This window comes from Loxodonta africana, chromosome 3, assembly GCF_030014295.1.
Source record: "Loxodonta africana isolate mLoxAfr1 chromosome 3, mLoxAfr1.hap2, whole genome shotgun sequence".
In the NCBI taxonomy this organism is placed as follows: domain Eukaryota; kingdom Metazoa; phylum Chordata; class Mammalia; order Proboscidea; family Elephantidae; genus Loxodonta; species Loxodonta africana.
This window is the reverse complement of record NC_087344.1, coordinates 19037411-19109499: the sequence shown is the minus strand read 5'-3', so window position 1 is coordinate 19109499 and position 72089 is coordinate 19037411. Positions and strand designations below refer to the sequence as shown.

Sequence of the window (72089 nt, the reverse complement as noted above, 5' to 3'; positions counted from 1 at the left end):
CTGAATCAGATGAGTCTCTTAGTCTGATGAAACCCTCAATGCATTAAAAACGGAACTAACAACTGCTGCGGCAGCGGCCAGGCCCCTCCTCTGCAGCAGCCGCGCCTCACGCAGTGCCTCAGCAGACTGCCGTTTAGGTGGCTGAGCCGCTGGGCAGCAGGCCCGCTTTGCGGCCGTCTCACGCTGCTGGCGGTAGCTGTAGCTGGCTGGCCTTGTGCCAGCATTCTTGCAGCTTGGGCGCTGACCGGCTGCACAAGCTAAGGGTGGCCAGGGTGCACCGAGATAACCTGCACACGGTGAGGGAGTGGTGGGTCCAGGTGGGGTTGCTGGCCGTGCTCCTGCTGGCGGCCTACCTGCACATCCCGCCCCCTCAGCTTTCCCTTGCTCTTCACTCATAAAAGTCCTCAGGCAAATTTTTCACCTACCAGGGACTGCGCATCTTTTACCAAGACTCCGTGGGTGTGATTGGAAGTCCAGAAATAGTTGTGCTCCTATATGGCTTTCCAACATCCAGCTACCATTGGTACAAGATTTGGGAAGGTCTGCCCCTGAGGTTTCATGAGTAATTGCTCTTGATTTCTTAGGCTTTGGCTTCAGTGACAAACGGAGACCACACCACTACTCCATATTTGAACAGGCCAGCATGTGGAGGCATGCTTGAGAGGCTTCTTGTTCTCCAGAACTGTAGGATCAACCACCTGTCTCATGACTGTGGAGACATGTGGCTCAGGAGCTGCTCCATAGGTACAAGCAGAATCCGTGGGGACAGCTTACCATAAAAAGTCTCTGCCTGTCAAATGGAGGTATCTTTCCCAAGACTCATCATCCTCTCCCTCTCCAGAAGCTTCTTAAAGATGGAGGCATGCTGTCAACCATCCTCACGCGTTTGATGAACTTGTTTGTATTCTCTTGAGGTCTCACCCCGGTCTTTGGGCCCTACACTTGGCCTCTGAGAGTGAGCTGTGGGACATGTGGGCAGGGATAGCAACAATGACAGAGACTTAGTCATTGATAGTCTTCTACGGTACGTTAATCAGAGGAAGAAGTTTAGAAGATGCTGGGTGGGAGCCCTTGCCTCTGTATCTGTTCCCATTCATTTTATCTATGGGCCATTGGATCCCATAAATCCCGACCTGGAGTTTTTGGAGCTGTATAGGAAAATGCTGCCGAGGTCCACAGTGTCAATTCTGGATGACCACATTTGCCACTACCCACAGCTAGAGGATCCCATGGGCTTCTTGAATGCATATACTCCTTCTGAGCTGGAAAGTGTAGCTTCCCTGTATTACCTTCCCTACGCCCTATCTGTTGCGTATTCCACTTAGGAAGAAATTCCCAAAAGAGGTCCTGGTCACTAAACACTATTCTCTCACAAAAATCCACTTTACTCAAGTCGGGGAACACAGTATAGTAAAAAATCAGCAGAAACTCCGACTAAGAGTTGACCTAACAGTTCACTTCCCCTTCCTTTGACACCTGATCAAGTGTATGAATTTGCCTTTGTCTTTTGTGTTATTAAGAAATTCTGATGAGCACCACTACTCCCTGATGCAGTAGGAGAGGCACGCATTCCTTTTCATGAAAGACTTTTCAACACATCTATGGGCTTTTCTGAAATATTTAGAAATGCTGATTTCTGGTCCAACCAGAACTGGAATAAAAGAGTAAAGGATGAGGAGGGGGCCTTACCTCTCCTTGAACAGCTTTAAGGGTATGTGCTTTTAAGTTCTCTAAGCCATACCACTTCAATAAGAGTGATTCTCCCTTGTCATAACTTTGAATTAGTTTCATCAGCTGCTTCTAATTACAGACATTTTGTTAAAAAAAAAAAAGATTTTCGTTTAAATAATGTAGTATTCTAAGTATGCTTTAAGACTGTGATTTATCTAGATGGGTACATATATTTTATAAGGACACTAAACCAGCAAATACTCTGGTAGAATACAACCAAAAACCAAACCTGTTGCTGTTGAGTCAATTCTGACTCATAGCGACCCTATAGGACAGAGTAGAACTGCCCCACAGAGTTAGTGAACTTTATTAAATATGTTTAATTTCTGAATAAATTAAATGAAATCTGAACTAAATTCAAACTATTTTCAGAATTTCCTAAAATCACATTAATGGCTAACAGCATCTGTGCCAGAGATTTACTGTTATTACCTGGAAAGACTAATTCTAACAGCAAATAACAGCCTGACTATTCATACCTCAGTGCTTAGAAGGCTGTCCCCCCGTGAGCTACAGTGAAGGGGAGGGATCATGGTGTGTCCGAGTTACCATGCTGAGTGTACATTGACTCCTTTTATGATGATTGTTTAATGTCTCATTGGTTGTCCCAGAGAGGCTTTCTCATGTAGCTCAGCAATTCCTGTGCTTTACAGACAGGAAAGTTCCAGAACTTTTTAAGAGCAAATTCGGAAATACCTATGAGCAAATGGTGCTGAATACTTTTTTTTAAGCCACAATTTTATTGTCTTAGTCAAAACAACATTAAGTGATTATTTTAAATTTTTTTTTAATTAGAAGCTCCAGGTATAACAATGAAAGCAGAATAAGTGTTTATTTCCTATTAATAAAACTGAATTTTGACAAAAAAGAGGAAATAACTACATTAAGACAAGTGAACAATTGATCTCTTCCCAATGTCAATGTGCAGCATCCAACATTCCTTAAAAAAAAGAAAAGAAATCACTCCAGGACACCACTTTCTATGCTAATCCAAAGACATTCCAATGCAGGCATTTCTCTTCTTCCCTAATTTAATAGCACAGCTTTTAGAACCACCTGGGGGTGCTTGGGAAAATCCCAATGCTAGAGCCTGACACCAGATAGATTAAATTAAAACCTTGGGTGGCTTTTGTATATTTATGATCCCAGTACAAATACTTTTTAAAAATTCCCCCAGTGATCCCATGTGGGCAGACAAGGTTGAGAATCCCTCTAAAAGATTCTGCAGTGAAAAGACTCAAGTTGATGTGATCTGAAGCTAATAATGAGCTGCAGAGGGATTCAGACTTCCCACTGAGACTCAAATCCAGGTTAATCTTTCTTTGTGAGACTCCGGGCAAAATGGGCCTGCTCTCTTCTTGCAGCTGCCCTCCAAGGTTGTTCTGACCAGTTCCCTTCCCTTGTCAAAGAAAAGAACTGGACAAAGAAAAGGAGGGGACAATGACAGTGTACTTGTCACTTAACATCAAGTGGCACTGATTGTTAGAGAAAAGTTTGACACTCATATCATTTTAAAAATAGCAAGAGGTCCTTCCATTATACCCCTGGCCTCTACCTGTCTAGTCACAGTCCTTGTCACATCGTAATCAGACCTGAAAGAAGCACGCACAGGAGAAAACCCAACAAAGGAATTTAAACTCCTTATCTACAAGTGTAATTACCAGACGGTAGATTTGAGTGTGGGTTTCTATAACAACTAATAGGAATACATAGTGAAAACTGAAAAGAATATACTGAGAAGAAGTGAAAGTAACTTAGATACTTCTTCTAGGAAATATTTGCTCCTAGAAACTAAGACTGTGAACCAACAAAATATTGTTATCAAGACTAATAGCTGACTTACTAAGATTCACTTCAAGACACTTGCTTTATTGTGCCAATCAACCCATAACTATTATGTCATAAACTCTGCTGCATTCCAAATACTCCCTGCCTTTTGGGTCCCACATTAAAATACCCAGCCCTGGCACTAACCAAACCAGTTACCAGGGAGTTGAATCTGACTTATGGCAACCCCATGTGTTTCAGAGTAGAACTGTGCTCCACAGAGTTTTCGTGGCTGTGAGCTTTCAGAAGGAGATCTTCAGGCCCTTCTTCCGAGGCACGTCTGAGTAGGTTCAAACTGCCAACCTTTTGGTTAGGAGCCCAGTTGTCTTAGTTATCTAGTGCTGCTGTAACAGAAATACCACTAGCGGTTGGCTTTAGCAAGCACAAGTTTATTCTCTTACAGTTTAGGAAGCTAGAAGTCCCAATTTAGGGCACCAGCTCCCAAGTAATGTTTTCTCTCCCTGTTGGTTCTGAAGGAATGTCCTTGTCATCAATCTTCTCCTGGCCTAGGAGCTTCTCAGTGCAGGGGCCCTGGGTCCAAAGGATCCACTCATCTTCCACCGCCACTTTCTTGATGGTATGAGGATCCTCTCCTTTCTGCTCACTTCTCTTTTATATCTCAAAAGAGATTGAGTCAAGATACAGGCTGATCCTGTAGACTGAGTACTGCCTCATTAACATAACTACCTCTAATCTTGCCTCATTATCATCATAACCAAAAAAAACCTTGTTCATGTGAAGTCGATTCCGACTCACAGTGACCCTACAGGACAGAGTAGAACTGCTCCAGTGGGCTTCCATGGAGCTGCTGGTGATTCAAACTGCCAACTTTTTGGTTAGCAGCTGAGCACTTAACCACTGCACCATCAGGGCTCCCATTAACATCATAGAGGTTAGGATTTACAACACATAGGATAACCACATCAGATCACAAAATGGAAGACAACCACACAATACTGAGAATCCTGGCTCAGCCAAATTGATACATATTTTGGGGGACACAATTCAATCCATAACATTCCACCCTTTGGCCTCCAAAATTTCATGTCTTTGCCACACACATGTAAAACATTTTCAGCCCATCATGTTGTTGTTGTTGTTAAGTGCCATCGACTCAGTTCTGACTCATAGCGACCCTATGTCCCACAGAACAAAACGCTGCCAGGTCCTGCGCCATCCTTACAATTCTTGTTATGCTTGAGCTCATTGTTGCAGCCACTGTGTCAAACCATCTTGTTGAGGGTCTTCCTCTTTTTCACTGACCCTTTACTTTACCAAGTATGATGTTCTTCTCCAGGGACCGATCCCTCCTGATAACATGTCCAAAGTATGTAAGATGCAGTCTTGCCATCCTTGCTTCTAAGGAACATTCTGGTTGCACTTTTTCCAGGACAGATTTGTTCATTCTTTTGGCAGTCCACGGTATATTCAATATTCTTCACCAACACCACAATTCGAAGGTGTCGATTCTTCTTTGGCCTTCCTTATTTATTGTCCACCTTTCACATGCATATAATGCAATTGAAAATACCATGGCTTGGGTCAGGCCCATCATACCATCTCAAAAATCTTAAATTTAAATCAACTCCAATTCCATCCCGTGGCAAAATTCTCTTCATCTGTGAAATCTAGAATATAAGTTATCTGCTTCCAAAGTACAATGCTGGAACAGGTACAAGGTAGACATTTCTGTTACAAATTAGAGAAATTGGAGGGAAAGAAGGGATGGGCACCAAGCAACTCAGCAGAACACATTACCTCTCAAGACTTGGAAACAATTCTCTGTTCTCTGAGACTATTTAGGCAATGGCACTGCCCTCCAAACTTTTGGTGTTGCTCACACTCTCTAGATTCTGGATAGAGACCCCCAGCTCTGGGCTTTAGCTTTGCCTTCCAGGTCCACTGGGACAGCAACTCTGCTCCCTTGGATTTGAGCAGCCCCATTCTCCTAGTCTGTCTGAAATAAAAGACTGAAGACACTGAAATAAAAACATGTGCCATCAAAAGAAGATATGCCTGAAGATTGGCCTAAGAATACACAAATAAATCAATGGACTAGAATGGAAAGTCCAGAAACAGATCTCGGTATGCAAGTGAATTCAAAATGCAATCAAAGTAGTTTGTCAAGGTGCTAGTGTCCATCTCGGGGTCCCTGGTGGTACATACCATTAATGCACTCAGCTGCTAGATGAAAGTTTGGAGGTTCAAGGAACCAAGAGACACCTCAGAAGAAAGGCCTAGTGACCTCCTTTCAAAAAATCAGCCATTAAAAGCACAGTTCCCCCGGGGGGGGGGCCCAGCCGTTCGAGGGGGCGGTGCCCACCCAGTTCACGCGAGTGGAGCGGCGCGCCAGAGGGAGAAGTCCCTGGGACAAAGTGAAAGGTCTTGGAGCGGGGAGAGCAGCATCCCAGCTGGGGAGCCGACCCGCCGGGATTTTGGCGGGCACGGACGGGGCGTGAGCGCCGGGATCAGCTACATTCCCCTGAATTGACCCCCGCCAACCGGTTCGCGTGGGCCCAGCCAGTTCGCGCTGGCGGTGTGGCGGAGCAGCCGGTGGAAGAAGTCCCTGGGAGACAGTGGCTGGTCTTGGAGCGGGGAGAGCAGCGCCCCAGCCAGGATGCGCAGTCACGACTCAGGCGCGGGGACCTGCTCGGCTCTCCTGAGCTGACCCGGGGTGGGGGGAGCCCACCCGGTTCGCGGGAGCAGCACGCGACGCGGCTGGCGGGACAGGGAGTCCCCAGGAGGCAGCGATTGATTTTGGAGACGGGAGTGCACAGTCCCAGTAGGGGAGCCTTAACCTTGGGGGTGGGGCTGACAGCGGAGGATCTGACCGTGATGCCAGCGGGCCAGACCCCCCGGGGGGCAATCTCCACACAGCCAGTACATATAGGCGATGCGCCCCATGGAAATCTCAGATATAAGAGTCATTCCAAGCAAGACAAACAACTCTGGCTATATTCTGAGGTGCTACACTCCTAGCTCTCTGATCCCTTCCCCACCCTCCCCAGGCGGCTCCATTAACATCGGAATAGCCTGAGCCAGAGGGAGAACTCTGATAGGGATCTGACTGCATCTTTTTTTAGCGGATTTTCTGGAAAAACTAGTTTCCCAGTGATGGCTCGGAGACAGCAGTCCATATCAAACCACATAAAGAAGCAGACCATGACAGATTCTCCAACCCCCCAAATAAAAGAATCAAAATCTTTCCCAAATGAAGATACAATCCTGGAATCATCAGATACAGAATATAAAAAACTAATTTACAGAATGCTTAAAGATATCACAAATGAAATTAGGATAACTGCAGAAAAAGCCAAGGAACACACTGATAAAACTGTTGAAGAACTCAAAAAGATTATTCAAGAACATAGTGGAAAAATTAATAAGTTGCAAGAATCCATAGAGAGACAACATGTAGAAATCCAAAAGATTAACAATAAAATTACAGAATTAGACAACGCAATAGGAAGTTAGAGGAGCAGACTCGAGCAATTAGAATGTAGACTGGGACATCTGGAGGACCAGGGAATCAACACCAACATAGCTGAAAAAAAATCAGATAAAAGAATTGAAAAAAATGAAGACACCCTAAGAATCATGTGGGACTCTATCAAGAAGGATAACTTGCGAGTGATTGGAGTCCCAGAACAGGGAGGGGGGACAGAAAACACAGAGAAAATAGTTGAAGAACTCCTGACAGAAAACTTCCCTGACATCATGAAAGACGAAAGGATATCTATCCAAGATGCTCATCGAACCCCATTTAAGATTGATCCAAAAAGAAAAACACCAAGACATATTATCATCAAACTCGCCAAAACCAAAGATAAACAGAAAATTTTAAAAGCAGCCAGGGAGAAAAGAAAGGTTTCCTTCAAGGGAGAATCAATAAGAATAAGTTCAGACTACTCAGCAGAAACCATGCAGGCAAGAAGGGAATGGGACGACGTATACAGAGCACTGAAGGAGAAAAACTGCCAACCAAGAATCATATATCCAGCAAAACTCTCTCTGAAATATGAAGGCGAAATTAAGATATTTACAGATAAACACAAGTTTAGAGAATTTGCAAAAACCAAACCAAGGCTACAAGAAATGCTAAAGGAGATTGTTTGGTCAGATGACCAATAATATCAGGTACAATACAAGGTCACAAAACAGAACGTCCTGATATCAACTCAAATAGGGAAAGCACAAAAACAAACAAATTAAGATTAATTCTAAAAAATAAATAAATAAACAAAATAACACACATAACAGGGAATCATGGAAATCAATAGATAAAAGATCACAATAATCAAAAAGAGGGACTAAATATAGGAGGCATTGAACTGCCAGATGGAGAGTGATACAAGGCGATATAGAACGATACAAGTTAGGTTTTTACTTAGAAAAATAGGGGTAAATAATAAGGTAACCACAAAAAGGAATATCAACTCCATAACTCAAGAGAAAAGCTAAGAAAAACATAACAACTCACCTAACATAAAGTTAAACATTAAGAAAATGAGGATCTCACAATCTACTAAGAAAAACGTCTCAGCACAAAAAAGTATGTGGAAAAATGAAATGGCCAACAACACACATGAAAAGGCATCAAAATGACAGCACTAAATACTTATTTATCTATAATTACGCTGAATGTAAATGGACTAAATGCACCAATAAAGAGACAGAGAGTCACGGACTGGATAAAGAAACATGATCCATCTATATGCTGCCTACAAGAGACACACCTTAGACTTAGAGACACAAACAAACTAAAACTCAAAGGATGGAAAAAAATATATCAAGCAAACAAGAAGCAAAAAAGAAGAGGAGTAGCAATATTAATTTCTGACAAAATAGACTTTAGACTTAAATCCACCACAAAGGATAAAGAAGGACACTATATAATGATAAAAGGGACAATTGATCAGGAAGACATAACCATATTAAATATTTATGCACCCAATGACAGGGCTGCAAGATACATAAATCAAACTTTAACAGAATTGAAAAGTGAGATAGACACCTCCACATTTATAGTAGGAGACTTCAACACACCACTTTTGGAGAAGGACAGGACATCCAGTAAGAAGCTCAATAGAGACACGGAAGACCTAATTACAACAATCAACCAACTTGACCTCATTGACTTATACAGAACTCTCCACCCAACTGCTGCAAAATATTCTTTTTTTCTAGTGCACATGGAACATTCTCTAGAATAGACCACATATTAGGTCATAAAACAAACCTTTGCAGAGTCCAAAACATCAAAATATTACAAAGCATCTTCTCAGACCACAAGGCAATGAAACTAGAAATCAATAACAGAAAAACCAGGGAAAAGAAATCAAATACTTGGAAAATGAACAATACCCTCCTGAAGAAAGACTGAGTTATAGAAGACATCAAGGAGGGAACAAGGAAATTCTTAGAAAGCAACGAGAATGAAAATACTTCCTATCAAAACCTCTGGGACACAGCAAAAGCAGTGCTCAGAGGCCAATTTATATCGATAAATGCACACATACAAAAAGAAGAAAGAGCCAAAATCAGAGAACTGTCCCGACAACTTGAACAAATAGAAAGTGAGCAACAAAAGAACCCATCAGGCACCAGAAGAAAACAAATAATAAAAATTAGAGCTGAACTAAATGAATTAGAGAACAGAAAAACAATTGAAAGAATTAACAAAGCCAAAAGCTGGTTCTTTGAAAAAATTAACAAAATTGATAAACCATTGGCTAGACTGACTAAAGAAATACAGGAAAGGAAACAATTAACCCGAATAAGAAACGAGAAGGACCACATCACAACAGAGCCAAATGAAATTAAAAGAATCATTTCAGATTACTACGAAAAATTGTACTCTAACAAATTTGAAAACCTAGAAGAAATGGATAAATTCTTGGAAAAACACTACCTACCTAAACTAACACATTCAGAAGTAGAACAACTAAATAGACCCATAACAAAAAAAGATATTGAAACGGTAATCAAAAAACTTCCAACAAAAAAAGTCCTGGCCCGGACGGCTTCACTGCAGAGTTCTACCAAACCTTCAGACAAGACTTAACACCACTACTACTGAAAGTATTTCAAAGCATAGAAAAAGACGGAATACTACCCAACTCATTCTATGAAGCTACCATCTCCCTGATACCAAAACCAGGTAAAGACATTACAAAAAAAGAAAATTATAGACCTATATCCCTCATGAACATAGATGCAAAAATCCTCAACAAAATTCTAGCCAATAGAATCCAACAACACATCAAGAAAATAATTCACCCTGATCAAGTGGGATTTATACCAGGTATGCAAGGCTGGTTTAATATCAGAAAAACCATTAATGTAATCCATCACATAAATAAAACAAAAGATAAAAACCACATGATCTTATCAATAGATGCAGAAAAGGCATTTGACAAAGTTCAACACCCATTTATGATAAAAACTCTTACCAAAATAGGAATTGAAGGAAAATTCCTCAACATAATAAAGGGCATCTATGCAAAGCCAACAGCCAATATCACTCTAAATGGAGAGAACCTGAAAGCATTTCCCTTGAGAACGGGAACCAGACAAGGATGTCCTTTATCACCGCTCTTATTCAACATCGTACTTGAAGTCCTAGCCAGGGCAATTAGGCTAGACAAAGAAATAAAGGGTATCCGGATTGGCAAGGAGGAAGTAAAGCTATTACTATTTGCAGATGACATGATCGTATACACGGAAAACCCTAAGGAATCCTCCAGAAAACTACTGAAACTAATAGAAGAGTTTGGCAGAGTCTCAGGTTATAAAATAAACCTACAAAAATCCCTTGGATTCCTCTACATCAACAAAAAGAACACCGAAGAGGAAATAACCAAATCAATACCATTCACAGTAGCCCCCAAGAAAATAAAATACTTAGGAATAAATCTTACCAAGGATGTAAAAGACCTATACAAAGAAAACTACAAAGCTCTACTACAAGAAATTCAAAAGGACATACTTAAGTAGAAAAACATACCCTGCTCATGGATAGGAAGACTTAACATGGTAAAAATGTCTATTCTACCAAAAGCCATCTATACATATAACGCACTTCCGATCCAAATTCCAATGTCATATTTTAAGGGGATAGAGAAACAAATCACCAATTTCATATGGAAGGGAAAGAAGCCCCGGATAAGCAAAGCATTACTGAAAAAGAAGAAGAAAGTGGGAGGCTTCACTCTTCCTGATTTCAGAACCTATTATACAGCTACAGTAGTCAAAACAGCCTGGTACTGGTACAACAACAGGCACATAGACCAATGGAACAGAATTGAGAACCCAGATATAAATCCATCCATGTATGAGCAGCTGATATTTGACAAAGGACCAGTGTCAGTCAATTGGGGAAATGATAGTCTTTTTAACAAATGGTGCTGGCATAACTGGATATCCATTTGCAAAAGAATGAAACAGGACCCATACCTCACACCATGCACAAAAACTAACTCCAAGTGGATCAAAGACCTAAACATAAAGGCTAAAACGATAAAGATCATGGAAGAAAAAATAGGGACAACCCTAGGAGCCCTAATACAGGGCATAAACAGAATACAAAACATTACCAAAAATGATGAAGAGAAACCAGACAACTGGGAGCTCCTAAAAATCAAACACCTATGCTCATCTAAAGACTTCACCAAAAGAGTAAAAAGACCACCTAAAGACTGGGAAAGAATATTCAGCTATGACATCTCAGACCAGCGCCTGATCTCTAAAATCTACATGATTCTGTCAAAACTCAACCACAAAAAGACAAACAACCCAATGAAGAAGTGGGCAAAGATATGAACACACATTTCACTAAAGAAGATATTCAGGCAGCCAAAAGATACATGAGAAAATTCTCCCAATCATTAGCCATTAGAGAAATGCAAATTAAAACTACGATGAGATTCCATCTCACACCAGCAAGGCTGGCATTAATCCAAACAACACAAAATAATAAATGTTGGAGAGGCTGCGGAGAGATTGGAACTCTCATACACTGCTGGTGGGAATGTAAAATGGTACAACCACTTTGGAAATCCATCTGGCGTTATCTTAAACAGTTAGAAATAGAACTACCATACAACCCAGAAATCCCACTCCTCGGAATATACCCTAGAGATACAAGAGCCTTCACACAAACAGATATATGCACACCCATGTTTATTGCAGCTCAGTTTACAATAGCAAAAAGCTGGAAGCAACCAAGGTGTCCATCAACGGATGAATGGGTAAATAAATTGTGGTATATTCACACAATGGAATACTACGCATCGATAAAGAACAGTGACGAATCTCTGAACATTTCATAACATGGAGGAATCTGGAAGGCATTATGCTGAGCGAAATGAGTCAGAGGCAAAAGGACAAATATTGTATAAGACCACTATTATAAGATCTTGAGAAATAGTAAAAAACGGAGAAGAACACATACTTTTGTGGTTATGAAGGGGGGAGGGAGGGAGGGAGGGAGAGGGTTTTTTATTGATTAATCAGTAGATAAGAACTGCTTTGGGTGAAGGGAAAGACAACACTCAATACAAGGAAGGTCAGCCCAATTGGACTGGACTAAAAGCAAAGAGGTTTCTGGGATAAAATGAATGCTTCAAAGATCAGTGGAGCAGGGGCTGGGGTCTGAGGAACATGGTTTGAGGGGACTTCTAAGTCAATTGGCAAAATAATTCTATTATGAAAACATTCTGCATCCCACTTTGAAATGTGGCGTCTGGGGTCCTAAATGCTAACAAGCGGCCATCTAAGATACATCAATTGGTCTCAACCCACCTGGAGCAAAGGAAAATGAAGAACACCAAGGTCACACAACAACTAAGAACCCAAGAGACAGAAAAGGCCACATGAACCAGAGACCTATATCATCCTGAGACCAGAAGAACTAGTTGGTGTCCGGCCACAATCGATGACTGCCCTGTCAGGGAGCACAACAGAGAACTCCTGAGGGAGCAGGAGATCAGTGGGATACAGACCCCAAATTCTCATAAAAAGACCAAACTTAATGGTCTGACTGCGACTAGAGGAATCCCGGCGGCAATGCTCCCCAGACCTTCTGTTGGCACAGGACAGGAACCATCCCCGAAGACAACTCATCAGACATGAAAGGGACTGGTCAGCGGGGGGGTAGAGAGATGCTGATGAAGAGTGAGCTAATTAAATCAGGTGGACACTGGAGAGTGTGTTGGCAACTCTTGACTGGAGGGGGGATGGGAAGATAGAGAGAGAGGGAAGACAGCAAAATTGGCACAAAACGAGAGACTGAAAGGGCTGACTCAACAGGGGGAGAGCAAGTGGGAGAAGGGAGTAAGATGTATGTAAACTTACATGCGACAGACTGATTGGAATTGTAAATGTTCACTTGAAGCTTAATAAAAGTTAATTAAAAAAAAAAGCACAGTTCTACTCTGATGCACATGAGATGGACTGAATATTTACATGGGCTTACAAAATTTATTCTAAAATCTGTATCATACTATTTTTATTATTAAATAATTAATCTATTGGAAATTTATCTTTGAACTTGCTATTGGTATGGGTCCAAATTAATTTTCTTCCAGAGAGATACCAGTTCTAGTAGTCACTGAGACAACACCAACTCACAGTGACCTCATGTGTGTCAGAGTAGAACTGTGCTACATTCAGTTATCAATGGCTGATTTTTTAAAAACTATTCAAAAGGTTTTCACTGGCCAATGTTTTTCAGAAGTAAACTGCCAGGTCTTTCTTCCTTTTCTGTCTTAGTCTGGAAGCTCCACTGAAACTTGGCCACCAATTTAGAAAACTCAATGACCATCCCAAGAATGGACTGGATGGATTGAACACTAATGACAAAAGACCAGATGAGTTTTAGAATGACATTATACATGAGGAAAGCAAGAGATCATTAAAAAGAGGAAAGAAAGAAAAAATCCAAATGGATGTCAGAAGAGACTCTGAAACTTGCTCTTGAATGTCAAGTAGCTAAAGCAAATGGAAGAAATGATGAAATGAAGGAGATGAACAGAAGATTTCAAAGGGCAGTTAGAGAAGACAATATAAAGTATTACAGTGAAATGTGCAGAGAAAAAATTCAAGCTTTGAGCTGCAATACTGAAGGATTCTTCGAGGAAAATATTAAATGACACAGGAAGCATCAAAAGAAGACAGAAGGAATACACAGAGTCACTGTGCCAGAAGGAATTGTTCAGTGTTCAACCATTTCTGGAGGTAGCATATGATCAAGAGCCAATGGTACTGAAGGAAGAAGTTCAAGCTGCACTGAAGACGTTAGCAAAAAACAAAGCTCCAGGAACTGACAGAATATCAACTGAGATATGTCAACAAACGGATGCAGCGCTGGAAGTGCTCACTCATTTATGCCAAGAAATTTGGAAGACAGCTACCTGGCCAACTGACTGGCAGAATGCTATATTTGTACCCATTCCAGACAAAGGTGACCTAACAGAATGTGGAAATTATAGATCAATATCATTAATATTTGCTGAAGATAGTGCAAAAGCACTTCCAACAGTACATTGACAGGAAATTGCCAAAAATTCAAGCCAAATTCAGAAGAGGACGTGGAACCAGGGATATTATTGCTGATATCAGATGGATCCTGGCTGAAAGCAGAGAGCATCAGAAAGATGTTTAGCTATGTTTTGTTGACTATGCAAAGACACTCGACTGTGTGGATCATAACAAATTATGAATAATATTGCCGAAATGGGAATTCCAGAATACCTAATTGTGCTCCTGCAGAACGTGTACATGAATCAAAAGACAGTCATTAAAACAGAAAAAGAAGGAGCTGTTTAAAATCAGGAATGGTGTGCATCAGTGTTGTATTCTTTCACCATACTTATTCAATCTGTATGCTGAACAAATAATCAGAGAAGCTGGACTATATGAAGAAGTACAGGGCATCAGGATGGGAGGAAGACTCATGAACAACCTGCGTTATACAGATGACGCAACCGTACTTGCTGAAAGTGAAGAGGACTTGAAACACTGGTGAAGATCAGAGACCACAGCCTTCAGTATGTATTACACTTCAACATAAAGAAATCAAAAATCCTCACAACTGGACCAATAAGCAAAATCATTATAAATGGAGAAAAGATTGAGATTGTCGAGGATTTCATTTTACTTGGATTCACAATCAACGCCCACTGAAGCAGCAGTCGAGAAATCAAAAGAACAATTGCATTGGGTAAATCCGCTGCAAAAGACCTCTTTAAAGTGTTGAAAAGCAAAGATGTCACCTTGAAGACTAAGGTGCACCTGATCCAACCCATGGTGTTTTCAATTGCCTCATTATGCACGTGAAAACTGGACAATGAATAAGGAAGACCAAAGAAGAATTGATGCCTTCGAATTGTGGCGCTGGTGGAGAATATTGAATGTACCATGGAGTGCCAAAAGAACGAACAAATCTGTCTTGGAAGAAGTACAACTAGAATGCTCCTTTGAAGCAAGGATGGCAAGACTGCATCTTACATACTTTGGACATGTTATCAGGAGGGATCAGTCCCTGGAGAAGGACATCATGCTTGGTAACGTAGAGGGTCAGTGAAAAAGAGGAAAACCTTCAACAAGATGGATTGACACAGTGGCTCAACAATGGGCTCAAGCACAAGCAACAATGGTGAGATGGCCCAGGACCAGGCAGTGTTGTGTTCTGTTGTGCGTAGGGCCACTATGAGTCGGAAATGACTCAACAGCACCTAACAACAACAATATTCAATCTGCATGCTGAACAAATAATCCAAGAAGCTGGACTTTATGAAGAAGAACAGGGCATCAGGATTGGAAGAAGACTTAACAACAATTTGCATATGCAGATGACACAACCTTGCTTGCTGAAAGTGAAGAGAACTTGAAGCACTTACTGATGAAGATGAAAGACCACAGCCTTCAGTATGGATTACACCTCAGCATAATGAAAACAAAAATCCTCATAACTGAACGAATGAGCAACACCATGATAAATGGAGAATAGTTTGAAGTTGTCAAGGATTTCATCTTGCTTGGATCCACAATCAACACACATGGAAGCAGCAGTCATTGGACAAATCTGCTGCAAAAGACCTCTTTAAAGTGTTAAAAAGCAAAGATGTTTCTTTAAGGACTGAGGTGCCCTGACCCAAACCAAGGTGTTTTCTATTGCCTCACATGCATTCGAAAGCTGGATGATGAATAAGGAAGACCAAAGAAGAATTGCTGCCTTTCAGTTATGGTGTTGGTGAAGAATACTGAATATACCATGAACTGGCAGAAGAATGAACAAGTCTGTCTTGAAAGAAGTGCAGCCAGAATGCTCCTTGGAAGGGAGGATGGTGAGACTTTGTCAGATGTACTTTGGACATGTTATCAGGAGGGGCCAGACCCTGGAGAAGACATCATGCTTGGTAAGGTAAAGGGTCAGTGAAAAAGAGGAAGACCCTCAATGAAATGGATTGACATAATGGTTGCAACAATGGGCTCAAATATAGCCATGCTTGTGAGGACGGCATAGGACTGGTCAGTGTTTCATTCTGCTGTACATAGGATGACTATGAGTCAAAATTGACTACATGGCATCTAAGAACAACAACACGATATTATGCAATAATATTGGGCTTTTTAAAATTATTATTACCTTTTCAATCTCTTTTCTCATTATGGGTCTGTTCAGATTTTCATCATTTTGTGTTAGTTTGAGTAGGTAGTGTGTTTCTAGAAATTTGTACATTTCCTTTAGGTTTTTGAATTTGTTGGAGTATAGTTTTTCAGAATACGCTGTTATGATCTTTTTTATTTCAGTTGAGTCTGTTGTAATGCCTCCCATTTCATTTTTTATTTTGGTTATTTGCATACTTTTCTGTTTTTCTTTTGTCAGTTTGATCAGATGTCTATTTTGTTGATCATTTCAAAGAACCAACTTTTGGTTTTGTTGATTCTTTCTATTGTTTTCCTATTCTCTGTTTCATTTTTTCTGCTCTGATCCTTATTACTTCCTTTCTCTTGGTGGTGGTGGGCTTTTTTTTTTTTTTTTGCTGTTCTCTTTCTATTTGTTCTAGTTATGTAGCTAATGTTCTGATTTTGTCTCTTTCTTCTTTTCTGATGTGTGCATCTATTGCTATAAATTGATCTCTGAGTACTGCCTTTGCTGTGTCCCAAACGTTTTGGTATGGTGTGCTTTCATTCTCGTTTGATTCTAGGAATTTTTTTATTCCATCTCTGATTTCTTCTATTACCCAGTGGTTTTTAAGCAGGGTGTTATTCAATTTTCACATATTTGATTCTTTCCCTTGCTCTTCCAGTTATTAATTTTTACTTTGATGGTGGTGTGTTCAGAGAAGATACTTTGTATTATCTCAATCTTTTGAATTTTCTTGAGGGTTGCTTTGTGACCTAAGATGTGGCCTGTTTTGGAGCACATTTCATGTTCATCGGAAAAGAACATGTACTTTGCACCTGTTGGGTGGAATGTTCTATATATCTCCATGAGTTCAAGTTGGCTGACTGTGGCCTTTAGATCTTCTGTATCTTTGTGGAGTTTCTTTCTAGATGTTCTGTCCTTTACTGAGAGTCGTGTGTTGAAGTCTCCTACTATTATTGTGGAACTGTCCATTTCCCTTTTCAGTGCTGTTAGAGTTTGTTTTATGGATTTTGGAACACTGTCATTGAGTTTGTAGATATTTATTATGGTTATGTCTTTAGATGGATCATCCCTTTAATCATTATATGTTCCCTTCTCTATGTAATTTTTCCTTTTTCTTGAGTTACTCTCAGGATTCTTTCTTTGTCTTTGGTTTTAGAGAGTGTGATTATGATAGGCCCTGGTGATTTTCTTCTGGGGCCTGTCCTACATGGGGTTCATTGAGCTTCTTGAATGGTCAGCTTTTCATCATTCATGATATTAGGGAAGTTTTCTGCCAGCAATTCTTCAATGATCCTTCCTGTGTTTTCCACTTTCTCCCCTTGTTCTAGAACTCCTATCACTTGAAAATTTTTGCTTTTGATTGTATCCCACATAATTGTCAGGGTTTCTTCATTTTTCTTCTCTCTTTTTTTCTAATTTTTCCTCAAATAGAGTTGTATCCAAGTGTTTTTCTTCGATTTCACTGATCATGTCTTCCATCATTTCAAACCTGCTCCTCAGCCCTTCTATGACACTGTCCGTTTCTGAAGTCTTGTTTATCTTTTGAATTTCTAATTGTTGTTTTGTATGATTTCTAGTTGGGAATTTATTTTGATATTTTGTTCTTGTATTATTTTCCTGAATTCTTTAATTGTTTTTCCTGTATTTTCCATGAATTGGTCTGCCTTTTCAATGAATCTGTGTATTTTTTCCTCATTTTTGTCAGATTTTTGCTTCAATTCTTGGATAGCTCTGAATAATGGAGATTTGAATTCCCTATCCCATAGTTCTAGTGTCTTTTCTTCTACTGGAAAGTCATCTGGTGTTTTATTTTGAAGGCCTATTGGAACCATGCTGTCCTATTTTTTGTAATATATTTTGATATTGTATACTGTCTTCTGGACATTAAGTAGTTATTTTCTTCATTTATTGATTATAGATTTATTTGTTTCAACCTGCTTTTTGTTTTATTTGGTTATGTCCGAACAGGTGGGCTGTGCATTCTTTGCTGTTTGCTCACCTTTGAGCACAATAATTTCCACCTCCTTGTCCAATGGGCAGGGCCAGTTGCTCAGCTATGGTGCAGTGGGGCAGGTCCAGCTGAAGGGCAGAGGCTGGGATGGTTGTTTGTGGCATGTACTGGGGCCAACAGGGTGGGCTGGGGATCAGCACAGGGTAGGTTCTTGTAGGCCGTGCCTGTGTAGCTTGGGCGGGTGCAATGTTCAGTGCATCTTGCAGGTAGACTGATGGGAGAGAGGAGGTTGTGAGCTAAGATGGGTATTGGAAAGAAGAGAGAGAGAAGAGAGAAACAGGAGCCAAAAAAAAGTTTCGAGGGAGACTGCTGTTGGAGTGGAGAGAGGAGAAACTGAGAAATAAAGAAAAACAAAAAGGAAAAAAGAAGAGAAAAATGATAAAAAGAAATGTCCCCAGGTGTACCTTCCATGAGCCTGCACAGACAAGGAAAGTGGCTCCTGAGCTGACCAGCACAACCTGGCTAGAAGGGGTGAATATGGCACACAGTGCCAGGTATCCAGGAGACAGGAAAAGAAGATCCATAAAGACAGGCTTGAAACTGAGAAATGAAGAAAAAGAAAAAAATGCCCCCAGGGATCCCACCAGCAACTGGGAAATTGACTCCCAGGCCTCAGGGCACAGACCGTCTAGGAGGGGCAGAGATGGCACATAGCACCAGGTATTCAGGAGACAGGAAAAGAAGGAAAGTGGAGAGATATGAGAAACTGAGAAATGAAGAAAAACAAAAAAAGAAAAGAAAATAATTTTTTTTTTTTAAAAAAAGGCCCCCAGGGATCCCACAAGCAAAGCTTCACAGACTGGGGAAGTGGCTTTTAAGCTGAGCAGTACAGCCAAGTTAGAAGGGGTTCATAGTGCTAGGTATTCGGGAAACAGAAAAAGAAGGAAATAGAGATGAGAAATGAAGCAGAAAAAAAAGGGAAAGGGAAAAAATGCCCCCAGAGATCCCACCAGTGACCAGGGAAGTGGCTCCCAGGCCTTGGGGCAGAGCCCATCTAGAAGGGGCAGAGATGGCACACAGCACCAGGTATTCACAAGACAGGAAAAGAAGGAAAATAGAGAGAGATGAGAAATGGAGAAAAAGATAGAAGAATAAATAAATAAAAAGAAAGGCACCTAGGGATCCCAAGAACATGTCTGTGCAGACTGGGGAAGTGGCCCCCAAGTCCTGTATTATAACCCATCTAGAAGGGATGGAGATGGCACACAGCACCAAGTATTCAGGAGACAGGAAAAGAAGGTAATTAGAGAGAGATGAGAAACTGAGAAATGAAGAAGAAAAAAAAAAAAGAGAGAGAGAGAGGCCCCAGGGTCCCACCAGCTTAGAGGCATCAACCAGGGAAGCAGTTCTCAGGTGAGTGGATTCACAGCCTGTCAGGAAGAAGCAAAGATGGCACATGGAGCCAGGTGTTTGAGAGAAAAGAAGGGGAAGATGTGAGAGGCAGGGAAGAAACCAAAAGAAGCCAAAAAAAGCAACATTAGCAACACAGAAATGGCACTGAAGGAGTGGACCAGTGTGGGCGGGGCCAGTAGGGGGAAGAAGGATGGAGGGTGGGAAAGTGAGTATCACTGGTTATTGGGGGCTCTGTCTCCTACTGGGAGCTCTGTGAAGCTGCTTTCCCGTATTCCCTATCCACTGATCTCCAACAAGAGTTCAAGATGGTGAATCCGTGCTGCGTTAGCTGATGGGGGCCTCCCCTCATCTGTTTCTTTGCTTTCTGTTCTCTGTTGTTTTTTTATTCCATCTGGTGCTTTGTTAAGTTCTCTATCTCTTCATTTTATGTTTAGGGTTCCAGAATTGACATCTGTCTCTGTTTTACTTAGTTTTTTAGGTCTTTTCTCTGGAGGTATAGCACAGTGCTTTTGTCTATAGTGCCATATTGGCTCCCATTATACAGTAATTATTAATGTTTTAAAGTGAGAGAATGGTATTGTGGCCACATTTTTAATAAAGAGGTATTACTTTTAGAGACATGATGAAATCATATGCTATATGGAATTTTCTCTGAAATAATCCCAGGGAAATAGTGAAGTAGGTAGGGTATAGATAAAACAAGACCATGGGTTGATAATTTTTGAAGCTGGGTGATAAGTACAAGGAGTTTAATTACATAAAGCTGATGCATATAGAAAATTGCCAGATTTGCTGGCCAAAATTATTCTTTCTACATTTGTCTGTGTTTTAATTAACTAAAGATTTTTACCCCCACGCATCTGTCAATTTGTGGTACTGTAGGGGCTTTTGTGTTGCTGTGATGCTGGAAGCTATGCCACTGGTATTCAAATACCAGCAGTGTCATCCATGGAGGACAGGTTTCAGCTGAGCTTCCAGTCTAAGACAGATTAGGAAGGACTCGGTGGTCTACTCCTGAAAAGGATTAGCCAGTGAAAACCTTATGAATAGCAGCGGAACATTGTCTGATATAGTGTTGGAAGATGAGCACCTCAGGTTGGAAGGTACTCAAAATACAACTGGGGAAGAGCTGCCTCCTCAAAGTAAGAGTCTACTGTAATAACTTAGATGGGGTCAAGCTTTTGGGACCTTCATTTGCTGATATGGCACAACTCAAAATGAGAAGAAACAGCTGCAAATATCCATTAAATCTAAAACTCACTGCACTGGACAAATTGACTGCAAGAAATCTCTTTAAAGTGTTAAAAAGCAAAGATGTCACCTTGAGGACTAAGATGTGCCTGACACAAGCCATGGTGTTTTCAGTCACCTCATATGCATGCAAAAGCTGGACAATGAATAAGGAAGACCAAAGAAGAATTGATGCCTTTGAATTGTGGTGTTGGCAAAGAATACTAAATATACTATGAATTGCCAAAAGAACAATCAAATCTGTCTTGGAAGAAGTACAACCAGAATGCTCCTTAGAAGCAAGGATGGTAAGATGACATCTCACATACTTTGGACATGTTCTCAGGAGGGATCAGTCCCTGGATAAGGACATCATGCTTGCTAAAGTAGAAGGTCATCGAAAAAGAGCAAGACCCTCAATGAGATGGATTGACACAGTGTTTGCAAAAATGTGCTCAGGCATAGCAACAATTGTAAGGATGGCACAGGACCAGGCAAAGTTTCATTCTGTTGTGGATAGGGTCACAACAGTTGGAACTGACTCAGTGGCACCCAACTACAACAACTACAAAGATTTTTAAAAAAAACTAACATTTAATGAGTCAATCATTTTGCATGGGTATTTATTGAATGGACACCTGACTCCATCATTTGTGGATGACCTCACAAAACTAAATTCTTAAAAATGCAAAAGTGGAGACTTCCAGTGACACCACCCTGGTACCAATACTCAGGGAGAATCTGGCTTCTTTCTTAGTCACCTAGCCTCTCTGTTTGTTTTTGCCCAGCAGGTGAATTTTACTTCCCGCCTTAGCAGAACTGGAAGGAAGATACTGTGACTTTACAGAGAATTGCCCTATTGAAGTGAAGTGAAGTGAAGTTGAAAGCAGTTTTATTTATTGGCGTTAGAGTCCTGGGTGACTCTAGGGGTCTGTTTGGATTGTCTCTTCATTCTTTGAGTGATTAGGAACATGGGTTCAAAGAAGAATAGAATCTTCCTCTATGAGAAACCCTGGATGTTGGAAAGACACGAGTTAGGAGACGAGGAGAGTTTGTTCCAAGAGGAAGGGTACCAAAAACGTTGAAAAACATATCTTGCTCTCTAGTTGCCTTCTGAAGACTAGAAATTGTCAATACAGACTCCTTACTGCTATGTTCCAGCTCCTATAGGAAACTAAACTATTTAGGGAATAGAGTGGAAAGTGGACAATTTGTCTAACAAGTAGCCTTGGGAATTGACTTCTTACTGTCTCAGAAGTTGTAAATATTCCCTCAGTTCCTACAATTTATCCCCCACCTCGGCTTTTCTTCTTTGGACCAGTAAGATATCTACCAGTGCCTCTAAGACATCCTTCTGGCCCAAAGGTTTAACTTCATCTGCTTGTTTTCTTCTGGAACCAGAGCTCACTAGAGAGAAAACTAAGTCAATTTAACTTAGCCCTGAGCAATGATGTCAGGAAGAGGAAAGATAGCCCAGTAAGTGCTTTGGGGGAAGAAAGAGAGCGAGAATAGAATGTAGAAGGTGTAAGAGGGCAGTCTCTGTGTTCTCAGAGACCCTAAGAGATTCAGCACCCAGTTACATGACTCAATTCAGCACTCAGTTACCAGCCCAGAATCCAAAAGCCACTCTTATCCACACTTCTGAACCTACTCCAGCTCTAATGCCAGCCAGCCCTTTCCAAGGCCCATGACATATAACACAGTTATTAGTATCTGATTCACTTGAGCTCCTCAAAGGACAGAGATTCACACCTTATTTCTGTAGGCTATGACAGGCCCTGGGCATCAAGTTGTAGGGGTACAGCTGGGATAGGGGTGATGCTTCCTTATGTAGAGCCTCATCAATAAGATGAAGTAAACAACTAAATCTGCCAGTTCCTGACACCTAAAAGTTTTCTTAAGAGCTGTGAAAGGACATGAAGTGCCAAAGTAAGTAGGTGAAAGCTTAGGTGTGCGAGGAAGGAAGATGCTTGAGATTAGCTCATTGAACCAGTAATTACATCAATAGGGCACACACCAGCCCCTCTTGGGTGAAAGGAAGCCTCAGTCTTTAGGTGAATTATGATACTATGAGACAGAATGCTGTCAGTGTCACAGAGTGCCATAAACCACTTATCTGATCTCAGGACATAGAAAAAGAAACTACCTTTGACTTGGGAGTTCTGTACAGGAAGAAATTGATGAAAATGGGCCCAGGAACTCCAGGGAGTGAGAATGCAGAGAGGCAGGTGTCTCAGAGAAAATGCTAATAGCTTTGAACTCAGGCAGACATGCTTTTGGAACCAAGCTCAGCTACTTGATAGCTTTGGGAACTTGTGTACAACCTTCCTCCTCTTAGAACCTTAGCCATCTCATCTGTCTCATCCTTCGTTGGTAGTGTGGTAAGTCATATACGAGAGGTATCCATTACAAAGCTTGGTACATTTTAGGAATTCATTAGATAAATCTGGGTTCTATTAACTAAGAGATGTGAAGAAGCATAGAGGCAGGAAATGGCTGGAAATGATGAGCTGTGATGGGAATCAGTAAATTGCAGGTATAAAAGATCCTTGTAGGAGGATAGTAGTGGATAAAGCAAAAAGTACAGATTTAAAGTGGATCCAGGTTTTTTTAATTTTTTCTTTAATTTGAAGGTACAACTTTGGACTTTGTTTAGTGGGCAGTTGTGAGCAATTTAAGGACATTGTGTAGATACTGTATGTGGGCTGCCATGAATTAGAACCGACTCAATGACAACTCATTTGATTTGGGTTTTTTTGTGTGTGTAGGTACCAGGTTTTACAAAAATCACTGCTGTATTCACTATGTTTCCTGAATGTTCCTTTAATTTTCCATTAAGGGTATTTTTTCATAGTTCAATAATTGCCTCTTGAATCTTTCTTCTTTACTAAACTGTGAATTCAATCATTAATTTATAGAGATTAAGAGTATTGGCTCTGGAGTCAGGCCACTTGGCTTAACTCTGCCACCTACTGTCTGTGAAACCTTGGATGATTTTATTAATCTCTTTGTGGCTCCATTTCCTCTTCTGTGAAACAGTACATACCTCATTTGGTTGTTGTGAGTAATGAATTAGCAAAGCACTTACAACGGTGCCTGGCACAATAGGGGCACTAAATAAACATGAGGACAGCAAGACTTTGTCTCATAAATGTGAGAATCATTACTGATTCATGCCTGTATTGAACAATTATGTTTATGTGTTCTATGTCTCGCTATGAGTTGGAATTGACTCGATGGCATTGGGTTTGGTTTTTTTTTTGGTATGTCTCAGACATGCAGTTGGCCACAAAAAGAAATGGAAACACAATCCATCCTCTCAAGTATCTTGAGGACAGGGTCTTTGCCTTTTTCAGGACTTAGTCCTCACCACTCAGCCCAGGTTCTGGTACATAATAATCATCAATAATTTTTTATTGAATAAGTGAGTGGATGAATTAATAAATAAGTGAACAAAAGTGATATGTTTAGAGCTATACTTCAGGAAGATTAATCCGGCATGATTCCAGGATGGGTTGAGGAAGGAGAATGGGTGACCTATTAACCCTACTTTGGAGGAATTTAAAAAGCTGTCAGGCAATATTGACTTTGAACTGACCTTGAATCTCCTGAGGTGATGATCCCGCAATCTAATCAAGGTGGGGTATGAAGAAAGGGTCTGGATTCCTTGGCCCAACCCCTGGCCAAGAACCCAAGGCCATATGCATGAGTTGGTAAAATGGTCAGAGTGTGGAGAAGAGACATTTCTGGGACTTCTTCACATGAAGTCCCCATGCACTGTGGTTGAAAATCCTGTTGGGGAAGTCCTAACAGGGGCTATAGTTATATTGGGAGGATATGAGAATGCAGTGGTTGGTGGGACCAAGGTGAAAGTTTGAATGAAAACTGGAATGTTTGAATGGACTTTATGTGAAGTGGTTGCATCTCCTTTACCTGAATGTTTTATGGAAATAGATATTATGTCTTACTGGAGGAATGCTTCCCTTACTTAATATTGTAAAACAGAGAACAAACCAAACCCACCCTTAAACAATATTTATTAAACATGCTAAATGAAAACCAATAAGATTGACTGAGCCAACAGAGGTTGTTAATTTGGAACAGTATGGGGTACCTAGGAGACAAAATATGTAATAAGTCCAGTGTCTGGTCAGTTTATTTGATTTAGAAGGATGCATATTCCACATCTGGGAATATTGCTAATTCTAATCTGGGAAAGCCTGCTACAAAAATAACATCTTTAAAGTGTTAAAAAAAAATTAAAAATCAAAGATGTCACTCTGAGGACTGAGGTGTGCCTGACCCAAGCCATAGTATTTTCAGTTGCCTCATATGCATGCAAAAGATGAACAATGAATAAGGAAAACTGAAGAATTGATGCCTTTGAGGTATGGCATTGGGAAAGAATATCGAATATACCATGGACTCCCAGAAGAATGAACAAATCTGTCTCGGAAGAAGTACAGTCAGAATGCTCTTTAGAAGCAAGGATGGCAAGACTTTGTTTCAAGTACTTTGGACAAGTTATCAGGAGGGACCAGTCCCAGGAGAATGACATCATACTTGGTAAAGGAGAGGGTCAGTGAAAGAGAGGAAGACCCTCAAGGAGATGGATTTACACCAAAAACAAAAAAACAAAAAACCATTGTCATCGAGTTGATTCAGACTCATAGCAACCCTATAGGACAGAGTAGAACTGCCCCATATGGTTTCCAAGGAGTGCCTGGGGGATTTGAACTGCTGACCTTTTGGTTTGCAGCTGTAGCTGTTAACCACTATGCCACCAGGGTTTGACACAGTGGCCGCAAAAATGGGCTCAAGCATAGCAACAATTGTGAGGATGGTGCAGACCTGGGCAGTGTTTTGTTCTGTTGTACATAGAGTCTCTGTGAGTCGGAACTGACTCAACAGCACCTAACAACAATAACAATCCATAAAACTACTTGAAAGGAGCCTTAGAGTCCTTATGTGGACTGCAGCTTATGGTAAAAGCATGTGAGCACTACCCAGCAATGACTGCTAAAATTTTGGATTAGAAAATTTCCATTTGAGAAATAATTACTAGCTTGCTAGTGGACATTAATTGAAAATGCCCCATAACTAAAGGACATAAAATAACCTTGAATCTTGAAATACCCATAATGTCTTGGGTGATATTGGAGAAACACTCTAATGGCATGCCCAGAAGAGTTCCATAATAAATTGGAAATGGTTTGTACTGGAACATGCTACTGAGAGAATGCAAAGAGGTACTCATTATATTCACAATCAGATAACCTCTTTTTCCCTGGGACTGACTTTAGAACCACCAAAGAAGCTTCCCAATCCTATAGCCACTTGGGCATTATCTTATGAACAGCTTTCAAATGACCAACAAATAGCTGCTTTGTTTAAAAGTAGCAGTTTAGAGGTGTACAGACAACATCCTATCTGATTGAAGAAGATAAAAAGAAATCAATATAGTGGGTTGAATTTCATGTTATTTGCCCCCATGTTTGGGTTTTTACTGACTAACAGGCAGTGGCCAATGGCCTGGCCATAGAATCAGGCAGATGCGTAATAGAAAACTGGCCTTTTATAGAAATAGAAATGCCTATATGGGGCATAACTTTAAGGAAATCACTATTGGAACTTAAGGGGTGCATTAAAGTTGAACATGTTGATGCCCAAAAGAAGGACCATAACTTTAAGGAAATCACTATTGGAACTTAAGGGGTGCATTAAAGTTGAACATGTTGATGCCCAAAAGAAGGACCCATTTTCAGGAACAGAAGTGGATTAGAACTGGCAGCGTGCTCCCTTGAGATGGTCCATAGAATAAGTGGGCATAGGAGAGCTGCAGCAATGCAGAAATTGACTAAATTTAGACATATTTCTCCTTCCCGCCTCAGAGGCATAAATTCCCAATAAGAACGGTTCTGTCTGCCAACCAGTGAGACAGGAACTGCAGATTGGTATGGGGCAGATTCACCAGGGGAAAGGCCCTGTGTATAGCTGCAAATCAACCTGATGCTGGTAGCCGCAGGAGACTACAAATGGGCCGAAAGAAACAGATACTTACTCTGGACTGGGCTTTACACACTCGAAGGTATATTCAAATACTCAAAACACTATTAAAAAAAAAAAAAAAAAAACTCATTGCTGTCAAGTTGATTCCAACTCATAGCAACCCCCTAGGGCAGAGTAGAATGGTCCCATAGGGTTTCCAAGGCTGTAATCTCTACAGAAGCAGGCTGCAACATCTTTCTTCCGTGTAGAGTCTGGTGGGTTTGAATCTCTGGCCTTTTGGTTAGCAGCCAAGTGCTTTAACCACTGTGCCACCAGGACTCCTCAAAATACTACAAAAGAGCTGAAACAGAATATAGTATATCAATGTGCCATTGTCACATCACATAAGACTGAGGAGTGCACTTTCACCCTCAGAGTTATGGTGTAATTGAAAATTGGAATGAGAACTGAAACACTGTATTGTCTAAAATGGGGAGATGTAAAGGTGTATATATCAAGAATAGATTTTACACATTTAATACTAATGTCCGAGGACCAGTCAAACTGTGAATGACACCAAGGACATGAGAAAAGCAAGAGGTCATTTCAAAGACAGGAAAGAAAGAAAAGACCAAAATGAATGTCAGAAGAGACTCAAGCTTGCTCTCGATTATGTTGTTGTTGTTGTTAGGTGCTGACTCATAGCCATCCTATGTACAACAGAACGAAACCCTGCCTGGTTTTGAACCACCCTCGCAATTATTGCTATGCTTGAGCCCATTGTTGCAGCCACTGTGTCAATCCATCTCCTTGAGGATCTTCCTCTTTTTAGCTGACGCTCTACCCGACCAAGCATGATGTCCTTCTCCAGGGACTGAACCCTCCTGATAACATAACCAAGGTACGTGAGACAAAGTCACCATCCTTGCTTCTAATGAGCATTCTGATTGTACTTCTTCCAAGACAGAGTTGTTCATTCTTCTGGCAGTCCATGGTATACTCAATATTCTTTGTCAACACCATAATTCAAAGGCATCAATTCTTCTTGGGTCTTCCTTATTCATTGTCCAGCTTTCACATGCATATGACATGATTGAAAACACCACGGTTTGGGTCAGGTACACCTTAATCCTTAAAGTGATATCTTTGCTTTTCAACACTTTAAAGAGGTCTTTTGCAGCAGATTTGTCCAATGCAATGAGTAATTTGATTTCTTTTTTTCCTTTTTTTATTGCACTTTAGATGAAGGTTTACAAAACAAACTAGTTTCTCATTAAACAGTTAGTACGCATATTATTTTATGACATTGGCTAACAACCCCACAACATGTCAATATTCTCTCTTCTCAACCTTGGGTTTCCAATTACCAAGTTTCCTGTCCCCTCCTGCCTTCTAGTCTTTGCCCCTGGGCTGTAGTGCCCCTTTAGTCTCATTTTGTTTTATGGGCCAGTCTCATCTTTGGTTGAAGGGTGAACCTCAGGAGTGACTTCATTACTGAGCTAAAAGGGTGTCCAGAGGCTATGCTCTCAGGGTTTCTGCAGTCTCTGTCAGGCCAGTAGGTCTGGTATTTTTTTGTGAGTTAGAATTTTGTTCTACATTTTTTCTCCAGGTCTGTCCAGGTCCATCTATTGTGATCCCTGTCAGAGCAGTCAGTGGTGGGAGCTGGGCATCATCTAGCTGTGCTGGACTCAGTCTGGTGGAAGCCGTGGTAGATGCAGTTCATTAGTCTTTTGGACTAATCTTTCCCTTGCGTGTTTAGTTTTCTTCATTCTTCCTTGATTCCAAAGGTGTGAGACTAATGGAGTATCTTAGGTGGCTGCTCACAGGCTTTTAAGACCCCAGACACTACTCACCAAAGTAGAATGTAGAACATTTCTTTATAAACTATGTTATGCCAATTGAGCTAGATGTTCCCCAGTACCGTGGTCGCCACAGCCCCCAGCCCAGCAATTTCATCCCTCAGGAAGTTTGGATGTGTCTATGGAGCTTCCATGACCTTGCTTTGTACAAGTTGTGCTGGCTCATTTGATTTCTTGACTGCTGCTTCCATGGGCATTGATTGTGGATCCAAGTAAAATAAAATCCTTGACACTATTTCAGACAATGTTCTGCTGCTATTCATAAGGTTACTACTGGCCAAGTTTTTCAGAAGTAGACTGCCATGTCCTTCTTCCTGGTCTGTCTTAGTCTGGAAGCTCCACGGAAATTTGTCCACCAAAATTGCCCTGCTGGTATTTCAAAAACCAGTAGCAAAGCTTCAAGTATCAGAGAAACACACTAGCCACAGCAGTACTACAAACTGACAGATACGTGGTGGGCTCTTGAAAGTACAGTAGCTAAAGTGAAAGGAAGAAATGATAAAGTAAGAGAGCTGAACAGAAGATTTCAAAAAGTGGCTTGAGAAGACAAAGTAAAGTATTATGATGCAATGTGCAAAGAACTGGAGTTGGAAAACCAAAAGGGAAGAACACGGTTGTCATTCTCAAGCTGAAAGAACTGAAGAAAAAGTCCAAGGCTAGAGTTGTAATATTTAAGAATTCTATAGGGAAAAATTAAACAACACAGGAAACATCAAAAGAAGACGGAAGGAATACACAGAGTCACTGTGCCAAAAATAATTTGTTGATGTTCAACCATTTCAAGAGATAGCATATGATGATGAACCGATGGTACCAAAGGAAGACGTCCAAGCTACACTGATGGCATTGGCAAAAAACAAGGCTCCAGGAATTGATGAATACCAACTGAGATGTATCAGCAAATGGATGCAGTGCTGGAGGCGCTCACTTGTCTATGCCAAGAAATTTGGAAGACATCTACCTGGCCCCAACTGGAAGAGATTCATGTTTGTGCTCATTCCAAAGAAAGGTGATCCAACAGAATACAGAAATTACCAAGCAATATCATTAATATCACACACAAGTAAAATTTTGCTGAAGATCATTCAGAAGTGGTTGCAACAGTACATCAACAGGGAACTGCCAGATATTCAAGCTGGATTCAGAAGGGGACAGGGATGCTGATGTCAAATGCATCTTGGTTGAAAGCAGAGAGTATCAGAAAGATGCTTACCTGTGTTTTCTTGACTAGGCAAAGCCATTTGACTGTGTAGATCATAACAAATTATACATAACATTGAGAAGAGTGGGAATTCCAGAACACTTAGTTGTACTCATGAGGAACCTGTACATAGACCAAGAGGCAGTTGTTCAAACAGAATAAGGGGATACTGAGAGTTCAAAATCAAGAAATGTATGTATCAGGATTGTATCCTTTCACCATACTTATCCAATATGTATGCTGAGCAAATAATCTGAGAAGCTGCACTCTACGAAGAAGAACAGGGCATCAGGATTGGAGGAAAACTCATTTACAACCTGAATTATGTGGATAACACAACCTTGCTTGCTGAAAGTGAAGAGCACTTACTGATGAAGATCAAAGACTACATACTTCAGTTTGTATTGTGCCTCAAGGTAAAGAAAACAAAAATCTTCAAAACTGTACCAATAAGCAACATCATAATAAACAGAGAAAAGATTGAAGTTGTCAAGGGTTTCATTTTTCTTGGATCCACAATGTCCATGGAAGCAGCAGTCAAGAAATCAAATGACATATTGCATTGGGCAAATCTGCAAAAAGCCTCTTTAAAGTGTTGAAAAGCAAAAATGTCACTTTAAGGATTAAGGTATGCCTGACCGAAGCCGTAGTGTTTTCAGTTGCCTCATATGCGTGTGTAAGCCAGGCAATGAATAAGGAAGACTGAAGGAGAATTGATGCCTTTGAATTACAGCACTGCTGAAGAGTTTTGAATATAATGTGGACTTCCAGAAGCATGAACAAATCAGTCCTGGAGGAAATGCAGCCAGAGTGCTCCTTGGAAACAAGGATGGCGAGACTCCATCTCAAGTACTTTGGACATGTTATCAGGAGGAATCAGTCCCTGGAGAAGGGCATTAAAACCAAAAACACCAAACCCATTGCTGTCAAGTCAATTCCAACTCATAGCAACCCTATAGGACAGAGTAGAACTGCCCCATAGAGTTTCCGAGGAGCAGCTGGTGGATTCGAACAGCTCACCTTATGGTTAGCAGCCAAGTTCTTAAGCACTACACCACCAGGGCTCCAGAGAAGGACATTATGCTTGGTAAAGTAGAGAGTCAGCAAGAAAGAAGACCCTCAATGAGACGGATTGTCACAGTGGTTGCAACAATGGGTTTCAGCATAATAATGATTATGACGATGGCACAGGACTGGGCAGTGTTTCATTTTGTTGTTATAGGCTCACTATGGGTCAGAACCTACTTGACAGCACCTAACAAAAACAACAATAAAGGCATATAGGGGCTGGCTTACCTTCATGAGTATGTGCTCACACTTAAGATGAAGGGGGCCAAGGGAGCAATCCAACCTGATAAATTCCTCTACTTTCCTGGGGAATCTTAGGAAGGGAGGTTAGAAGAGGATGCTGGTATGATTCTACAATTCTTTCCCACATCACCTCAACTTTCTTATTTTTTCCCTACCTGATACAATTAATTGGTGCCAGGACCAGTGCTGCAACTGTGGATGACGGAAGCAGGGATAACTCCTAAGTAAGAAACTGAAACTATGTGTTTAAATCTTTACTTTAGAACTCCCAAGAGCCTGACGGGGGACTGTGCCTTCAAATCATTTAGCAAAATTGGGGTTAGCAATGAATGCAGCTACATTGTCTAGTGGTCAAGATAGCTCACTAGTTCTGTATCTATACAATCCTGTCTTACATGAATGGGAATGGACTGAAAGGAAGGCACTTGCTAGGCTAGTATTGCTGTCAGCAATCTGGACCAACATAGTGACAGACCTAACTTCCCTTCCAAAGGTGGTAAATTTGGGGTAAAAATTAATTATACATGGAAGGAAAGAGGAATAATAACGTTTGTATAAAATAATGAATAAAAGGTTTTTCAGTGAGGAAAACCCAGTACTATATTGGTGCCCAAAAAGAGGTTCAAAGCAAGCAATAATATTGTCTCTTAGCTCATCTATACATTATGCTTGAAAGGGTAAAGCGACATGTTGCCACATGAAGCCACCCCTGCTTTTGGAACCTGACAAAGTCAAACGGAATCCTGAAAACCTGAGTGGCAATGCTCTGGGAAACATTTTGGTAATATGATGTGATGATAGACTGATCTAATTGATAATGACTGAATGGGGCTTTAGTAGAGTGCCAGTAACTTTTGACTCTTATTTTTCAGGTTATAGCTACTAACGATACTGCATTAAAGGTGTAACATTGGCATTGTTGGTAAGATTATAATGTTGATATTGATTGTCAAATGCATTGGGAAGTTTAAATTCCCCTCATGATGTAATACTGATGGGAATGATTGGTTTACTGAATAACTGGATTTACCTATCAGCAAATTTCTCTGCTAAATAGTTCTCCACAACTTTATCATAAGGCACAAATAGTGGTAGATCAAGAGACAAAAATATTAAAATGTATGCAATAGCTTTGTAGGGTAGTTGAGTTTTTCCTTTAATTACACCCCTATGCCACAGTGGCTCCTTCAAATGTTGGGCATACGATCATTTGCTGTAAGAGAGTCTTGGCCAAAGACCAGGGGGTGGCCTGTGCAGCAAATAATTTAACCTTGCCCCAAAAAATGTCTGGACTTTACCCTTGGCTTCTGGGAGGTAATCTCTAAGCCCTTGGAATGTCATGCCTGATTTTTGCCTAGGGACTTAGGGTAACACTGGATAGTCTCACAATGTGATTCAGGTGGGCACTGACCACATAGGACAGTTGTAGGGCAGAAATTTGTCACAATAGATTGTAACAATGTGATTGAGGGTGAGGGCTTTGGTCATGTGGTATCAGTTGAACTCTAGAGAGGCTGGAGACTGGCGACCAAGATCATGCATATGTGATGGTGCTTCAATAAAAACTGAACACTGAGGCTTGGGAGAGTTTCCATGGTTGGCAGTACTACATGTGTATAGTCACACATTGATTCCAAATCTGTGATTCCATGGACTACCTTCTTTCACTTAGCAATATACATTTAAGGTCCCTTCATGTCTTTTGTGGCTTGAAAGTTCACTTCTTTTATTGTGGAATAATACTTCTCTCTGTGGATGTACCACAGTTTGTTTCTTCATTTTCCAATTGAAGGACATCTTGGTTGTTTCCAGTTTGTGGAAATTGTGAATACAGCTGCTATAAACATTTGCGTGCAGGTCTTAATGTAGACATACTTTTTTTTTTTTTTGCCATTATTTTATTAAAAAAATGATATTTTATTGAGTTTTTGGTGAAAGTTTACACAGCAAGTTAGGTTCTTATTTGACGATTTCCACATAAATAGTTCAGTGACATTAGTTGCATTCATCACAATGTGTCAACATTTTCTTTAATTATGTTCTGTTTGTTCCATTTCCATTACTCTAGTTTCCCTGCCCCCTTATCTTCTCATCTTTGCTTTTGAGTAATTGTTAACCTTTTGGTCTCACACTGGTGGTTTTTAAGTAGAACACTGATCTTAAGGATAATATTCTTTATTTTGTATGCCACTCTACTATTTTTTCTGCTATTTCGCTAGAAGGTGATCTCAGAGGATAGGCTTGGTTCTAGGTTAAAGAGTTTTTCAGAGCTATAGTCTCAGGGAATACTCTGTTCTCTACTATTCCAGTGTGTCTGGATTTTTGTTTGTTTGTTTAAATAAGAATTTGAGTTCTGCTTCACATTTTTCTCCCATTCTATCCAGGACCATTTATTGTGATCCCAGTCAGAATGATCAGTGGCCACCATCTAGTTTTTCTAGTCTCAGGGTAGATGAGATTGCAGCTTGTGTAGACTTGTTTCTTCTCTGAGATTTTGGTTATGTTCTTATTATTTTTCTCCTGATGAGTAGAGACCTGTCATTGTGTCTTAGGTGGTCATTCACAAGCTTTTGAAACACGAGACGCTACTCACTTCATTAGGATTTGCATCATCAACATGGATGTTTGCAGCTCAAACAGAAGCTCTGGGAATTTGCCACTGAGTTGTTCTACCAAAACAAAGAAACAAACAAACAAACAAACAAACCCACTGCTGTTGAATCAATTCTGACTCATAACATCCCTATAGGACAGAGTAGAATTGCCCCATAGGGTTTCCAAGGAGCACCTGGTGGATTCAAACTGCTAACATTTTGGTTAGCAGCCATAGCTTTTAACCACATCAGCTGAAATTCCCAGAGCTTCTCTTTGTTTGGGAATGTCTTGATTCCCGCCCCCCCCCCCCCTTTTTTTAAATAACAACTTTGCTGGGTAAAGAATTCTTGCTTGGCAATTGTCTAGGTTCAATATTTTATATATGTCACTCCATTGTCTTCTGGCCTCTAGAGATTCTGGGGAGAAATCTGCACTAGTTCTTATGAAAGAACCTTGGTATGTTATATTGTGCTTTTCTCTTGCTGCTTTCGGAATTCTCTTTGTCCTTGGTTTTCAATGATCTTATTAGGATATGGCAGAGCTGATCTTTTTGTGTCTCTTCTGATTGGGGTTAGTGTAGTGTATTTGCAGGCTTGGTTCCCTGTCCAGGTCTGGGAAATTCTTTCAGATTATCTCTTGGAAAACTGTTCCTATCCCTTTATTATTGTCGTGGTGCTCCGAGATTCCAATAACTCCAATGTTAGATTTCTTAACTGAGTCCCATTTGGGTTTCTTTTGGGTTTGTTCACTTTTCTTTGCTCTTTTTTCTTGTATCTCTTGAGACTTAAAAAGTTCATTTATTTGTCTTCTAGTTCATTTATTCTGTCTTGTTTGTTCATCTCTATTGTTGAATCTTTCTCATGTTTTTTCTAATTCAGCTGCTTTATTCTTCAGTTCCAATGTTCTCTTTAGTTTTTTTTGTTGTTGTTGTTTTATGTTTTCAATTTCCTTGTTGAGTCTCTCATTTTGTCCTTCCATTTGTTTCCTGATTTCCACTAGTTTGTTTTCTGTGAGTTTTTTGCTTTCCTTGAACACATTTAACACCACAGTCTGAAAATGATCAATTCTTTGCATTAACCTCGATGGCACTGGGTACTGGGAGCCTCCATAAGAGAAATTTCCTCTTTTTCATGTTTTGCTTTTGATTGGTCCTTCTTCTCTTGTGATTTTTTTGCATATTATACTCTTTTTTTGTTGAACTTGGGGCATTTTGGTATCTTCTTTTTTCACTTTAAATTTTGAACTGTGATCTTTGTGGGAAAATGTTGTTTGGACACCTTAGTGGTGCAGCAGCCAAGTTCCTGGCTGTCAACCAAATGTCCAGGGCTCACACCCACCAGCGTCTTCATGGCAGAAAGATGTGGCACCCCACCTCTGCAAAAACTCACAGATCTGGGAACCCCATAGAGCAGCTTCACTCTGCCTACAGGGTTGCTACGAGTCAGAATCAACCCAGCAGCAGCGGGCTTGATATCTTTTCCTGAGAAGCACTATCGGGTACTATTACCCTTAGATTTTTTTCAGTGCTGATTCAGGAGTTCCGGATGTTTTGTTTCTGGAATTTAATACACATGCATGGAAGGGGGGGTTTAGGTGGTCACAGATCCTGATGTATACTGTTGTCTTGACCTTTCTATGGCAAAGATAGGGAGCTTGCTATGTTTTTTCCTCATGGGTGCCCCTGCACAGGTTCTTCCACAGTGTTCCGCTGTGGTCAGGGAGTTAGCCATTTTCCTCTGTGTCACTTGTAAGTCTGAAGTATTCTCCTCACCCTGCTGCCCTTGCAGTTCCTCCTGGACCTAGTTCCTGCTCAGCGAGATTCAACAGCACTCTCTTAGAGTGCTGTGATTTCCCTTCATCCCCTCCAAGTTGCACAACCTGTGAACTCCCCTGGTCAATTTGTGCCACCTTAAAAAAAAATCAGCATGCAGCTTCCTCATATTAGCTCCCTTTCTGTGTTCCCTGTTTGGAGTGTGGCTCAGCTCCATCACAACATGATTGCAAAGAGCTAGTGCTCCCAATGTTAGTGGGTATGTCCTCCCAGTTTCTGTGGGATCCCTTCTCCTTCTCTCCTTGTTCTGGACTCACTCCAACCCTCCAACACCTTGCTGTCATCTGAAGTTTTGAGATTTCAGCCTGTGTTTGTTTTTATTCAATGTTCACTGGATTAGTTGCTGGAGGAGTAAGTAGGAGTGTCCACTCACTTCACCATCTTTCTTCTCCCCTCTATGATTCATTTTGAGTTAATATTTGTGAAAGATGTAAGCTCTGTTTAGATTCATTGTTTTGCATGTGGAGATCCAGTTGTTCCAGCATTATTTGTTGAAAAGATTATCACTTCTCCATTGAATTGTCTTTGCTCCTTTGTCAAAGGTCAGATAATTATATTTGTGTGGGTCTGTTTCTTGGCCCTGTATCCTGTCCCTGTAATCTGTTTGTCTGTTTCTTCACCAGTATCACATTGTTCTAATCACTGTAGTTTTATAGTAAATCTTGATGTCAGTTAGTGGAAGTCCTCCAACTCTGCTATTCTTCAGTATTGTGTTGATTATTCTGGGTCTTTTGCCCTTCTATACAAACCTTAGAATCAATTTGCCAGTATATACTAAATAACTTGCTGTGATTTTGAATGAGATGTGTTGAATCTATAGATGAAGTTGGGAAGAATTGACAGCTTAATATTAAGTCTTCCTATTCATTAACATGAAAAAGCTTTCTATTTGTTTAGGTCTTCTTTGATTTCTTTCATCAGAATTTTATAGCTTTCCTCATATAGACCTTGTACATACTTTGTTAGGTTTATACCTAATTCTTTTATTTATTTATTAATTTTTTTGTACTAATGTAAATGATGTTGTATTTGAGTCAAAATTCCAATTGTACATTGCTGGTATTAGTAAATAAGTTGACTTTTCTATGTTAATCTTGTATGCTGCTACCTTGCTATAATCACTTATTAGTTCCTGGTGGAATTCACCAGTGAAATCATCTGGTGGGGTGCCATGGAATTTTAATTCACCTTGTCCACATACACATTTCTATTAAGAACCAGTGTTCAAATTTTTCCTACATATATACAATTTTGGGGGTTGGTTTATACAATTTAACGGCTAGTGATTGCATCTTGGGCATCAGTTATTCTTTCTGGATTCAATTTATCTTAATCTAAAATATATCATTTAATAATTCTTTCAACAAGGGTCCATGCATTGTATACTGTTTCAATCTGTGTCTGAATGGGGACTATTCCACAGATATATGAGTTGATATAAACACTATGTCAATGCCTCAAAGTGCAAGATTTAAGTTGGTGGATAATTAGCCCAGAAGGGAAGCTGGGCATAACCTGGTCTAACTTCCCAGAATCTTCTCTGTAGCATTTGTGTAACTTCCCCTTTCAATACTTGCAGAGGATTCATGCTCATGGAACTAAGGAACCAAACCAGCACATCTGAATTCATCCTCCTGGGACTTTCAGAAAACCCAGAGCAGGAGAATCTCCTCTTTGCTCTGTTCCTATGCATGTATTTGGTCACAGCCATGGGAAACCTGTTAATAGTTCTGGCCATCAGGTCAGACTCCCATCTCCAAACACCAATATACTTCTTTGTGGCCAATCTCTCCCTGGTTGATTTCTGCCTGACCACCAACACCGTCCCCAAAATGTTGGTGAACATCCAAAGCAGGAGCAAGTCCATCTCCTATCCTTGCTGTTTGACCCAGATGTACTTTTTCCATTTCTTTGGCATTATGGACAGTATATTAATTGCTGTGATGGTTTATGACCGGTTTGTTGCCATATGTCACCCCTTGCACTATACCACCACCATGAGTCCACTTCTCTGTGTCGTGATGTCTGTTAGCCCATGGGTGTTTTCTTTCTTCATCTCCCTCACCCACATCCTCCTAATGGTTCGCTTAGTTTTCTGTGGCAGCAATGAGATTCCTCACTACTTCTGTGACCTTACTCCCCTTCTCCGGCTTTCTTGCACTGACACCACCATGAACAAATTCTTTGTGTTCATTGTGGCAGGGATGGTGTTATCCATTCCCTTCATATGCATTCTGACCTCTTATGCTCACATCACCATGGCCATCATGAAGGTCCCCTCTGCAAATGGAAGGAAGAAAGCATTTTCCACCTGCAGCTCCCATCTCTCTGTGGTTGCCCTTCTCTATGGGACCACGATTAGGGTCTATCTGTGTCCTTCATCTGTCCGCACAGCCATGAAGGAGAAAGCTTCTGCTGTAATGTATACTGCAGTGACCCCCATGCTGAACCCCTTTATCTACAGCCTTAGGAACAGGGACCTGAAGGGGGCCCTGAAGAATCTTATCAGCAAAAAAATCACCTCATCTTCCTGACCACCAGGACTCCTGGGAGCTTCCAGGGGGGAAAATCTAAAACTCGGGGGTCTTGGACAAAAGCCTGAAATTGGGACAGATTGGAAGAGTAGCCAATTTTAATTTTTAATTTAAACAGGTTAAAAGGAAATCTCAAGATGGTACTGTAACTATTTTGCCAAATACTGCAATCACTGAGTCCTTCTGGTATGTTTTGTGCTGCTTCTCAGAAAGATCTTTTTGGTCTAACCAGTTTTGATATACCCTGGTTCAGAATCTATTTAGCACTAAACAAATATTTATTGAGAACCTATTCTGGGCTTGATGTTGGGTCCTGGCCATACAATGGTGAGTCCGAGGGGAATGATTCCTATAGTTTGGGGTTTATCGATAAGTGTGGGAGATAAATATTGATCATGTAATTTCAATAGAATGCAATATGAACCTTTAAGGAGGAAGAGTAGGATACAATAGGAACTTCTGACAGAATCTGGAGGGGAGAATCAGGGAAGACTTCCTGGGAGAAGTGAGCCAAATTTGTAGGATATGATGGTACTGTCCAGGCAACTCAATTATCTAAAACTAAGAAAATAGTATGTAAAAAGGTGAGAGAGAAAGTGAAAGAGAGGGATTCATTTGAGAAGTGAAAAATTCAGTCATGGTAAATGAGTCGGGGAATGCCAAGTCATGAATAACTTTAGAAGCCACCCTAAGAGTTTGGACATTGTCCTGAGAACCAGGCAGCTCTCTTGACTTCCAGGAATAAAATTCAGAGTATACGTGAGTGAAGTGTATGATACCCTGCCCTTGCCCCCACCATATCCTCTAGTGGATTTGGAAGGAATGTGCTAGAGAAAAGTGGGAGCCACAGGAGAGAAAGAGGAAAAAGATTCAGACCATGTACTAAGAAAATGGGGAATCACCAACTGACGTTATATATACAGAGCCAACAGAGAAAATACCAATTTACTAAGTAATAAATCTCTAAATCAGAAGAAACCCTAGGCATGTCTCAATATCCATTTATCCTGTGGAATGCATACGAGTGGTAACACTGCTTATAAGAGGAATGATGGTTAATGACTGTATGTTTACCTTCTGCCACACATTGTGCTATGCTTCCTTGTGTTGTCCCATTTAGTCATTCCAAAGCCCCTATGAAGGCAATAAATTACATTTAATGTATTGTGGAGTAAATCAAACACTCATATGGAGACTTACAACTAAAATACAATGAGTAGTGACTTTGAAGGGGTCAGAAATATTTAATGGAGCTAAGAAGCTGAAATTGTCTTAAGCAAAATGGCTGCCAATAGCCATAAATCTAATTTTCTTCTGTTACTTTCCTTCAACATAGTTAAATTAGAATTCCTCCTTTGAACAAACATATTTGGCCTTGTTATAAAACAAACAACAACAACAAAAAGCAAACCAGTTGCCATTGAGCTGATTCCAACTCGTGGCAATTCCACGTATATCAGCATAGAACTGCGCTCTGTAGGGTTTTCATAACTGCAACCTTTTGGAAGTAGATCACCAGGCCTTTCTTTCAAAGTGCCTCTGGGTGAGCTGCATCTTTCGGTTATCAGGCAAGTGCTTAACTATTTGCACCACCCTGGAACTCCTAGACCTGGTATGTTGTTGTTGTTAGGTGCTCTCAAGTCAGTTCTGACTCATAGAGACCCTATGCACAACAGAACAAAACATTGCCCGGTCCTGCATCATCCTCACAATCATTGTTATGCTTGAGCTCGTTGTCGCAGGCACTGTGTCAACCCATCTCGCCGAGGGCCCTCCTCTTTTCTGCTGACTCTGTACTTTGTCAAACACAGTGTCCTTCTCCAGGGACTGATCCCTCCTGACAACATGTTCAAAGTGTGTAAGACTCAGCCTCGCCATCCTAGTTTCTAAGGAGCATTCTGGTTGTGCTTCTTCCAAGACAGATTTGTTTGTTCTTTTGGCAGACCTGGTATAAGCCCCTATTTTAAACAGCACAGGTGGGATTTATGAAGGAAATCTGCTTTCTGGTGGATATTCTGGTGGGTAAAATTTAGAATTTAAGAAGACTGGAATTTTCATAGGGTGTCCATGAGTATGGTCACGAACTTTTTGAAATAGCCAAAACACAGGTAAAAGTTTAACTACAGCTCTCTCCTCTTAAATTCCCTCCTTTCCCCTACCATAAGAATGCAATTAGTGACAATGGTGGCTGGGAGAGGATTGGAACTGCCTGAGACTTGTGAAATTCCTACGATTTGGGAACACTTAGAATCTTTGTGAACAACGCTCTCTGTATCCAGCTTGAGCTGAAGCGCGATTTACCCCCACCCCATGGAATGAAAGATAACATGGGCCAATAAAAATCTCTTGAGATTCTGTCAGCCAAACTCTCTCTGTCTTGTTTTGTGTTGAGAAATAAAGGTCACAATGCAAGGTGAGATTTTTTTCCCATTAGTCTTTGCAATATCAACTTCCAAGATTTGTTGGCAACAATATTTGTTTCATTCATTCATTCGACAAATATTTACAAAATGCCTACTCTGTGCTAGGTATTATTCAACTCACTGGGACAGAATGATAAAAATGGTGCACAGAAACCCCTTCTCTGTGACTATGAGGGGGCAATAAGAAGGAGTTTTTATGGTGATGGTAGTGTTCTGTATCCTAACTACAGAGCAGTGGCTTTCAAGAGGCCAGCAAATGTCAAATGGTGCTCTTTCTCTCCATCTCCAAGGGAACTATTCATGGGATAGAATTCCATGAACTAAACACCAAATGAAAGTCAATTTTACTAACATTGGTTTAAAAAATAAAATTAAACAACACAAAATAATTATTCTCAGTCTAGTAGGGAAAATGACAATAAACAAATGAATAGTGAAACATAATTACAGATGGTAAGGAGGACCTCAAAGACATCAATCAGGGTGATGTGACAAAGGGGGGTGGGGTGTGGGGAGTATTTTAATCTGAGGGTCGGTGGAGGTTCTCTGAGAAGGCGACTTCTGGGCTGAGACCTGAAGGCCAAGAAGGAAGCATCCCTGTGAAGGGAACAGGACAGTGTGCCAGAGAGAGAGAACTCCAAATGCAAAGTAAGGAATGAGTAGGTTTTAAATAAGTTTAAAGTCCTGTCCATGTCTTTTGCACTTAGATTTGTCCCCTCAATCTTGGAATAAATTCTGAAGGGTTATAAACCCAGCATATAACTCAGCTTAAAGCAACAGACATTATTATCTCACAATTTCAGTGGGTCAGGAATCTGGGCATGGCTTAACTAGGTGCCTGTGGCTCAGGGTCTCTCACAGTCTGTGATCAAGATGTCAGCTGGGGCTCTGGACACACAAGGCCTGACTGGGGCTAGAGGACCTGTTTCCAAGCTTACTCAGGTGGTTGTGGGCAGAACTGTTTTTGGCTGACTGTTGGTCGAAGACATCGGTTTCTTGTCACATAGAAAAGATAGAGAGACAGAAAAAGAGGCACATGGAGAGAGACAGACAGACACACACACACACAGAGGGAGAGACAGAGAGAGGTGGAAGAAGGGAGGAAAAGGCCAAGAATGATGGTGCAAACAAGTTGGAAGTCATAGTCTCCTAATATCAGAAGTGACATCCCATTACTTTTTTCATATTCCATTCATTGAAAGCAAGTCATAGGTTCAGCCCACACCCAGGGAGGGAATTACACAAGGGAGTGAATGAATGCCATGAGGGCAGGGATCATTAGGTACCATCTTGGAGGCTGCCCACCACACTAACATTCACCTAGTGGGCATCTTTTCAGGCAGGTTGACCCACAGTGTCATGGGAATCATTCTCAATGCCTAGAGGCTGGACATTAATGCTGATCAGGACACATTCTATAAAGACTGGACTGGGGAGTACTGCTATACCACAGTAAGGCACATGATGGCACCAGAAACACAAAGCTAGGCCATCTCATGCCCTTCAACTTCTTTGAACAGGTTTATAGACAGCCTCTTCTTGCCAGGTATCAAACCAAAAAATTCAAACTCGTTGCCATCTAGTAGATTCCAACTCATGGCAGCCCCATACATTACAGAGTGGAGCTCTGCTCCATAGGGTTTTCTTGGCTGTGATCTTTAAGGAAACAGATCACCAGGACTTTCTTCCATGACACCACTGGTAGATTTGAAAAGTCAACCTTTTGGTTAGTGGAAAAAAAAAAAAAAAAACCTGTTGCAATGGAATTGATTTCGACTCATAGTGACCCTATTAGACAGGGTAGAACTGCCCCATTTGGCTAGTAGTGTAGTGCAAATCATTAGTGCCACCCAGGGACTTCTTCTCAGGTATAGACCTGCTAATTCTGGCTCCTAACCCTTTCTGACCTCTGCCTGTTTCCCACTTTGTGCTTTGCCGTGAGGGAGGAGGCTGTGGTTCCCCCAGAGAGTCTAAAAGAAAGTTTGAGCTATCAGGAGAGAACCAGGTTTCAGGGAGGAAGACCCTATAGGGAACGCCAGGAACAAGGTTAGGGAAAGGAAAGAGGAGTTTCCTTTCTACAGAGTGATGATTCCTTAGGACACAGTGCAGAGAGTGCAACCTAAGCTGGTTAGTAATAAGACCTGTAGTCCCTGCCTCAGGTCTTTGCAGAGGCAAGGAAGATGGAAGAGGCTTTTGAGAATAAGTCATCTTAAAGTAGCTGCTCATACCCTGTTGGGGTTGGGGGGGAGGTCCCTGGTCCTACTGAGGATCTGACAAAAGCCAGCAGTGCCCCCCAAGCTAAACACACTTTCGTGGACACTTGCTTAATTTCTGCTGTTGAAGTGGTTGAGAGAACAAACCGTAGGGTCAGGATGCCTGGACTGGTATTCCAGGCCCACCACTTGCCAGCTAGGCCACCTTGGGGAAGTTTCTTTGCTCCTTTGTACCTCAGTTTTCTCTCTGTAAAAAGGAGATAATAATAACAATATCTGCCTCATTCAATTACTAGATTATTAAACGAGATAAAGAATATGTGTAGCAAACAGTACAGGCTCAATTATGATCGTAGTATTATTGATGAGCCCCAACCATGGGCTCCTAGGGGCACATGGGCACTGAGATGAGAGCCCCTTTTTTAGGGATGAGTAGCTAGATGCACTAAACCATTTGTCCCCGGGCGGCATAAATGGTTTGCACTTGACTACTAAACAAAATGTTGGCAGTTCAAACTCACCCAGCAGCATCGCAGAAGAAAGTCCTGTGAGTGGGCTTCTGTAAAGGTTACTGCCAATAAAACCCTGCGGAGCTCAGCTCTATAACATGTGGCTGTCATGAGTTGGAATTAACAACAACAGGTTTGGGTTTTCTGTTGTTGTTGTTTCAGTAGATGTACAGGTGTGGGGCCAGTAGATGCACAGGTGTGGAGGGTGGGTGGGGAGGGCAATTCTGAGTTAGAATTTGTGGTTTTTCCTTCAGTTCAGCCTCAATGCTGATTCTCATGGAGACCTGGGTTAAATCCAAAAGGTACTGCTTCAATTATCTCCAAGGTGGATGATAAGAACCCCAGGCCTCTGTACCTTGAGCACAGCAGGGAGGATGGCTGTGGACATCAGCAGTGGGGATGAAGCATGAGAGGGGAGCTCTCTACCACACTCTGGTGTTGGAAGAGCTGTGCTGGGAGCCCTTTGGTCAAAAGCATATGGAGCCCCTAGCAAACTCCATGCGACTAATTAATTTTTCCTTCTTGTGGGATTAAAATTGGCAAAATTGCTGATGTCTGCCTGGACCTAGGAGCTCAATTTACTTCACTAGGTTTGTAAGCTTCACAAGAGCAGGGAATCTATATATCTTGTTTCCCATTGTATTGCCAACATCCTGGTGACACAATGGTTAAGTGTGTGGTTGCTAACCAAAAGGTTGGCTGCTCAAACCCACCATCCATTCCACAGGAGAAAGATATAGCAGTCTGCTTCCTTAAAGTTTACAGCCGTGGAAACCCTATGGGGCAGCTCTACTCTGTCCTATAGGATTGCTATGAGCCAGAATCGACTGCGGTATACAACATCAACACAGTACACAGTAGTACATAACCCAGGTGTGCCAGTAAATGTTTAATAACTGGCTATCAGAAGGGAGGGTGCTCTGATTTGTAATGTTTGCTGATTCCTGTGGCATAAACATTCCCATTACAGCTGATTTCAAGCTACCAGTGATGTCACTGAAGCAGAGTTGGGAAGAGATGTGCAGTAGCTCACCATTCTATAGTGTTCCCACCATAAAGATACGATAGACATAAATAACCTCAAGATCACAGAAAATAATTAAATATAGTAAAGTCATTAGGAAATGATATGTTTTGATTATTTATTACCTTTTTTAAAATATCACATAATTGTAAATTTCTGTAATTTGATTATAATGATGCCTGTGTTAATCAGAGGTTCCTACATGGTACAAACAGTTTGCACTTGACTACTAACCTAAAGGTTGGCGGTTGGAACACACCCAGTGGAGCCCCAGAAGAAAAATATGTTGATCTGCTTCCATAAAAATTACAGCCAAGAAAACCTCATGGAGCAGTTCTTCTCTGTAACACACGGAGCCACCGTGAGTTGAAACTAACTCAATGGCAATGGGCTTGATTTTGGTTACTGTTTAACAATCAGCTTACAAAATTCCTGACAATTTGAAAATCTGCTCTTGTGAGTCAGGACAAGCCTTTTCCCACATGCCAGAACCTTAGCCCGTAGATTTTGTTGTGTGCTGTTGAGTAGATCCAGACTCACAATGACCCTATAGGACAGAGTAGAGCTGCCCCATAGGGTTTCCAAGGTTGTGACCTTCATAGAAGCAGATTGCCATGTCTTTTCTCTCGAGGGGTGGCTGTGAGTTCAAACTATTGACCTCTGAGTTAGCAGCCGAGCACATAACAATTGTGCTACCAGGGTCCATAGTGTTGTTGTTGCTAGGCGCTGTCAAGTCAATTCCGACTCACAGCGAAACTATGTACAACAGAGTGAAACACTGCCTGGTCCTACGCCATCCTCACAATCTTTGTTGTGCTTAAGCCCATTGTTGCAGCCATTGTGTCAATCCATCTCCTTCAGGTCTTCCTCTATGTGTCTGACCCTCTACTTTACCAAGCATGATGTCTTTCTCCAGCGACTGGACTCTCCTGATAACACGTCCAAAGTACATGAGACAAAGTCTCACCATCCTTGCTTCCAAAGAGCACTCTGGCTATACTCCTTCCATGAAAGATTTGTTCCTTCTTCTGGCAGTCCATGCTATATTCAATATTCTTTAACAACACCAAATTCAAAGGCATTAGTTCTTCTCTGGTCTTCCTTATTCATTGTCTAGCTTTCACATGCATATGAGGCAATGAAAACACTATGGCTTGGGTCAGGAGCATCTTAGTCTCTGGTTCCTGGTAGGGAATCTCTAAACCCTTGGAGTTACCCTGGTGATTGGAATGTCTTAAGGAGCCCTGGAGGTGCAGTAACTAAGCCCATGGCTGCTAACTGTAAGGGCGGAGGTTCGAATCCACCAGCCACTCTATGGGAGAAAGATGTGACAGTCTGCTATTGTAAAGATTTACAGCCATGGAACCCTATAAGATAGTTCTACTTTGCCGTATACGGTCACTATGAAATCCCTACCTATCTCAATGAGTTTGTTTTTGTTGTTGTAGTGATTGTGTGACCCGTTGTGGGCCCCAGGACTACTCCAGAGAGTTTATGTTAAACAGATGATTTGGGATAGGGGCTGGCCATTCCAGAAAGGCCCATCTTGTGATTAGAGCGTTGGAGCTTTGAGCTACTTAATATCAGCCCAAACTCTGAGGAGAGGGTTGGAGACTGAGTTAAATGATTTAATCAGTACTGCCTATGTAATGAAACCCCAATAAAAAAATCTGGTTAACCTGGGGGAGGGTAAGGAAGATTTTGAATTTGGGGTCAAAAGTAAAGGTGGCTGGAGACTCCCAAGCTTGCAGCTGGTGTGTGAAATGAGGGCAACCTTATGGAGAACTGTGCCCTTAACCTGTGAAGTCTGGGCTAGCTCTGGGTAGTTTGGGTCAGAATCCATTTGTAGTACAAAAAAAAAAAAAAAGAATTTGCTATTGATTACATGTTGAAGTTTTTTTTTTTACATGCTAAAGTGATATTTCACATGTTGAGTTAAAATACATTATTAAAATTGATTTTACCTGTTTCTTTTTACTTTAAAAAATTTATTTATTTCGTTGTTGTTGAGAATATACACAGCAAAACATACAACAATTCAACAGTTTCTACATGTACAATTCGGTGACATTGAATACATTTTTCAAGTTGTGCTACCATTGTCACCCTCCTTTTCTGAGCTGTTTGTCCACCATTAACATAAACTCACTGACCCCTAAGGTTTCCATCTAATCTTTTAAGTTGCTATCGTCAATTTTATCCCATATAGATAGTTCTTAAAAGAGCATAATGCTCAAGGCAGACATTTTTTGCTACTTGAGTTAAACTATCTTTTGGTTTTAAGGAGACTTCAGGGAATATTTTTGGTTCAAGGTTTAAAGATTATCGCAGGTCAATAGTTTCAGGGGTTTGTCCAGTCTCCATGATTCCAGAAAATCTGGAGTTCATGAGAATTTGAGATTCTGTCCTGTATTTTCCACCAATTGATCAGGATTCCTCCATAACCCTTTATCAAAATGTTCAGTAAGGGTAGCTGGGCACTATCCAGTTATTCTGATCTCATGGCAAAGGAGGCAGTTGTTCATGAAGGCAATTAGCCACATTTTTTTTTCCATATCCTCCTTCAATCCCTGACTCTCCTTCTTCCTCTGTTGTTACAGGCAAATAGAGACCAACTGTTGTGCTTTGGATGGCCTATTCCAAGCTTTTAAGACCTCAGGCACCAAGGCACTGAACTAGGAGGTAGGACAGAAACACTAAACAGGTTATTAGGCCAATTAACTGGGAGGACCCTTGAAACCATAACCCTATAAACTGCCAAACCAAGAAGCCAAATCCCATGAGGTGTTGGGTTGTACATAAGCAGCCTCAGCAGCTACTCTTTTATTTTTTATTTATTTTTTGTCATTGTTGTAAATGCATCTATTACACAACTTTGCCAATTCAACTTTTTACAGATGTACAACTTTTTGACAGCAATTGCAATAATCAGCTGTGCAACCCGACTCTTAATAAATGTGATTTTTCCATCACTGTGAACCCCTCCTTCCCCTCCCTCCCACTTCTGGTAACCACTAATAAACTTTGGTCTTTTTTACATTTGCCTTTTCTTGTCTTTTTATATAGATGGGGTCATACAATGTTTGTCCTTTATTGGTTGACTTATTCACTCAGCATAGTGTCTTCTTTTTTCTTTTTGAAGTATGCTGACTAGAAAATTTCAAATTATATATATGGCTTGCATTATATTTCCATTAGACAATGCAGGATTACATGTTTACTGATCTGTTTGATGAAGAGGAGTGTGTTCTGGAAAGTCAGGAATTAGCTGTCACAAGTATCTAAAAAGTACCATGTACCAGGACAAATACTTTTATTAATAATGGTCATAATAGCATGCATGGAGTGCTTACTATGCTCTAGCTTAGGGCTTCTTCACCTAGGCATTATTGCCATTGAGGCTGGATGATTCTCTGTTGTATTGTAAGATGTTCAGCAGCATCCTCGACCTCTATTAAACACAGTAGCCTTTCTCTCCCCAGTTGTGGCAATCAGAAGTGTCTCCAGACATTGCTAAATGTCTCCTGTGGGCAATGGTGCCAAAATTTTCCTCCCATTTGCATTTAGAACCATTGCTCTAGCCTAAGTAAAGCCAGTTGTCCTGAGTCCACTTCAACTCATGGTAACCCCATGTGTGTCAGAGTAGAACTGTGTTGCATAGGGTTTTCCATGGCTTATTTTTTTGGCAGTTTTTCTCCAGTCCTTTCTTCTAAGGTGCCTCAAACCTCCAACGTTTTGATTGGCAGCCTAGCACATTAATCATTTGCACCACCCAAGGACTCCTCTAGGCTGAGTAAGGTGTTTATCTTAATAGACTCTTGACCTCTGTGATAGGAAATATTTTCAGCTTGTGGATAGGAAACTGAGGCTCAGAGAGGCTAAGAGACTTGCCCAAGGTAACATAGCAAGATTGAAACCAAGACCTGCTTTCCCCCTGGTCCACTGCCATGGGCACTGCACACACTGAGCTTCAGCTAGCACAGCTCTCCTGCGTGAGTATCACATTTCAAGTCCACTGCATGCACACCCAGTCTGGTTCTCAAAGGCACTAGCAATTACCAGACATGTAACCACAAGCCCTGAACTTCAGTTTCCTTATGTGTGAAAGAGACCTTCAGAGACCCTGTCTTCCCTCAAGGACTCTGAGAATGGATTTGGATTCTCAGAAATAAGGGTTTCTGAAAAGGCAGGAATTAAGACTTCTTAGTTTACTCTTGCTTTTATTTATTAAGCACACATGCAGAGTGAGTCTACTATGTGCCAAGCAGTTCTAACTGCTTTACATGGCCCATTATGAGGTGGGTCCTTTCTTTTCATCATTGGTAGGTGAGGACACTGAGGCTCAGGTAGGTTGAGTAATTTGTCCATTCACTCATTCATTCCTTATTCAAGTATTTATTCATTCAGCAAACATACTCTAAAACACTAGATGCTGGACATAAACAATAAGACACTGCCTCTATAAGACCGCAATCTTCCTCCTCTATCCCCGTTTCTGTGTTTCTCTCCTTACTCTTTCATCTTCAGTCACAGACTGGCGTCCTTGCTGTATGAAAACTGTGCCAGACACTGTCCCACCTCAGGTCCTTTTCACTTCCTGTTCCCTGCAATGTTTTTTTCTTCCCCCAGCATTATTAAAATATTTATCATCTGGACCTATTATTCCCTCAGATCCTTCCCTGACCACCTTGTCTAAAATGCCCCTCTGTGACCCCCCTTGATTTGATTCCTGCTTTGACTGTTGGGAAGTCAACCCCGTAACCACTGCAAGCACTTAGTTCAATGCCTGGTGCATAATAAGTACTCAGTGAAGTTTAACTAATGTATTGTGTTCCATATCTTGCCTATATTCATAAATCTTATAATTCTTTAGCTCTCAGGCTTTATGAATGTAAATTATTATATTTTACCACTTGCTTCAGTAGTTACGTTTGTTTAGCTTTGTCAAAAGAAACTGAGTCAATAATAAAATTAATCTATTAGATGAGGTTTATTTGGGGCTCATATTGACAAAATACTGAAAGAAAAGTTCATTTCTGATTGGCTTATACAATTCACTATTGAAACACTCTCAGAATCTCATTGGTCAACAATAGCCTGATTTATAGGAAAAAAAAAAAAAAGCTGATCTATTGCTATAGGGTTCTGAATTATAGCAACCCTTTTTTTTATGGGACAGAGTAGAAATGTCCCATAGGGTTTCCAAGGCTGTAATCTTTACTGCTATTCATACAGTTTTCGCTGGCTAATTTTTTCAGAAGTAGACCACTGGGTTCTTCTTCCTAGTCTGTCTTAGTCTGGAGGCTCCACTGAAACCTGTCCACCATGGGTGGCCCTGCTGGTATTTGAAATACTGGTGGCATGGCTTCCAGGTTTACAGCAACATGCAGGCCACCACAGTGTGACAAACTGACAGATGTGTGGGAAACCTACAGACAGAAGTGTTAAAGAGTGTTAAAAAGCAAAGATGTCACTTTCAGTACTATGGTGCACCTGACACAAGCCACGGTGTCTTCAATGGCCTCGTATGCATGTGAAAGCTGGACACTAAATAAAGAAGACTGAAGAAAAATTGATGCCTTAGAATTACGATGTTGGCATAGAACGTTGAATATACCATGGAGTGCTAGAAAAACTAACAAATCTGTCTTGGAAGAAGTACAGCCAGAATTCTCATTAGAATCAAGAATGGCAAAACTTCATCACACACACTTTGGACATGTTGTCAGGAGGGACCAGTCCCTAGAAAAGGACATCATGCTTGGTAAAGCAGAGAGTCAGGAAAAAGAGGAAGACCCTTGATGAGATGTATTGACACAGTGGCTGCAACAATAGGCTCAAGTATAACAAGGACTAGGAGGATGGCGCAGGGCGTGGTAGTGTTTCATTCCCTTGTACGTAGGATCACTAGGAGTTGGAACCGACTCCACGGCACCTAACAACAATTGAGCTCTCTTTTTCTATTAATTCATAAAAGTCATTTATTTAATTAGGAAAATTATCCTTTGTCACTTATACGCATTGCAAATTTCTTCATTAGCTGTGTGGCTTGTTTTGCATATCTTATAGTGTTTTCTGGATGAACACAAGTGCTTAGTTTAAATATAGTTAAATTTGTCAGTTTTTTTGTTTGTGCTCAAAAAGTCTTGTTTATGAAATCCCTACCTATCTCAATGCACAGGATTTGTAGTGTTAGCTTTACATTTGAGGCCTGAACCCACCTGAGGTTTGCTTTTGCCTTCGATGTGAGGTAAGAACAAAAATTCATTTTTATATCTTTGAACTTTTTATTAAACAGTTCATCCGTTCACTGTAAGTACACTGCTACAATGGCTAAGCTGCCCATTTACGTGTTGGTTTTTATCTGGGCTCTATCTTCTAATCAGTCTCTAAGTGGTGCGAATTGTTAATACATTCAGCCGCTGCCCAAAATTTAGAGGTTTAAGTCCACCCAGAGGCAACTCAAGTAAGAATTCACTGTCTAGTTCTGAAAAATCACCTATTGAAAACCCTACGCAGCATGGTTCTACTCTGACACACGTGAGGTCACCGTAAGTCGGGGTTGACTCAACGGCAATTGGCTGTTTTTTTATCTTCTGTTCAATAGGTCTGTTGTATCCCTGCATCAATATCATGTCTTACTTATCCTGTCATACCATTCAGCTAAAAACAAATTACTTGTAGTTACAAACAATTCCCAAACCACAAATGTGTATTATATCACAGGTTGACTGCTTCTCTGATCCTTTGCATTTTACTGCAGCAATATGATAAATGAGAGCCATAATTTCAACCCATGGTCCCCTGGTGGAAAAAAAAAAAGAAAGTATTATTGAAACTACTGCTTGTATTGGGAAAAGGTGGCAGTGCAATTCTTACAAGGAAATAAAATGTCTATTATATGTTCATTTCATATTGATGAGAGAAAATACATTTATAAATGCTGACTATAATATGCAGAAACAGGATCGATCTTCAGTGAACCAAGCATAGAATTAGTCTTTAGTATTTGCATTTTTTTGCATGCGAAAGCTGAACACTGAATAAGGAAAACTAAAGAATTGATGCTTTTGAATTACGGTGTCGGCGAAGAGTACTCAATGTACCACGGACTGCCAAAAGAATGAACAAATCTATCCTGGGAGAAGTACAGCCAGAATGCTCCTTAGAAACAAGGGCGGCGAGACTATGTCTCACGCACTTTGGAGATGTTATCAGGAGAGATCAGTCCCTGGTGAAGGACATCATGCTTGGTAAAGTAGAGGGTCAGTGAAAAAGAGGAAGACCCTCAAGGACATAGATTGACACAGTGGCTGCAACAATGGGCTCAAGCATAACAATGATTGCGAGGACGGCGCAGGATCGGGCAGAGTTTCATTCTGTTGTGCAAAGGGTCACTATGAGTGGGAACCTACTTGACGGCACCTAACAACAACATTTGCATTTGGGGGGTACATTTTCTATATTATCTTTTGTATTTATGCAGATAATAAATATATGCATATAAATAAATTGTACTTGTTAGCCTAAATGTGATGTCATTTTTTCTGACATTGGTGTTAGGGTTTCCTTTCAATGTTCCTAAAGAAAGAAAACTAGAATCAATTCCACAAAGGAGGTGTGTCCCTGTGTATATTGTACTTGAAATGGATTTGTGCAGAAAGAGATGGAGAAAAGAGGATGGCACATTCATGGCCTCTCTAAGTGTGGTAATCAGCTACGAAGAAGTTCTTCCTTCTCTGAGCCTTGCTCCTTAAGGATTTATACTGTCCTGAGATCAAAATAACAGCAAGAGAATTTGGTTCATGAGGAGCTTTGGATACTGAACCCCCAAGGGCCACAGAGACTGAAAATTTTCTGCCTGTGATCACCCCACTCAATAGCCCTGCCCTGGTCAGTAGGCAGTACCCCTGAGCCTCATTCCAAGGACCGTCATTTCTACACAGGAGCCTGGTCCCTCTCTCTGGCTTCCTGTGCTCCCTGAGCCCAGAGCTTCCATTTTTACCATTCAACCTCCAGGAGAGAACTGAATGTCATTCCTTAGTGGTGGCACCCAGGTAACCTGAAGTTCCGCAGCTTATGTTCAACAAATAAGGAGAGGTCTTCTTCTACCAGTCCATCTGGGAGCAGCTGTGAGGTAAGTACATGCAGAAGAGGGGCAAAATGGAGTCACCTGTGAGTTGCTTGCTTGATAGTTCATCATTTTGACATGTTTCCTTGTACATTTGCTCTAATACTTGAGCAGATGTCATTCTGCTAATTTTTTACTCTAATCATAATTTCCAGGGACTTTTTCCATCTTAGCAGAAACCATCTCTTAAGTGGTGTCAGTAAGGGGGTGCGGGTGACACTGTCAGAGGGGGTGACACTGAAATGACTGTCTATAAAATTTTTGTGCAGTGTTTCAGCAGAAATTTGTAATTTTTTATAAAAATATCCCTGTAGTTAGCTATAACAACAAAAACATTTTTCGTAAGCCCAGCTTACATGTATCAATATACCCACAAGGCTAAAACTCTATACGAATTTACTTTTTGAACCACCGGATGCATTCCAGTCAGAGCTGTCATTATCACCCAATTACAATGACGCTTCTAATCACCTCGTTTCATCTGCCCGCACTATAAGCACACACTGTTGTTCTTGTTTTTGCTGTTTTATTTTGCTGATTTTGTCAAATTTTTTGGTGTTTTAGCTAAAACATTGAGGTAACTAGTATTTGTGAACCTATGTCTATAATTTTTTTTTAGAATGAAATAATAATTAAAGAGAAAAATTAAAAAATCCCTCTGCTCATTTACTAATAATGTAATTCATTGTAGAAATATTTTACAAAACAATTTTGTTAGTATTCATGTAAGTATCTAAGAACTATTACATTTAATCAATTTACAACTGTATTTGTCACACATTATTCTATGATTAAAATTAGTAACAGTACAAAAAATATTGCTAAGGGTGCTGTATGGTCTGGTATGGGAGGAGGTCCATGGGGGCAGGTTGACACCATAAGTTATTGACACCATGAGACCCCAGCCCTAGATATGCCACCAACCCTAGTGACACACAATCCTAGTGATATCACCAATCCTAGTGATTCTCTAAAATTTTCTTTAAATTCTTTGGCAGAGGCAGGGGTATATAGTTAGCTTCTTATCTTTCAGTACCTGGTTCCTGATGGCTCTTTGTAGGGAAGATCTTGGTCTCAACCCTGTTACCAGGTATAAGGATCCAAGGAGAAGAGAAGAAACACCAGGCAGGCCCCATAAGCTATATCCATAGTCTACTGTTCTGTTTTTCTTAACCTGCACAATACGTTATAAGGCAGTGCCTTATAAAAAAATAATAGAACAAATACCCATCTATCCATGTCTTCAGAGTTAATAAGTGTTGATAGCTTGTTATTAGAGTTCTTCTCTTAAAGGAACAAAGTAATATGCATAAAGCTAATATAACCCCTCAATTCCCTTTCTTCCCTTCCCAGAGGCAACCACAATCTTAAATATAGTTGGTCAGCAGGCATTATTTTAAACTGTTTGTGTGTGTGTATGTGTCTGTGTATGTGTGCATGCCACAATGAAAATGCCCATCAGTTGGAATAAGATTAAACAGTGACAGAATAAGACAGTGGAATGCCTTAAGGCATTTAAAGCAAATGGACCACAGCAAAAAAGTACCAAGATTTCTAAGTCATTTAAAGTATTATTTAAAGAAATAGTAAAATGACATGTATAGTATATACATTTTTAAAATGCAGAAGAAAAATATTGTGCATGGGTAGAATCATAATAAATGTATTGATATTGCAGGAAGATTTCCACTTAAGTTCGGTGCAATGGTTCCCCCACAGGAAACAAAAATTGATAATGTGGAAAGATAAAGGGCAGGATTTCAAATAAATACTCATTGTTTCTTTAAAAATAGCTAGTGCGAGTATGGCAGTGTATTTTAATTTGATGTTGCTGAGTGGAGGATAAAGAGGTCTGTATTGTTTTTCTCTGTACTTTTTGGTATTTATAAAGTCTGCATAATTTTAGAAACTATTAAAATTTTCTCATACTATAGATGTTTTGTTAGACAGATTACTTTTCTATTTTGAGTTTTTATTATCCATGTAGATGAATCTCTGTCTAATTTATTCATCTTAATTGCTATATATTTATGTCAAACAAACAATATCAGTGATCAGCGATTTGAGGTCTTCCTTCTGCTTGCTTCCCTATACGAGCAAGATCCCCAGTGGAGTTTCAGCACATCCATCCTTCCTTGAAATTACTCTTTTTCTCCTCCTCGTTCATCTTGCCCCACCTGTCACTTCCCTCCCTGTAATGAACCAGGTCGTGCGATCAGATTGTGTTCATGGCAGAAACAAATCACAGTACGAAATACTGAGAGGGTCTCTTATGTCAAGATTTTGTCTATTCGCATCTTTGCAATATCCCTATAAAGATTTATGATGATTCCCATTATACAAATGGGAAGATAGAAGCTTCTTAAAGAGCTATAAAAATGTCCTTGTTCACAAACCAAGTTTGTCTGGTTCCACTATTTACTTTAACTGTGTGGGGGGGGGTGGTACAATGAAAATTTCCATCAGGTGGACTAAGAATAAATAAATTATAATGAATAAGACAGTGGAATAAACTCAGCTATGTCTGATTCTAAATGTGTCACCATGTGATTGGTTCTGTTATGGTTGCTTGTTGTCAGGACTCCATGCCTAGTGCCCTAATTCTTTGGTGGTGAAGCAGAGTGTGTCTATGGCCATTCAGGTCTAAATTTAAGGATCCTAATGAGTTGTTTAGAGCCCTGGTGGCATAGCGGTTAAGAGCTCAGCTGCTAACCAAATGGTCGCCAGTTCATATCTACCAGCCACTCCTTGGGAACCTTATGGAGCAGTTCTACTCTGTCCTATACAGATGCTATGAGTGGGAATCAACTCAATGGTAAAGCGTTTTATTTTATTTTATTTTTTACTGTGCTTTAAGATAAAGTTTACAAATCAAGACAGTCTCTCAGACAAAAAATTGTATACACCTTGCTATGTACTCCTAGTTGCTCTCCCTTTCATGAGACAGCACACTTGTCTTCTCTACCCTGTATTCTCATGTCCATTCAGCTAGCTTGTCTTCCTCTGTCTTCTCGTCTCTTCTCCAGACAGGAGCTGCGCACATAGTCTCATGTGTCTACTTAAGCTAAGAAACTCACTGTTCACCAATATTGCTTTCTGTCTTATCTTCCAGTCCAATTCCTGTCTGAAGAGTTGGCTTTGGGAATGGTTCCAATCTTGGGGTAACAGAAGGTCTGGGGACCATGACCTCTGGGATCCCTCCAGTCTCAGTCCGACGGTTAAGTCTGGTCTTTTTACGAGAATTTGAGGTCTGCATCCCACTGCTCTCCTGCTCCATCAGGGATTCTCTGTTGTGTTCCCTGTCAGGGTGGTCATTAGTTGTAGCTGAGCACCATCTAGTTCTTCTGGTCTCAGGTTGATATAGTCTCTGTTTATGTACTATTTCTGGTTCTTGGGCTCATAATTACCTTGTGTCTTTGGTGTTCTTCATTCTCTGGCAAAGGGTTTTTAATGATCTGTTCATGAGGCAGTGGTAATTCAGTTGTAGAAATGTTGCCTTCCATGTAGGACACCTGTATTCAACTCTCAGCCAATGCACCTCATGTGCATCTCTTAGTAGCAGCTTGTGTGTTGCTATGATGCTGAACAGGTTTATAGCAGAGCTTCTAGACTAAGATGGACTACGAAGAAAGGGCTGACTCAGGGGCTCGGTGGCAGCTAACAACAACAATGAGCTGCACATCCTTGAGGAAACTTTAGAAACTTTTTCTGAATCATTGATTTACAAGAATAATGAGCAAATACATTGACGTGCCCATGAGTTATCAATCAACACTCGCCTGTTTGGGGCATCCAGTGATCATATACCCAGGGGTGGCATTTTAACACAGGAAGTGGGAGTGTCCTGGACTTGATCCTGGTACACAATCTCAGGGTCCCTGTAAGAACCAGTGCCCAAGACTGCCTGATCCAGGCTTTGATGGGGACCAGCCAGAAACACAAGGAGGAGGACGTCAACTTTCATGACTGATTTTCAATACATCCTCCTCTAACACTATCTGCTAATTACACAATGAAGATAGATATATGAAAACATAAAAGGAATAGGGAACAGATCAAGCTACCTCATAGTGAGAAAACAATTATTTCCATGTTATTAAAAAGAGGAAATGAAGGGAGGAGCAGATTCTGGTGGGAAAGAAATAAAGAAAAGGGGAAAACAAATCCAGAAACAATAGCCTATTAATGGCGATAAATTATAACTACAATAATATTGAAATTGTATGGTGTCTTTTTGATATTGTTTTTCATTAAAAAAATATGAGTGTCAGTTAAACAGAAGAATGTGCATGTGTGTATTTTTTACATTCGTGGGGTCAGGAGGAGGTAAGAAATTTCTCATTTTCTTAGCCAATTTTCCTGATAACCTTAAAAACAAGTACTTCACTCCAGGGATGAGGCTTCTTGCTAAACAATCTATATTGATTCTATTTTTTAAGCCCCACAAGTATAAAGGCTTTTCAGGTGTTCAGGTGTACTTTGCTCAATGTTTGGTCACCTCCTAAGATTGACTTGCCAATCTCCTACTCCCAAAATTAAATTCAAGGCACTTGGGCATTTGTGTGGGTAGTATTTATCTTTCTCATCCTAGAATTCAGTAAGTCAACAAATCGTTGCTTTTTTATTGCCTTTTTCCAAGACCCCATGTGTTTCAATATTCCTTCCAGTCTTCTGATTTGGAAAAAGAAAAGAAAAAATGCTACGTGTCACCTCAGGAGAAAAATGTTTTAATCTTCGATCATTTTGGAGAAAAGAAAGTCTTCCAGACATAATTGCCTTAACAACTTAAAGTTTCAGGTAGCATATTCTCTCTGGACCTCAAGTCCTGAGTGTGCGTGGTCCTGTTTAATGCCGTCACCTGCTAGATAGTGCTTATGTTGTCAGAGAGTAGAAGACCTTCATGACCAGGAAAAACACTTGGGTCTTTATTCAGGTGGAATTCTTCACTAGGCAAGTGATGAAATCTGATTGACCTTTCAGGATACCTAGTTCTATCCTCCTTAGGGGTTATATCACGTGATGTTATGAGGTCGGCTCTGAAGTCTGACATCCTGAGTTCAAATCTCACCATCATCTGTTACCAGAGAGCCAGGTACTTTGTACTGTAATTTAACCTTATCTTAGCTACATGAGATCATGGGGAAGATGTAGAATGATAAAAAAAAAAAAAAAATTTTTTTTTTTTTTAGAAGTACCTAACTCACAGATCTGTTGAAATAATAAAATCATTTAATATAGGTGAAGAGCCTGGCAATCCGTGTTGGTGGTGGTGATAATAGCAGTGTATAACAATTACTACATTTACTACGGTGATAATATTACAATTAATTGTGAAAAGAACAATGAGAAATAAGGAGATATTGAAACAGAAATGGGGAGTGAAAAGGGCAGATTTTGAGGACTCACTGACAATTAAGATGCTAAATGGAGTCACGGTCTTGAACGCTCGGCCAGCCCACTGTACAGTGCACTAATGAGCTGGACCTTCATTTTCCTCATTAATTGTGCCAGGTCTGCTCCAATCACAAATGAGTTGGTTGTCCATGCTCTAGAACAGCGTTCTTTAAAGTATGGACTCCAGACCATCAGTAGAACATTTGTGAATTTGTTAGAAAGGCAAACCCTTGACCCCATACCCAACCTTCTGAATCCAATACTCTGAGGATGGGGACACACATCTGGGTTTTAACAAGCCCTCCAGCTGATTGTGATGCAACACCAACTTTTAAAACCACTGCTCTAACATTTAACTGATGTAACATTTTTAAATTTTCATTTTATTTTTGCTGCTAGTTTGAAGGATGGTAAAAAGTTATCAAAGAGAAATTATATATCAGTCCCTACTTTATTCCTGTTAGTTGGCAAATGTGAAAATGTGTAGACAGTTGAATAAAATGTGGGAGATGGGTAGTGGAAAAAGAAATGAGAAGAGGGAAAAAGAAGAGCAACAGAAAGAGGTAGAGAGGAACAGGGAGAGAGAGATATTTCTAATATTCACTTTGTTTCACAATATAGATCCTACAGTTTCTCTAAACGAAGGGATCTGTTAACTGTCTTATTTCCTCTACTTTTTTTTTCAGACTTAACAACAACATGAAATTAGAAAACAAAACAGATATAGAAGAATTCCTCCTCCTGGGCCTCTCAGAGAATCCAGAACTGCAGCCCCTCCTCTTTGGGCTGTTCCTGACCATATCCGTGGTCACCATGCTTGGAAATCTGTTCATCATCCTGGCTGTCAGCTCAGACTCCCACCTCCACACCCCCATGTACTTCTTCCTCTCCAACCTGTCGTTCAATGACATCTGTTTCGCAGCACCACGGTCCCCAAGATGCTGGTGAACATTCAGACACAGAGCAAATCGATCAGTTACACAGGCTGCCTCACCCAGATCTGCTTTGGTTTGGTTTTTGCTGGTTTGGAAAATTGTCTCCTTGCAGCAATGGCCTAAGACCACTATGTGGCCATATGTCAGCCACTGAGGTACACGGTCATCATGAGCCCCTACTTCTGTGGCCTGCTGATTCTACCGTCCTTGTTCATTAGCATCATGAATGCCCTGCTCCATAGTCTGATGGTGCTGCATCTGTCCTTCTGTATAGACCTGGAAATCCCTCACTACTTCTGCGAACTTGGTCAAGTCCTCAAGCTGGCCTACTCGGATATCCTTATCAATAATATCCTAGAATATCTTGTGACTAGTGTTTGGGGTGGTGTTACTCTCTTTGGGATCATTTTCACTTACATTCAAATTTCCTCCTCCATTTTGAGAATCCCATCACCTGGTGGAAAGCATAAAGCTTTTTCTACATGCGGATCTCACCTCTCTATTGTTTCCTTGTTCTATGGGACAGTTTTTGAGGTCTGCCTTAGCTCTGCAGCTACTCTTTCTGCCAGGAAGACTGCAATAGCATCAGTGATGTACGTCATAGTCACGCCTATGCTGAACTCCTTTATCTACAGTCTGAGGAACAAGGACATGATGGGGTCTTTGAGGGAACTCTTCTCAAGAATATCTTCTTTCTATTGATGTGAGTGTAATGAAGAATTAACTTTACACAAAGATACATCTGGCTATTGTTGCTGGTCTTTGGGGAGTATTCTGTAAACTTCAGAATTTCATGAGTTTTTGGACTGCCTTTTTATTTGTAGTGGGCCTGGGGCCACACCTGATAGTTTGTGATAACAAAGTGACTTATGGTTGATCCCTTCACAAGTAATGCTAAAGGGGTGACTCAGCATAGGGTTATCATGCCAGAAAGGATGTCTTCATGATTAGGTGGTTGAAATTTTGAGCCACTTGATATCAGCCTGACCTCCAAAGAGGGTAACAGGTGAAGATTGAGTTCAAACACATGACTATTGGTTCAATCAATCATGTCTATGTAATCCCATACTCATTGCCAGCAAGTTGCTTCCAACAAATGGTGACCACATGTGTTACAGAATAGAACTGCTCCATAAGATTTTCTAGGCTGTGATTTTTACAGAAACAGATCTCCAGGTCTTTCATTCACAGCACTGTTGGGTAGGTTTGAACAGCCAACCTTTCAGTTAGTAGTCAAGTCCAAACTGTTTGCACGACCTAGGGACCTACCTATATAATAAAACTGCAATAAAAACTCAGGACACTAAAGCTTAGGTGAGCTTGGTTCTCTGGCTGTCCATGTTCTGTGAACTGTCACACATTGATGATCCAGGAGGGTAATGTGTCCCTGGAGACACAGAAGTTTCATGTTTGTGACCATCCCAGACCTCATACTATGCATCTCTGCCTTTGGCTGGCTCTGTTTTGTATCCTTCTACTATAATAAAATTGTAATCATAAGTATATTGCTTTTCTGAGTTCTGAGAGTTGTTCTAGTGACCTACAGAACCTGAGGGGGCCATGGGAACCACTGAATTTGTAGCTAATGGGTCAGAAATGAGGGTGGCCTGAGGAACCTGAACTTCCAGCTAGTGTCAGAAGTGAGGGCAGCCTTATGGCCTGTTAAAATAAAAAGAATATTAAGCTGATAATAGAAATTTATCAAAGATTTTTTTAAATATATGATTTATATATCAGGACAACACTTCTGACTAGAGAGTGAAAAACGTTCCCAAGAAGAAAAATCTTTCACAGGTTATATACCATAGTTTATCACTAGAAATTATGCATTACCTCAGAAGCAGAACCAGAAGACTGTTTACAGAATAACCTGTAGACATGCAGAATTTCATCAGCATTTTCTTGAAGAACAATTCAAATAATTACAGATTAATTAAGGTTGAAAGATTATCTCAGGGTGATAGTTTGTCAGATGGGTCATTTTCAATCTCAATAACTCCAGAAAGTCTGGATGCTACAAGTATTAAAAATTCTGTCCACAGCCCTTAACCTGAGAAGGTTTCCCTAACTCCAGAAAAACTGGGGTGAAAAGTTATTTGTAACATGTCACCTGCTTTGGGCTTAAGCTGTGGGAATTTGACAAAGAGATATAAATAATGAGTAACCTGGAAACACTGGCAGAGTTCTTTGAATACAGAAGACCAGAAATCATAGTGTTTAAGAGTGAAAATTTTGAAATCAGACCACTAGTGTTTGAATTCTACCTCTGTTCTGCGATAGCTCTATAGCATTTCATATTCTATTTCGTTTCTCTAAGTTCAGGTTCTTCATCTATAAATTTAGCAAAATTATATTAGTTCACATTATTTCTCATGTATTTCATCACTCATCTGTCAGTTTGTTGTCCTGTGGTGGCAGTAGACCGGTTACAGCAGAGCTTCCAGACGAAGCCAGAGAAAACCTTATGATAATCAACAGAACACCGTCTAATATAGTGCTGGAAGATGAGTCCCTCAGGTTGGAAGACACACAAAATATAACTGGGGAAGATCTGCCTCCTCAGAGTAGAGTTTACCTTAATGATGTGGATGGAATAAAGTTTTCAATACCTTCTGTCTTAGTTATCTAGTGCTGCTATAACAGAAATACTGGGTGGCTTTAACAAAGAGAAATTTATTCTTCACAGTAGAGTAGGCTAAAAGTCCAAATTCAGGGTATCAGCTCCAGGGAAAGGTTTTCTCTCTCTATTGGCCCTCTCATCAAACTTCACCCAGACTGGGAGCTTCTGTACACAGGGACCCCTAGTCCAAAGGACGTGCTTCACTCCCGGCACTTCTTTCTTGGTAGTATAAGGCCCTCCGTCTCTCTGCCCACTTTTCTCTTTTATATCTCAAGAGATTGCCTCAAGACAGAAACCAGTCTTGTAGACTGAGTCCTGCTTCACTAACACAACAGCTGCCCATTCTCCCTTACTAACATCATGGAGGCAGGATTTATAACATGCTGGAAAATCACACAATACCAGGAATCATGGCCCAGCCAAACTGATACACACTTTTTTGGGGGGACATAATTCAATCCATGGCACCTTCATTTACTAGTGAGGCGTGGCTCAAAATGAGAAGAAATAGTTGCAAAAATCCATTAATAATCCAAATGTGAAGTTATGAAGTATGAGTCTAGGAAAATTGGAAGGCATCCAAAATGAAATGGAAAACACTAGATTGATATCCTAGGCATTAATGCCCTAAAATGGACCAGTATTGGCCATTTCGAATGGGACAATCATATACTCTACTATGCCGGGGATAGCAAATTGAATAGGAAAGGTGCTGCATTCATTGTCAAAAAGAACATTTCAAGATCTATCCTGTAGTACATCACTGTTAGTGAAAGGATAATATCCCTATGCCTACAAGGAAGACCAGTTAATACAACTATTATTCAAATTTACACACCAACCACTAAGGCCAAAGATGAAGAAATTGAAGATTTGTACCAACTTCCACAGTATGAAATTGATCAAACATGCAGTGAAGATGCGTTGGTAATTACTGGTAATTGAAATGCTAAAGTTGGAAACAAAGACTGATCAGTAGTTGGAAAATATGGCCTTGGTGATAGTAAAGATGCCAGAGATCACATGACAGAATTTTGCAAGACCAGCAACTTATTCAGGCAGAATGTTCATTGGAAGCAAGGATGGCGAAACTTCGTCTGACATACTTTAGACATGGTATCAGAAGGGACCAGTCCCTGGAGAAGGACATCATGTTTGGTAAAGTAAAAAAGTCAGTGAAAAAGAGGAAGACCTTTAACAAGTTGGATTGACACAGTGGCTGCAACAATCAGCTCAAGCATAACAATTGTGAGGTTTTGTTCTGTTGTACATAGGGTCGCTAGGAGTCAAAACTGACTCAACAATACCTAACAACATCTTTTTGCAACAACATAAATGGCTACTACACATGTGGAAGTCGTCAGATGGCAGGAACATTTGTGGAAATAGAAGATGAAGAAGCTCAATACCATCAGCCAGAACAAGGCCATCAGCCAATTGCAGAAAAGACCATCAATCGCTCATAAACAAGTTTAAGTTGAAGCTGAAGAAAATTCAAACAAGTCCACAAAAGCCAAAGTATGACCTTGAGTATATTCCACCTGACTTTAGAGACCACCTCAAGAAGAAATTTGACCTACCGAACATTAATGACTGAAGAGAAGACAAGTAGTGGAATGACATCAAGGACATCATACATGAATACAGTAAAAGGCCTTTTAAAAGACAGAAAAGAAAGAAAGGACCAAAATGGCTGTCAGAAATGAATCTGAAACTTGCATTTGAACATGGAGTAGCTAAAGTGAATGGAGTAAATGAGGAAGTAACAGAGCTGAACAGAAGATTTAGAAGGGCAGCTCGAGAAGGCAAAGTTAAGTATTATAACAAGATGTGCAGAGACCTGGAATTAGAAAACCAAAAGCGAAGAATATTCTCTACATCTCAAGATGAAAGAGCTGAATAAAAATTCAAACCTTGAATTGCAATACTGCAGGATTCTATGACTATAATATTGAACAGCACAGGAAGCATCAAAAGCAGAGGGAAGGAATACACAGAGTCGTTGTACCATAGAGTCACTGTACCAGCTACTGGTATTCCTCTTTTTCACTGACCCTCTGTTTTACGAAGCATGAGGTCCTTCTTCAGGGACTGATCCCTCCTGGTAATATGTCCAAAGTATGTGAGACACAGCCTTGCCATCCTTGCTTTTAAGGAGCATTCTGGCTGTACTTCATCCAAGACAGATTTGTTCATTCTTTTGGCAGTCCATGGTATATTCAATATTCTTTGCCAACACCACAATTCAAAGGCATCAGTTCTTCTGTCTTCTTTTTTCACTGTCCAGTTTTCACAGGTGTATGAGGCGATTGAAAATACCATGGCTTGGGTCAGGCGCACCATAGTCCTCAAGGTGAAATCTTTGCTTTTCAACACTTTAAAGAGGTCTTGTGAAGCCAATTTGCACAATGCAACGCGTCTTTTGATTTCTTGACTGCTGCTTCCATGGGTGTTGATTGTGGATCCAAGTAAAATGAAATCCTTGACAACCTCATTCTTTTCTCCATTTATCATGATGTTGCTTATTTGTCTAGTTGTGAGGATTTTTGTTTTCTTCATGTTAAGGTGTAATCTATCCTGAAGGTTGTGGTCTTTGATCTTCATCAGTAAGTGCTTCAAGTCCTCTTCACTTTCAGCAAGCAAACTTGTGTCATCAGCATAACGAAGGTTATGAGCCTTCCTCAATCCTAATGCCCCATTCTTCTTCATATAGTCCAGGTTTTCAGGAGATTTGCTCAGCATATGGATTGAATAGTTATGGTGAAAGAATCCAACCCTGACGCATTCCCTTCCTGACTTTAAACCATGCAGCGTCCCCTTGTTCTGTTCAAATGACTGTCTATTGATCCATGTACAGACTCCTCCTGAGCACAGTTAAGTGTTCTGGAATTTCCATTCTCCACAATTTTATCCATAGTTTGTTATGCTCCATGCAGTCAAATTCCTTAACATAGTCAATAAAACACAGGTAAACTTCCTTCTGGTATTATCTGCTTTCAGCCAGCATCCATTTGACATCAACAATGATATACCTGTTTTCATGTCCTCTTCTGAATCTGGCTTGAATTTCTGGCAGTTCTCTGTCAATATACTGTTGCAGCCTCTTTTGAATGATTTTCAGCAAAACTGCTCTTGCAGGTGTGGCCAAGATGGCAGGGTAGTCAGACACTTCTTGTGGTCCCTCTGACAACAAAGATTAAAAAAAAAAAAAAAAAAAGTGAATCAATTATATATGACAATCTAGGAGCCTTGAACATCAAAGTCAAAGTTGAGGAATCAAGCTGAGCAGCAAGGGGAGGGAGAGATGGTTCAGAAGCAGCAAGGAGTTGTCAGACCGCATCCCGCAGGCGGAATCCACTAGCATGAGTATGGTGACACAAGGAGAGGCGTTCCGGATGCATTTTTCACATCTATTCATGCCTCCAGAATCAGTTAAAAGTGGTGCTCAAGTGGCAAAAGATAAGTACAAGTGTCTAACCTACCTTTCAGATCAAACAATACCCTTTTGGGAGAAACCTCTTTCCCATTTAACTGCTCCGTTCCCACTCTGCTCTGGGTCCAAGCCGGCTGCATCTTCTGGGCTGGAAGTAGAAACTGTCATACACCCAGAGCCATTCTCCTGGCCTTGGAAAGGGAACAAATTAACAAACGGGGAAGTAATAATCTGCCTGCTCCCTAAAGCCGAGAACTCAGGGCAGAAACAGCTCCTTTGCTTAGGCACAGACATATGGGGTCCATGGACTTCGAGTGCCTTTCACCCCTGCAGAGAGCTGTGTGGGCCCGTTTCAACAATGTAGGCCCCTTATTAGCACAGTGCAACAGGGTGTATACCTGAAGTCTAACTTCAACTGTTTCAGCTATGTGGTGGAAAGGCACGTTCATGATATTTGACATTGCTGCGCCTATGAAGCAGGGTCCTCACTTACCTACATCAGGGGCTTGACGACTGGTGGCTCCACCCACACCACTTAGCCACCCATTACAGGGATCCAAGAATAAGTGGTGCCTCTTAGCTCTTACAGCCAACAGCACTGGGTGCCCATATTCCACCTGCAAAGCTCACCTACCTACACGCTCTAGGGAATAAGGACACGCTTTCCTCACAGACAGTGAGGGGCGGTTGTCAGTCCCCTGCCTTGTTTACCCATTCATCCATTGATGGGCACCTTGGATGTTTCCGTCTTTTTGCTGTTGTAAACAGTGCTGCAATAAACATGGCTGTACATATATCTATGCATGTGAGGACTCATTTCTCCAGGATATATGCCAAAGGGTAAGATTGCTGGATTGTATAGTAGTTCTATTTCAACCTTTTTAAGGAAGCACCAAATCGATTTCCAAAGTGGTTGTACCATTTTACATTCTCACCAGCAGTGTATAAGTATTCCAATCTCTTCAAAACCTCTCCAGCATTTATTTATTTATTTATTTATGTATTAATGCTAGCCTTGATGGGATGAGATGCCATTTCATTGTAGTTTTGATTTGCATTTCTCAAATACATAATGATTATGAGAATTTCCTCATGTATCTGTTAGCTGCCCGAATGCCTTCTTTGGTGATGTGCTGGTTCATATCCTTTGCCAGTTTTTAATTGGGTTATTTGTCTTTTCGTTGTTGAGGTTTTGCAGTATATTACAGATTTTGAGATTAGTTGCCGATCTGACGTGTCATAGCTGAAATTTTTTTCCCAGTCTGTAGGTTGTCTTTTTACTCTTTTGGTGAAGTCTTTGAATGAGCATAAGTGTCTGATTTTTAGGCGCTCTCAGTTATCTAGTTTCTCTTGTGGTGTTTGTGCATTGTTAGTAGTGTTTTGTATACTGTTATGCCATGTATTAGGGCTCCTAGCCTTGTCTCTATTTTTTTCTTCCATGATCTTTAATGTTTTAGATTTGACAAAGTCCATTTTGAGTTAGTTTTTGTGCATGATGTGAGGTATGGGTCTTGTTTCATTTTTTTTGCAGATGGATATCCAGTTATGCCAGCACCATTTGATAAAAAGACTGTCTTTTCCCCCATTTAACTGATTTGGGGACTTTGTCGAATATCGACTGCTCGTATGTGGATGGACTTATGTCTGGATTCTCAATTCTGTTCCATTGGTCTATGTATCTGTTGTTGTACCAGCACCAGGCTGTTTTGACTACTGTGGCAGTATAATAGGTTTTAAAATCAGGTAGAGTAAGGCCTCCCACTTTGTCCTTCTTTTTCAGTAATGCTTTATTTATCTGGGGCCTCTTTTCCTTCCATATGAAGTTGGTGATTTGTTTCTCCATCTCATTAAAGAATGTCATTGGAATTTGGATTGGAATTGCATTAAATCTATAGATCACTTTTGGTGGAATAGAGATTTTTATAATGTTCTTTTCCTATCCGTGAGCAAGGTATGTTTTCCCACTTATGTAGGTCTCTTTTGGTTTTTTGCAGAAGTGTACTGTAGTTTTCTTTGTACAAGTCTTTTACATCTCTGGAAAGATTTATTCCTAAGTATTTTAACTTCTTGGGGGCTATTGTAAATGGTATTGATTTGGTGATTTCTTCTTCAATGTTCTTTTTGTTGGTGTAGGGGAATCCAACTGATTTTTGTATGTTTATCTTGTATCCCGATACTCTGCTGAACTCTTCTATTAGTTTCAGTAGTTTTCTTGAGGATTCCGTAGGGTTTTTTGTGTATAAAATCCTGCCATCTGCAAATAGAGATACTTTTACTTCTTCCTTGCCACTCTGGATGCCCTTTATTTCTTTATCTTGCCTAATTGCTCTGGCTAGGACTTCCAGCACAATGTTGAATAAGAGTGGTGATTAAGGGCATCCTTGTCTGGTTCCCGATCTCAAGGAGAATGCTTTCAGGCTCCCTCTATTTAGGATGATGTTGGCTGTTGGCTCTGTATAAATGCCCTTTATTATGTTGAGGAATTTTCCTTCTATTCCTATTTTGCTGAGAGTTTTTTTTATCATGAATGAGTGTTGAACTTTGTCCAATGCCTTTTCTGCATCAATTGAGAAAATAGTGTGATACTTCTCTTTTGTTTTATTTATATGATGGATTACATTAATTGTGTTTCTAATGTTAAGCCATCCATGCATACCTGGTATGAATCCCACTTGGTCATGGTGAATTTTTTTTTTTTTTGATATGTTGTTGAATTCTATTGGCTAGAATTTTGTTGAGGATTTTTGCATCTAAGTTCATGAGGGATATATTTCTGTAATTTTCTTTTTCTGTGGTGTCTTTACCTGGTTTTGGTATCAGGGGTATGCTGGCTTCATAGAATGAGATAGAGAGTATTTTGTCCTTTTCTATGCTCTGAAATACCTTTAGTAGTAGTGGTGTTAACTCTTCTCTGAAAGCTTGGTAGAACTCTGCAGTGAAGCCATCAGGGCCAAGGCTTTTTTTTTGTTGGGAGTTTTTTGATTACTTTTTCAATCTCTTCTTTTGTTATGGGTCTATTTAGTTTTTCCACCTCTATTTGTGTTAGTTTAGGTAGGTAATTCGTTTCTAGGAATTCATCCATTTCCTCTAGGTTTTCAAATTTGTTACAGTGCAATTTTTCATACTAATCTGATATGATTCTTTTAATTCCAGTTGGGTCTGTTGTAATATCGCCCATCTCATTTCTTATTTGGGTTATTTGCTTCCTTTCCTTTTTTTCTTTTGTCAGTTTGGCCAATAGTTTATCAATTTTGTTGATTTTTTTCGAACAACCAGCTTTTGATCTTATTAATTCTTTCAATTGTTTTTCTGTTTTCTATTTCATTTAGTTCTACTCTAACTTTTTTTATTTGTTTTCTTGTGGTGTCTGACGGTTTCTTTTGTTGTTCTCTTTCTATTCGTTCGAGTTGTAGGGATAATTCTTTGATTTGGGGCCCTTTCTTCTTTTTGGATGTGTGTATTTATTGATATGAATTAACCCCTGGGCACTGCTTTCCCTGTGTCCCAAAAGCTCTGATAGGAGGTCTTTTCATTCTTATTGGATTCTATGAATTACTTTACTCCATCCTTCAGTTTCCAAGTGTTCGATTTCTTTTCCCTGCTCTTTCTCTTACTGATTTCCACTTATGGCTTTATGGTAAGAGAAGATGCTTTGTAATATTTCAGTGTCTTGCATTCTGCTATGGCTTCCTTTATGACCTAATATGTGGTCTATTCTAGAGAATGTTCCATGTGCACTAGAAAAGAAAGTATACTTGGTTGCTGTTGAGTGGAGTGTTCTGTATATGTCTAGGAGGTCAAGTTGGTTTACTGTGGCATTTAGATCTTCCATGTCTTTATTGGAAACCCTAGTGGCTTAGCGGTTAAGTGCTACGGCTGCTAACCAAGAGGTTGGCAGTTCAAATCTGCCAGGCACTCCTTTGAAATTCTACGGGGCAGTTCTACTCTGTTCTTTACGGTCACTATGAGTTGGAATGGACTCAACGGCAGTGGGTTTGGTTTTGGTTGGGTGTCTTTATTGAGCTTCTTTCTGGATGTTCTGTCCTTCACCGATAGTGGTGTGTTGAAGCCTACTATTATTGTAGAGCTGTCTCTCTCACTTTTCAATGCTGGTAGAGTTTGTTTTTGATCCTGCAGTCCTGTCATTGCATAAATATTTAATATGGTTTTATCTTCTTGGTGTATTGTCCCTTTAATCATTATCCTTTATGATGGAATTTATTTTAAAGTCTCTTTTGTCAGAAATTAATATTGCCACTCCTGGTCTTTTTTGATTGTTGTATGCTTGATATATTTTTCCCCATCCTTTGAATTTTAGTTTGTTTGTGTTTCTAAGTCTAAGGTGTGTCTCTTGTAGGCAGCATAGAGACAGATCCTGCTTTTTCATCCATTCTGCTGCTCTCTGTCTCTTTATTTGTGCATTTAGTCTATTTACATTCAGCGTAATTATGGATAGGTATGAATTTAGTGCTATCCTTTTGATGTCTTTTTTTGTGTGTTGTTGACAGTTTCTTCTTCCCACTTAATTTTATGTGCTGAGTAGATTGTCTTTATATATGGTCCTTTCCTTATATTCATTGTTGTTGGTTTTGTTTCTGCCGAGTCTCTGTTTTTTCCTTTTATTTTATTTTGATGAGTAGGATAGTTTGTCTCCTTTGTGGTTACCATATTATCCACCCCTATTTTTCTAAATTTAAACCTAACTTTTATTTCTTTGTATTGCCTTATATTCCTCTTCATATGGAAGATCTATGACTACATTTCTTAGTCCCTCTTTATTGTTTTAATGTTGTCTTCTTTTATGTAATAACGTTGCTGTTACCCTGTTTTGAGCATTTTTTTAATCTTGATTTATTTTTGTGATTTCCCTGTCTGGGATGACTTCTGATGGCTCTGCCCAGTGTCCTAGTTTTGGGTTGATACCTGATATTATTGATTTTCTAACCAAAGAAATCCCTTTAGTATTTCTTGTAGTTTTGGTTTGGATTTTACAAATCCCTAAACTTCTGTTTATCTGGAAATGTCTTAATTTCACCTTCATATTTGAGAAACAGTTTTGCTGGATATGTGATTCTTGGCAGGCTTTTTTTTTTTCCTTCAATTTTTTTTGGAAGTAAGCCCGTTGCCTTCTTGCCTGCATGGTTTCTGCTGAGTAGTCTGAGATTATTCCTTTTGGCTTTCCTTTGTAGGTGACTTTTCGTTGATCCCTAGCTGTTCTTAAAATTCTCTCTTTACCTTTGGTTTTGGCAAGTTTGATTATAATATGTCTTGGTGACTTTCTTTTAACACCTACCTTATGTGGAGTTCAATGAGCATCTTGGATAGATATCATCTCATCTTTCATGATATCAGGGAAGTTTTCTGCCAACAAATCTTCAACAACTCTCTCTGTATTTTCTGTTATCCCTCCCTGTTCTCATACTCCAATCACTTGTAGGTTATTTCTCTTGATAGAGTCACACATGATTCTAAAGTTTTTTCATTTTTTAAAAATTCTTTTATCTGATTTTTCTTCAAATATATTGGTGCCAAGTGCTTTATCTTCAAAGTTCACAAATTCTGTCTTCCACTTTCTCAAATCTGCTTCTCTGACTTTCTGTTGAGTTGTCTACTTCTCTAATTTTATTGTTAATCTACTGAATTTCTGATTGTTGTCTGTCTATGGATTTTTCCAGCTTATTACATGTTTCATTATGTTCCTGAATAATCTTTTTAATTTCTTTAGCTGCTTTATCTGTGTGTTCCTTGGCTTGTTCTGCATATTGCCTCATTTCTTTCCTGATGTCTTGAAGGGTTCTGTATATTAATCTTTTGTATTCTGCCTCTGGTAATTCCAGGAATGCACTTTCATCTAGAAGATCCCTTGACTCTTTGTTTTGAGAGCTTGTTGAGGCAATCATGGTCTGTGACTTGATACTAACTGTTGTCTCTGAGCCATTTATAAGTTATTGTATTAGTTTATTTTCTGTTTGCTTACTGTATCATAGCTTCTTGCTTTGTTTTGTTTTGATCTGCCCAATGTGTTGCCTGAGTGAGCTAGCTTGATTATTTTCACCTTTGGGGCTCTGACGTCTTGTTCCCAGATAGCTAGAGCTCTTATCAGGTATATCAGTCTAGGGGTCCATTCACTTTTATTGTATGAATTCAGTTCAGGTGTCCAGGTAGCTGCTTATCAAGTGTGTGGTACAGGCTCTGCCTACAGTGTTAGAGGGCAGGGGTGATTGGTGTAGGTACCAGTATCTGGTTGCAGCAGGGGGTCATGCTCTGAACAAGCCAGGGGGCTGAGAATCATCCCCAAAGTGTCTCTGAGGAAAACATGTCCCTGTTCCCTAGAGTGTACAGGTGGGTTGGTTCTGCAGATGGACCATGGGCACCCAGTGTTTTTGGTTGTAAGGACAGGGAGGTACCAGTTATTCTTGGACCCCTGTTGTGGGTGTCTGGGTGCCCTGAGTGGAGCCACCAGTCCTTAGGCCCCTGATGTGGGTATGTCAGAACGCTGTTTAATAGGAAAAGCAATGCCAAACACCAAACACCCAACTCTCCACCGCACAGCTGAAACAGTTGTAGTCTGCCAGCAAGGGCTTATTCTCCTGAAACGGGCCACACAGGTACATGCAGACAGGAAAGGTACTCAAAGTCCATGCACCGTTTATGCCTGGACAGGAGCTGCTTCTGTCCTGAACTTCCCATGTTAGTGGAGCTGGCAACTTGTCTTCTCCCCTAATTGTGAGTTTATTCCTTCTCCAGGGCCTGGAGAATGGCTATAGGTGCTCAACAGGGCCTATCTCAGGCCCAGGTAAATCAACAACCACTGGAGTTGGCTTGGTGGCAGGGGTGCGGTAAAATATACCCAAGTACTTAGTACTTAGCTTTTGCCGAGAGCTCAGTTCTTCTCTGGTTCTGGAGGTGTGAGTAGGCTGTGTGGCTGGATGCTTCTCCCTGAGGAAACTGTGGCTGAATGCTAGTACAAGCCTGCCAGAGCCGCTCCTGGGGATGGTGCCTGAGGGCTTTCAGTGTTTCAGGTCCAGTGATTCCTCTCTACTTCTGAACGGTCTTTTTCTCCCCCTTCCCCTCAGTTCATTTTCTAACCTTGCCTTTGATGTTCAGGGCTCCTAGCTTGTCATAACTATACTTGTTTCACTTTTTCTTTTTTTGGTCTTTGTTGTGAGAGGGCTCACTGGAAGGATCTGTCTATCCTGCCATCTCGGCCCGCCTCCTGACCTACGATCTTAGTGGAGCAGTGGTGATTGGTGTATGCACAGGTTTCTGGTTGCAGCAGGG

General features: G+C 40.5%; 1 protein-coding gene and 1 pseudogene across 1 annotated transcript; both read left to right on the top strand.

The window, feature by feature from the left end:
* The window catches only part of LOC100667283 (mesoderm-specific transcript homolog protein-like), a 4216-nt pseudogene extending 2426 nt beyond the window's left edge, over positions 1-1790 (top strand).
* Positions 1791-36818: 35028 nt separating this feature from the next.
* Positions 36819-38126, top strand: LOC100665289 (olfactory receptor 1M1-like). Its single transcript, XM_003423268.4, has one exon. The coding sequence runs from the start codon at positions 37179-37181 to the stop codon at positions 38124-38126; it is 948 nt and encodes a 315-aa protein (XP_003423316.4). The 5' UTR covers positions 36819-37178.
* The last annotated feature ends 33963 nt before the right edge of the window (positions 38127-72089 follow it).

Coding starts and splice junctions, on each gene's coding strand:
- LOC100665289 (XM_003423268.4), top strand. CDS start 37,179: ATGCTCATGGAACTAAGGAACCAAACCAGCACATCTGAATTCATCCTC.